Raw genomic sequence first — 72,089 nt, 5'->3', positions numbered from 1 at the left:
GATGAAGAAAATATTGTCATTGTAACTATTGAAATTGCATTGTTTCAGCTACTGTTACCTCTGGTATTGAGGGTATAAAACTGTGACATGCCTTTGGATTTGTGAGCCTCTACTCAGGGTCTCTGCAGAATTATGCCTGCTTGTTGTGATGAATAAAGACTTCCCTATCACCAGCTTCAGTTTCTCTCCAGTGACTTCAATCACAGTCACAACATCTGGGGGCTAGTCCGGGATATGTTCATAACCCACTGTCTGGCTAGTGACGTAAGCAGTCTAAGGGATTGAGCATTTTTAAGAATAGTACTTCATGCTTAGATCTGTTCAGGTCAATAACCACAGGGTCACAAAGTATCAAAGAACATGGTGGAGAGCTGAACTGAACTGCTATATATAAAAGTGTGGTGTGTGTGCAAGTGTGTTAGTGTTTTAGGGACAGACTAACAAATAGTTTTGGTAGCTTGATGAGACAGGGCCACCAGCCGTGAAAGGTGGTTACTGACCATTCAGGACGCCAGATGGTTACGTGTATTCAGTACTTGGTCAGGGGAACCGTAGAGCAGTATACTTGTCTGTGAGTGTGTTTGTTTCAGAATAAGTTTGAAACCTGGGAAACAAGAGTTTTAACTGCAAGGTAATACAGCAGTTCAATGGCACATAAGTGGAAGTTTGCAGAGTACGTACATTGTGGTTTTAAATATGTACTCTTTCATTTATTATCCATCCTTAATATTTTGTTTAATATGGGAATTAGTGTGGAAATATTTGAGGGGAAGGTTATAACCAAATACATCTGTTGGGATGGCATCCGTTGAAGTCAGACAATGTCAGGTCATGAATGCTGATGACCCTGATTACTACCATTTACAGACCCCTCACCCCAGGGAGAGGCAGAGCTCAGCTGCCCACACTTAAAGTTGCTTGTGGGAATTCAGAATTCAGGCACAAGCTTGAAGAGATGATTGAAATTCTCCAGATGTACCCAAAAGATTATTACATGTTAGTAAAAGTGAAATGCTGGAAGAGTATGACGGATACTGTGGCCCTCGGAGTGTGGGATGGCACATGGACAACTAGTAGGAATGCCAATAATGAGGAGAGATAGATGTGCTTGAAGAGCGAAGTGAGGGGGCACCGACTGGGTTGCGGGGTGGGGGGAAGTGAGGGTAATTGGGGAATGATAATGTCAGTAGTTCAGAGAGCTGATGGGCCTGCCATGGATTATGCATAGTGTAAATGTTGAACATATGAAGAACATTCAGGGTTGTACAATCCAAGGAGCGATGAATTTTGCATAAAGTAATTCAAACAAATAGTCTAAAAGCTTCTAAGGACGGAAATCTCAGACACCCAAAATTAATGTTGTCAGAGCTGTCTTTGAGTACACAACAATGGTAAGTACACAAAAGCTACTGATTGCATATACATGTGACCTTGTTTGATACACTAAGTGACAACATCCATCTGGTTTGCCAGCTGGAACTTAGTCATGGTGGTACGAATAACTTCACCCATGTTGTCTGGTTTGAAGCAAACCAATTAGCACAACCCCATTGTTTTAACATTTGGCTCTTTCATATGCAATCTCTTAGTCTGTGAAGCAGCCTGTGCTTTTAACTTCAATTTATTGTTTGCAATTTAGAAAAAAATAAACTGAAGGCTAATTGCAAGCTTCCCAAATGCATCTACATTTACAATCAGAACTGAAGCCTGGTTCCTGTTTGAATTAATTATCTGCTGCATTCATATGACTCCACAAAACTCCCTAACAGAGATGATTGGGAATTAAATATCCAAGGGTATCAGATAATATGGAAGGAGAGTCAGGAAAGTAAGGGAGTTGGGATATCATTCTTAACTAAGCAGAAGATCAGGGTTGTGGTGCGAAATGCTATAAGATCGAAGGAAGAGAATGCTGATTCCTTCTGGGTAGAGATCAGGAATAGTAAAAGGGGAAAAATTCTCCAGTGGGAATTGTCTATAGGCCACCAAACAATAGTATTAAAGGCAATAAATTCAACAATTAGCATTTGGGACATTGGCCTTCATAAATGAAAGTATTGAGCACAGAAGATGGGATGTTATGTTGAAGTTCTATTAGATGTTGGTGAGGCCTTATTTGGAGTATTGCATGTAATGTTAGTCAGCTGCCAACAGGAAAGATGTAAATAAGTTTGAAAGTGTGCAGGGAAAATTTACAAGGATGTTGCTATGACTGGAGGGTCTGAGTTATAAGGAAAAATTGAATAGATTAGGACTTTGTTCCTTGGAATGTAGAAGATTAAGGGGAGATATGATAGAGTGATACAAAATTATGAGGAGTATGGATAGGTTAAATGCAAGCAGGCTTTTTCCACTGAAGTTGGATGGGACAACTGTCAGAGGTCATGGGTTAAAGGAGAAAGGTGAAAAGCTTAAGGGGAACATGAGGGGCAAGTTCTTCACTCAGAGGGTTGTGAGAGTGTGGAACGAGATGCCAGCACAAGTGGTGCATGTGAGCTTGATGTCAATGCTGAAGAGAAGTTTTGATAGATACATGGACAGGAGGGATTTGGAGCGATACGGTCAGGGAGAAGGTCGATGGGACTAGGTAGTATAAATGGTTTGGCACGTACTAGATAGGCCGAAGGGCTGGTTTCTGAGCTGTACTTTTCTATGCTTCAATGACTCTAAATATCTGATGCATGCAAGAATGGATTGGCAGTCCTGCCTTGGGGGACTTTAACTTGCACATAGATTGGGCAAATCAAGTTGGTCACAGTAGTCGTGAGGAGGACTTTATAGAATGCATCCGTGGTAGTTTTATTGAACAGCATGTTAGTTAGCCTACCAGGACGAATGGTATCTTAGACCTAGTCCTGTGCAATGAGACAGGTAAAGCTTACAATCTTGGAGTCATACAAATGGAGGGTGTAATATTTTGATCGTGCATTATGCCTAAACAAGTTACACTGCTGCAGCCTGCTAATGTAGACTGGGAAACGACCTCAATAAAAGTATCTCCTTTATTCATGTGCCTTGCGCGTTACACACTTAGGCGATCATGGCTCTCCATATCGAATGATCCCTCACAGCGTCAGTGATATCTCGCACACCTAGATCTGTTAGTTCTTTCACAGTATCCACATATTTTCTTCTTTGCCTTCCTCTACCGCGTTCCCCGGGCATACGGCCTTGTAATGTAAGGCATTCTATTTCTCCCTTTCTGATGACATGGCGCTGGAATTTAAATTTCCTCTCATTTAATGTTCTCATTAAGGATCTTTTTATATGGGCACATTAGAGTACTGTCTCATTAGTTACCCTATCTCAGTGGTCCCCAAACACCAGGCCGCGAGCATCTGCTACTGGGCCGCGAGGAAACAATATGATTTAGCGATATGAAACGATGAGCCACCTGCAACTTTTCTCATTGCCTGTCACGCACTGTTGAACTTGAACACCCCCCTACTCCCCCCCCCCACCCGTCAGCCGGTCTTCAAGGATATTGTCAATATTAAACCGGTCCACGGTGCAAAAAAGGTTGAGAATCCCTGCCCTATCTCTGTATAATATTTTCAGCATTCTTCTAAGAAACCACATTTCTGTTGCTTCTAGGTTTCTTTGGAGTTCTGCTGTTATAGTACTTGTTTCGGGAGCATTCAGCGAGATTGACCAGATGTAACATTTTAGTAGCCTAAGCCTTGTTGTCATAGAAATGTGTCTGTTGGTAAAAATGGGTTTCATTTTTTGGAAGTTGATTTTGGCAATGACAATTCTTCATTTCAGTTCTTCTTTACTTTTAGCATCTTGTGATATAAAACTACCAAAGTAATTAAAGCTGATCTTTTATTCAATCTTTTAGTTACCGATGTACAATTAGCAGTTGGGAGTATTCTGCTGTTTTGATATTAACATACATTTGGTTTTTTAACAGTTGATGGTTAGACCAAAATCTGCACTTGTTTGTGCTACTTTGTCTAGGAGGATTTGTAGGTCATCTGCAGCACTTGCTATTAGGGTGGTATCGTCTACATATCTTATATTATTGATGTTAACACCTCCAATTTTTATCCCATCTAGGTCTTCTATTTCTCTGAGAATCATTTCATTATAGATATTAAATAATTCTGGTGAGGCAACGCATCCCTGTCTAACTCCTCTTTGAATTTTAGTCCAACTGCTTATATTATCATCAATTTTTACCGCTGCCGTTTGATTCCAATATAAATTTTGAAGCAGTTGTTGTTCCCTTCCGTCGATGTTTAGTTTAGCGAGAATTTGAAATGATTTTTCATGTTGCACTTTGCCAAATGCTTTAGTAAAATCAATAAAACATAAAAAGATATAATTTTGATATTCCATTTCCCTTTCTGAAAGCATTCGTAGCATGAAAATGGCGTTCCTAGTTCCTCTATCCTCATAAACCCATATTGCAGTTTAGAAGTTTCTGGTCTTAACTTGTTTTTAATTTGACTCAGAACAATTCTCAACAAAATCTTTACTATGTGACTCATAAGACTGATTGTTCTATAATTTTCACAGTCAATAGTTCTAGGAATTTTTAGCAGAGTTATAAATACTGATTTCAATAGATTGTTAGGCAATACACCAGACTCATATATGCCATTAAACAGTTAAAAAAGAATATCTATGCCCAGATCTTCTAGGGCTTGTATCATTTCCACTGAAATTCCATCAGGTCCAGTGGTTTTACCATGTTTCATGCTTTTCATTGCTTTAGTTATTGCTTCTCTGGTAATAGTTGGGCCAAAATTAAGGTGCTTGTGGGTTCCCCTCTATTATCCTCAAAAAGCTGCTCTATATACTGAATCCACTTCTCACATACTTTATCTGGGTCTGTTAGTATGGATCTGTTTGCTGATCTTATGCATCCTGTAGAGGAGGTTTTCTTAATTCCAGTAATTTCCTTAATTTTCTTGTGCATTTCTTTGTTGTTGTTAATATGGCCTTCTGCTTCATTGCATTCTTGATTCAGCCATTCTTCCTTTCCAATATTGCACAATTGTCTGGTCTGTCTGTCTAGCTCTCTGCATTGGATTTCATTATTCTTCACCAACCTTCTTTGTTCCATCAGTTCTAAAATTTCTTGGGTTATCCACCCCTTGTTGGTGTGTTGGATTTCTTGTACTGGGATTATCTCCTCTGCTGATTGCTGTATAGCATATTTAAATCTGTCCCAAATAGGTGTTGTTTTGTTTTCATTGTGTTCTTCTACAGCTGTCTTGTATTGTTGCTTAAGTATGCTATCATTTTAAGTTCTCCCAACATATACTTTTTTCTGTTTTTTCCTCATTTCAGTTTCTTTAATTTTGTTTTAGTGGTAGCTATTACTGGATGGTGATCTGAACCACAGTCTGCTCCTGGGTAGGCTTTAGAATTTGTGATATTATTTCCAAGGCGTTCATTGATGGTAATGGAATCTATTTGATTCCTTGTTCTATCTCTAGGACTAATCCAAGTACACAATCTACTTGGATGGTTTTTATACCAAGTATTGGTGATAACTTGGTTGTTTCTGACACACCAATCAGTAAACCTTTCTCCATTTTCATTTTTCTCCCCTAATCCAAAAGGTCCTATGATGTTATCAACCCTTTCCTGTCCAACTTTGACGTTAAAATCTCCCATGACTAGTTTTATATCCTGAGATTTACATTGCGCATAAGCACTGTCGAGAGCTTTATAAAACTTGTTGATATCTTCTTCATCCGCATCATTCGTTGGCACATAGGCTTGGATTATGCAAATGTTAAAAGGGTTACCCCTTAATTTAACTAAAAGCAGCCAGTCGGATATTGCCCAATATCCCATAAGACATTTTGATACCTGTTTGTTTAAAATAATTCCAACTCCATACATATGCTGTTGACCTCCAGAATACATTACAGAGAACTATTCTTAGTGAATTTGCCACTGTCGGTCCATCGAATTTCTGACAGGTCTAAGATATCAACTTCCAACCTTTTCATTTCATTTAATGTGTGGTCCAACTTTCCTTTCTGGTAAAGTGTATGGATGTTCCATGTTGCTACCCTTAGCCTTTCCCTATTGCTTACAGTCTCTGGATGAAGATCTGGTGTCACCTGTGGCACATAACTACCCCTACCGAGCGAGGTGTTGTTCTGTTGATTAGAATCAACCCCATTCACACTGTTGTCGGTTTCCTTCTTTTGTTTCTGTCCATGATTGACTAGGCAGAAATTTCAACAGTGGTTTGCCGTTGCCTTCTGTTGCCGCAGTGCTCATCTAACTAGAGCATTTCACCTCTACTGGTGTTCCCCATTGGGAATCATATACTAGATGTCGCCCAGCCTTTGCGGTTATTGTACAAAGACAATCCTCCACCAAAGCTTGGAATCCTTCTGCCTGCTGCCGGAGACTTCAGTGATTTTAGGTGACACCACCACCATTGGTCTGGTTATTTTTCTGGCGCCAAACGCTCGCCATAGACAGAGCTCCTTCAGCGAGACAGGGTGCACCCGGACTTAAGTCTTACGTGAAGGCGGAGTTGTCTTGGGTGGGAAAAGCTATATAATCGCTTTTAGCATTTCCTGATATTTAGTCAGGACCCAACCACCCAATAAAAGTATATTCCAGTTAGAAACAAGGACAATACGAGTGGCGAGAGCCACTTGTGGATAAGTAAGGAAATAAACGAAAGCATCAAATGAAAAGCTCATTCATACAAAGTCACCTAGAGTAATGGGAAATTGGAAATTTGGGAAAACTTTAAAAGGTAACAAAGAAACACTTGGCAAGCAATAAGAAAAAAAAGGAAAATAGATTTCGAAAGGTAACTAGAACAAAATATAAAAACAGATAGTAAGCATTTCTATAGTGATGGAAGGAGATGCTGGCAGAAATGACAGCAGAGCAACAATGATGTGAATTCCTGGGAAATATGAGGGTGGTGGCGAAACATGGATACCTGCCACTGTTCGGTTGGGGCCATAACAGGCCATTCATTTGTGAAGGACAAATAGAAGATCAGATTATTATTTAAAAGGTGAAAGACTGCAGCATGCTGTTGTGCAGGGGGACTCGGAGCTTGTGCATGAAACTGAAAAAAGGCTAGTTTGGAGGTGCAACAGTTTATCAAGAAACCAAATAGAATGTTAGTCTTCATTGCAAGAAGAATTGAACTTAAGGGCAGGGACATTATGCTGCAACTGTACAGGATACTAGTCTCCTTATTTGAGGGAAGATATATTGGCTTTGGATGGGTACAGTTCCCATACCAGGCAGTGATGCAGCCAGTCAGGATGCTCTCAATTGTGCCCCTGTAGTAAGTTCTTAGGATTTGGGGGCCCATGCTGAACTTCCTCAACCGTCTGAGGTGAAAGAGGCGCTGTTGTGCCTTTTTCACCACACAGCTGGTGTGTACAGTCCACGTGAGGTCCTCGGTGAAGTGGATGTTGAGGAACTTAAAGCTGTTCACCCTCCCAACCTCAGATTCATTGATGTCACTAGGGGTTAGCCCATCTCCATTCCTCCTGTAATCCACAACCAGCTCCTTTGTTTTTGCAACGTTGAGGGAGCTGTTGTTTTCTTGACACCACAGAGATGACTTCTTCCCTGTGGGACACCTTGTTATTGTTTGACATAGGTCAATCAATGTGGTATCATCAGCAAATTAGAGCTGTGGGTGGCAACACAGTCATGGGTATACAGGGAGTAAAGGCGGGGACTTAGTACACAGCCCCGAGGGGCTCCTGTATTGAGAGTCAGAGGGGTGGAGGTGAGAGAGACCACTTTTACCACCTGCGGCAATCTGACAGGAAGTCCAGGATCCAACTGTACAAGGCAGGGTCAAGGCCGAGGTCTCTGAGCTTCTTGTTGAGCCTGGATGGAATGCTGAACTATAGTCCAAGAACAGCATTCTCACATAAGCATCCTTCTTCTCGAGATGTGTAAGGACGGTATGTAGCGCACTGGCCATTGCATTGTCTGTCAATCAGTTGTGTCAGTAAGCAAATTGTAGGCAGTCCAATTTGGATGGCAGCAACTGCACTCATTTCTCTTTCAACAACTGGTACATTGCTAGTGTCTTCCACAGTGAAGACTGATGCAAAATACACATTTACTTCATCTGACATCTCCTTGTCCCCCATTATCTAGCCTCATTTTCTAGCTGTCCTATATCCACTCTCATCTCTCTTTTATTTTCTATATACTTGAAAAAGCGTTTTCTGTCCACCTTGATATTGTTTGCTAGCTTACTTTCATATTTCATCTTTTCCCTCCTAATGATTCTTTTGTTGCTTTCAGTAGGTTTTTAAAAGCTTCCCAATCCTCTATCTTCTTGCTAATTTTTTCTTTGTTTATATGCCCTCTCTTTTACTATTACATTAGCTTTGACTTCCCTTGTCAACCACAGTTGTACTGTTTTGCCATTTGAGTATTTCTTTGTTTTTGGAATGCACTATCCTACAGCATCCTCATATTTCCCAGAAACTCATGCTATTGCTGCTCTGCTGTCATTTCCTGCCACCAGCATGTCCTTCCAATATACCTTGGCCAACTACTCTCTCATACCACTATAGTTTCCTTTACTCCACTGAAACACTGTTACGTCAGACTCTACTTTCTCCCTATCAAATTTCAAGTTGAACTCAATCATATTGTGATTACTGACTCCTAAGGGTTCCTTTATCTTAAGCTCCCTAATCAGCTCCCGTTCATTGTATAATGCCCAATCCAGTAAAGCTGATCCCCTAGTAGACTCAACAACAAACTGCTCTAAAAAAAGCCATCTCATAGGCATTCATCAAGTTCCTTCTCTTGAGATCCATTACCAACCTGATTTCCCCAATCTACCTGCACGTTAAAATCTCCCATGTCTATCAGAACATTGCCGTTTTGTCACACATTATCTATTTCCCATTATAATCTGTAGTCCACATCCCTGCTACTGTTTGGAGGTCCACCTATAACTACCATCTGGGTCCTTTTACCCTTGCAGTTTGTTAACTCAACCATCAAGAATTCAACATCTTCCGATCCTATGTCATATCTTTCTAATGATTTGATGCCATTCTTTACCAGCAGAGCCATGCCACCCCCCTCTGCCTACCTTCCTATCCCTCTGATACAATGCATATCGGACATTCAGCTCCCAACTACAACCATCCTTCAGCCCCCATTCAGTGTTGCCTACAACATCATACGTGACCTTTCTTCATGCCCTGACCAATTAAGAATCTATCAACCTCCGCCCTAAATCTATCTAAAGACTTGGCCTCCATGGATGCCCATGGCAAAGATTTCCACAGAGATATCACTCTCTGGCTGAAGAAATTCCTCCTCATCTCTGTTCTAAAAGGACACCCCTCTGTTCTGAGGCTGTGTCCTCTGGTCTTAGGCCCTCCCACCATAGGAAACATACTCTCCATGTCCACTCCATCAAGGCCTTCCACCATTTGATAGGTTTCATTCTTCTGAATTCTAGTGAATACAGGCCCAGAGCCATATGACAAAAATTTCTTCATATGACAAGCCATTCAATTTTGGAATCATTTTCATGTACCTTCTTTGAGTGGACTACTCACTAAAAGAACTCAGCAGGCCAGAACATTCTTCACTTCTGACGGAAGATCTTGAACCTTAAACATTAATTAAATCTGCTTTCCTCTCTCACAGATTCTGCCTCACCTGTGGAATGTTTCTTACATTCACCTTTTTTTTCATCTCCTCGCAAAGATTATTTCTTTATTTATTGAGATACAGCGTCGAATAGGCCTTTCTGTCCCCTCGAGCTATGCCACTCAGCAATCCCTGATTTAACCCTAGCCTCATCACAAGACAATTCACAATGATCAATCAACCTACTAGCCAGTACATCTTTGGACTGTGGGTGGAAACCAGAGCACCCGGAGAAAACCCACACAATGCATGGGAAGGATGTTCGTACTCCTTTCATTGAAAAGCCTCCTCCTGTTCTTGAGGGGCAAAATGGCCTCCTCTTTTTGCTACAGTTTGACAGTTCTGGTCACCGAATTATAGGAAAGATGTCAACAAAATAGAGAGAGTACAGAGAAGATTTACTAGAAAGTTAGCTGGGTTTCATCTCCTAAATTACAGAGAAAGGTTGAACAAGTTGGGTCTTTATTCTTTGGAGCGCAGAGGGTTGAGGGGGGACTTGATAGGGGTATTTAAGATTATGAGGGGGGGTAGATAGAGTTGACGCGGATAGGCTTTTTCCATTGAGAGTGGGGGAGATTCAAACAAGAGGATATGAGTTGAGAGTTAAAGGACAAAAGTTTAGGTGTAATATGACGGGGAGCTTCTTTACTCAGAGAGTGGTAGCTGTGTGGAACGAGCTTCCAGCAGAAGTGGTTGAGGCAGGTTCGATGCTGTCGTTTAAAGTTAAATTGGATAGCTAAGTGGACAGGAAAGGAATGGAGGACGATGGGCTGAGTGCAGGTCGGTGGGACTAGGTGAGAGTAAGAGTTCGGCATGGACTAGAGGGGTCGAGATGGCCTGTTTCCGTGCTGTAATTGTTATATGGTTGTATGGTTATACATAACAACGGAGACTCAGAGGCTGAATTATCTTTTGCTTTCCCCATGTCCCAGGCACTTGCGTTATTACTTACTGTTATATTTTCCCTATAGCAGTTGCCAATCAATCGACAATGATATTACTTCATTGTAAGTAATGATGTGTTTGTTTTGGTCTGTATTTATAGTAACAACACGGAAGACTGGAACATTGGAACTGCGAGTTGCTGGTCTCCCGCTCTCACTGTCGCCGGAGTTACCTCTCTCCCTTGCTGGGTTATGGACTGTAGATTTTCATGGACTCCAGATCAAGGTCTCTTTAGGTGTTTTTGCTATTGCTAGTCTTTGACTACAAGTACCTCAGGTCAAGAATGATGAGTTCAGAGAAAGACATAAAGATACGGAAGGCGCTGACGTGGAGGGCTATGAACGACATAAAGGAAATCTGGAAGTTGAACCTGACCAGAGGGCTTAAAAAGAGGATTTTCATAGCAGTCATAGAGTCCATTCTCACGTATGTATGTGAGACGCGGACACTCACCAAGGCTATGCGAAAGTCTCTAGATGGTTGCTATACATGAATGCTCTGGATAGCTCGACGTGAATTGGCAACAGCACATGACGGACGTCGAGCTCTATGACGACCTACCGATGCTCGCCACTAAAATCGAGGTGAGAAGACGCAACTAGCGGGGCACTGTCTACGCCACCCTGAGCGACCCGCCAGCCTAGTCATCATATGGCAGCCCAAGCACGGGAGGATGAACCCTGGGCGCCCTCCCAAGACTATGGTCAACACGCTCCTAGAAGACAGCGGCGCAGCTAATGTAGATGAACTGAACACACTGATGAGGGAGAGGGAGAAGTGGAGAGTCCGTCATCGTGCCCGACGCCGGCCCCCTAGGCCTGAGTCGACGCAGTAGTAGTGGTAGTAGTGCTATTGCTAGTATTTTGGGCAGGGGGTGCTGCTTCTCCTGATGCAAGTAGGGGGAAGGCTTTTGTTCCTGTTTGTGCGTGGAAGGGGGAAGGGAATGCTTTGGGGTTCTGATGTTACTGTCATTCATTCTTTGGGGTTTCTTGTTTCATGGATGTCTGTGATGAGCAAGAATTTCAGGTTGTATAATGTATATATTCTCCAATATTAAATCGAACCATTCAGCACTTCAGCCAGTATTGTTTCAGGGTTACACAGGACAGTATTAAATCCAGCAAGCAGATTGATGCAAGTGGAGTAATTCAGACATCCCACCTCTCCTGGAAGTTCCAGGAGTCTCCTGCATATTAATAGTGGTTCCCTGATGCCCACAAATTATATACAATGTCACGGAAATCAATTTTTTTTTGAGAGCAAGCGAGTGAGAGAAAGCAAGAGAGAGCATGAGAGCGACCACGAGAGAGAGAGTGCATGCAAGAGAGCGCACAAGCCAGAGAGCGAGAGAGAAAGCAAGTGAGAGCGTGCGAGAGAGAGAGCGAGCAACCACGAGAGAGAGAGAAAGCGAGAGCGCACCATGTGAGAGTCTTCCAAAAAAAGAAAACATAAAACGTACGTCACCCCGGTCTACACTAAAGTGTACCCCTGCCTAATAGGGGTCGAAAATAATAACAGTACTGCTCGGCACTGTTTGCAACAGTGACTTTTCTATTGCCCATGGTGGGTTAAGACTGTAAAAGACATGTTGAGGTGAGTTTAACAGGTGCCATTCGTTCATTAGCATAGCCAACGTTATTTAAACTAGCTGGCTGGCTGCTAAGGAGCTACTCTATTGCAGACATCCCACCTCTCCCGGAAGTTCCGGGAGTCTCCTGCAAATTGATGGTGCTACCTCCCTGAAATGAGTTTTTGCAGGGTGGGATGTCTGGTAATTATTAGCCTGAGTGTTCACACCTCTCTCTCTCACACTATCAAATCAAACAGAATACTGTTGCTTGAACATAGACCACAAATTCTTCTTGCAAAAATCACGCTTTTAGGCCTTTGAGAAATACAGCAGTATTAAATCTCTGGAACCCTTACTATCATCCACCATAGCAGACCTGACAAAACTCAGCTCTGCCCTAATGGCTCCACAACCTTCAGAAGACATGCTGTGCAGTTCAGTAAATTGCCGGTAAACATCTCTGTCTGCCTGGTGTTTACATGCTTCCCCAGTGCGGGTAGATTCCACTGACTCATTTCAAGTGCAGTGTGATTTGAACAAAATGATTTTTGGAATGATCTGCCTGAAAATTGAAAAGTCGCTGAATGTGGGAAATTGTGTGAATTAGGCTGTGAATGGGCCAGCTACTTGGAGCTGTGGGTGGCTTATTTGTGGAGGATTTGCAAAAATCAGTGTTTACTGTATGAATTATGGTCCATTTCATATTTAACCAGCCACACAGCTGTGTAGCGATTTTGTAAAAATTAAAGGGGTGATTTGAGTTCCTTCCACACAAATTAGTGGGGCAGGAGTGGAATTAAAATCAAGAAGGTTATTTTACCAGCCACTCCTCACTCCACTGCATGCTTTCTGGGACTTTGCAGGGCAGCCTAGGTGCCTGAAGTAGCCAGTCTTCCCTAATCCATCAAAACCACTATCCCTCACACCCCACTATAAATTAGCCATATAACAGCTCTCCACGTCCACTCTACCAAGGCCTATCATTCAGTAAATTTCAATGAGATCTCCCTCATTCTTCTAAATTCCAGCAAGTAAAGGCCCAGAGCCATCAATTGCTCCTCATACGAAAAGCCTTTCATTCCCAGTCATTCCCGCGAACCTCCTCTGAATCCTCTCCAATGTCAGCACATCCTTTCTTAAATAAGGGGTACAAAATGACTCACAACACTTCAAGTGAGGTCTCATCAGTGCCTTTTAAAGCCTTGGCATTACATCCTTGCTTTTACGTTCTAGTCCTCTCGAAATGAATACTAACATTGCATTTGCCTTCCTCACCATTGACTCAACTTGCAAATTGATCTGTAGGGAATCCTGCACAATAACCCCCAAGTCCCTTTGCGCCTTGGAGTTTTGAATTTTCTCCCCTCTTTAGAAAATACTCAATACTTTTATTCCTTCCACCAAAGTACTTCTTGACGCTGTATTCTTCCATTTGCCACTTCTTTGCCCATTCCTAATCTGTCCAAGTCCTACAGCGCGCCCCCCCCCGACCCTGCTTCTTCAACACGACCTCCACCGCCACCTTGCTTCGTATTGTCTGCAAAACTGGCCACAAAATATTCCATCTGACCCAAATTAAACTGACCTGCTACCTGTTCGTAATCTTTCCTTTTATACTTTGGCCCATGTGGTGTTATTTTTTTTTTCCCCTCACTGACCTTCCTTTCCCGTCAAATACTTTTCTTCCCCCGTGGGGCAGTGAAAACACGCTGCCCATTAATCTGTGCCAACCCTCCTCTTCACCCTGGTGGTGGAATCTTCAACAGGCATCCACTGTCGGCTTGTCCTTGAGTTTTCACTCTCTGCAGTCGTTAGTCTGAACCAAAGTGTCCAGGTTGTGGGCCAGATGCTTGCCATTTCCTGCCAGCATGAGATATGTACTGTATATTAGAACGTGCACGAGAGGAATACATTGATACATGGGACAAGCTGGTAGGATGTTGTACCTGGCAGGATATCACTCAACAAGTATTGCCTATAGTCCTGAGCAGAATATTTTATTCATTTTCTCTTTCAGCCAAAAGAACACAAGTACTGTATCTTCAGAACGTAGAACACATGCAGCATTAATAGGACTTGGAACATTGGAGAGAGAGAACATTACAGCTCAGGAATAGTCCTTTCAGCTCACTATGTCTGTGCTGACTATGATGACAATCTAAGCTCATCCCAACTGCCTGCTTATCATCTGTACCCCTCTATTCACTGCAACACACACCAAATGCCAAAGGAACTCCGCAGTTCAGGCAGCATCTATGGAAATGGATGAACAGTCAATGTTTCGGGCCGAGACCCTTCTTCAGGACTGGAAAAGAAGTTCAAAGGAAATTTATTATTAAAGTACATATATGTCACCATATAGAACCCTGAGATTCATTTCCTGTGAGCATACTCAGTAGATCTGTAATATAATAACCATCACAGAATCAATGAAGGTCCACCCAACAAAGTGTTCAACCAGAGTGCAGAAGACAACAAACTGTGCAGATAGAAAAGAAGAAATAATAGTAATAAATAAATAAATAAATAATATTGAGAATGTGAAATGAAGAGTCCTTGAAAGCGAGTCCGTTGGTCATGAAAACATTCCAATGATGGGGCAAGTGAAGTTCATTGAAGTTATCCTCTTTGATTGAAGGATTGTTGAGGGGTAGTAACTGTTCCTGAAGCTGATGGTGTGAGTCGTGAGGCTCTTGTGCCTTCTTCCTGATGGCACCAGTGAGAAGAGTGCTTGTGCTGGGTGGTGGGGTTCCTGATGATGGATGCTGCTTTCCTGCAATAGCATTTCATATAAATGTGCTCAATGGTTGGGAGGGTTTCATCTGTGATGGAAGTTGGAAAGATGACAGGATAAAAAGGTGGGGGGGGGAGGGGAAGGATAGTTAGATTAGATTAGATTATGAGGACACTCAGTCCTTGTTTATTGTCATTTAGAAATGCATGCATTAAAAATGATACAATGTTCCTCCAGAATGATATCACAAAAAAACACAGGACAAACCAAGACTAAAACTGACAAAACCACATAATTATAACATATAGTTACAACAGTGCAAAGCAATACCGTAATTTGATAAAGAGCAGACCATGGGCACGGTAAAAAAAAAGTCTCAAGTCCCGATAGCCCCATCGTCTCACGCAGACGGTAGAAGGGAGAAACTCTTCCTGCCATGAACCTCCAAGCGCTGCAAACTTGCCGGTGCAGCACCATTGGAAGCACCCGACTGCAGTGGACTCTGAGTCCATCCGAAAACTCGAGCCTCCGACCAGCCCCTCTGACACAGTCTCTCTGAGCACCATCCTCTACCGAGCGCTTTGACCCTGCCACGGCCGCCGAGCAACAAGAAAAGCCGAGGACTCAGGGCCTTCTCCTCCGGAGATTCTGGACCACACAGTAGCAGCAGCAGCGAAGCAGGCATTTCAGAAGTTTCACCAGATGTTCCTCCGCGCTCTCACATCCATCTCCATCAAATCAGGATTGTGCATGGCACCCCACTCGACAAATAACAGACATCACCACTGGAGTGGCCGCTGTGAGCTGCGTCGCGCCGCCATCTTCTCCTCCTGCAAAAAGAAGGCGATAGGTGAAGCTGGGTGGGTAGAAGAGGTAAAGAGGTGGAGAAAAAAGAAGCTGATAGGAGAAGAGAGTGGACCTTAGGAGAAAGAGAAGAAGGAGAGGATCCAAGGGGAGGTGATGGGCAGTTAGAAGAGTTAAAAGACCAATGTGGGGAATAGAAGAATAGGGGAGGGCAAGGGAGAAATACTGGAAGGGGAAATCAATATTCATGCCATCAGGTTGGAGGCTACCCAGATAGAATATAATGGGTTGCTTCTCCACCCTGAGGGTGGTCACATCATAGCACAAGGGGAGGCCATGGACTGATACTGTCAGAACAGGAATGGGAATGGGAATTAAAATGTTTGTCCACCAGGCTGTTCAGGAATCTGTGTAAATGCCTGTTAGACATTGGTATTATATTTGCTTCATCCACCTTCCCTGGCAGTGACTTCCCAACACATACCACTCTGTGTGTAAAAAAAATAATTACCTCATGCATCTCCTTTAAACTTACCATCTCTTACCATAAAATTCTGCCTTCTTGTATATGACATTTACATTCTGAGAAAAACTCTATCTACCCCATTTATGTCTCTCATAACATTATATACTTCTATCATGTCACCCCTCAGCTTTTGACGCTCCACAGAAATCAGTCCAAGTTTGTCCATCATCTCCTTAGAGTTAATACCATCCAGTCCAGACAACATCCCAGTGAATATCTCCCAAGCCTCCATATCCTTCCCATAGCATTGCCAACAGAACTGCACACAATTCTCCAAATGTACCCTAAGCAAAGTTTTATACAGATGAAAAATGACTTTCCATCTCCTATGGTTAATGCTCCACCAATAAACACAAGCATATTATGTACATTTTCTACCATCCTACTCATTTGTGTTGCTACTTTATGAGAGCTACAGGCTTGCACCTGAAGATCCCTCTATACACCAGTGCTCCTAAGGGTCCAGCCATTTACTGCATATCTTTCTCTTACAAAAAACCTCCCAAAATCTATCATGTCACACCCATCTGGATTAAACTTCATCTGCCATTTCTCTGCCCAAATTTCTAACAGATCCATATCCTGAGGTATACTCTGATAACTTTTCATGCTGTCCTCAACTCTGCCAACTTGTGTGTCATCCACAAACTTACAATTTCATCTAAACCATTAGAAACAACCTAAGTTCCTGCATGAATACTTGCAGAACATCACTAATCACAGATGTCCAGTAAGAAAAATAGCTTTCCACCACAATTCACTGTCTTCTAAGGCCAAACCAATTTTAGATCCAATTAACCAACTCACAGTGGATCCAATGGAACTCATATAAAGAAACAGCTTATCATATCAAATGCTTTATTAAAGTCCTTTAAGTAACATCCACTGCCCTTCCCTCTTCAATCATCTTTGTCATTCCTCAAAGAATTTAATCAAATTGTGAGATCGGTCTCTCCCAATCAAGGGCATAATGACCAGTCCCAGTGAGTCCATTGTTTTCCAAATATGTGTAACTCTTATCCCTAAGGAACGCCTTCAATAATTTGCCTACCACTTATGTAAGGCTCACTAGACTATAATTTCCCATTTGTCTACTTTGCCCTTCTCAAACAGAGGAACACCATTGGCTATTTTCCAGTTTTTTGGCACTTTGCTAGTGGCTAAAAGAGATACAAAGATCTGCGTCAAAACCCCAGTATTTCTGTTCCCTTGCTTCCTTCAGTATCCTGGGATAGATCACACCATGCCCCAGTGACCTTAATGTTTATTAAGATGCTGTGCACTCCTAGTTCTTAATATCAACATGTTTCTCCCTAACCTCACCACCATCCACCTCATTCTCCTGGTAACTGCCTATGTGAAGTACTCAGCAAATACATTACCCAATTCCTCTAATTCCTTGAATGGAATTATTCTCTGCCTAACCACCATCTTATTCTTAATTTACATAAAAAACATGATTGTCAAGGATAATTAATGGCCCTTTTCAACCCTCCTAATTTCCTGTGTAAATCCTCTCCTTTGTCCTTTATACTCATCAAAGTTCTTGTCAGATTTCAGCTTCCTAAGTCTTGCAAGTGCTTCCTTTTCCCTTTTGACTAAACTTACAGTATCTCTTCTCATCCAAAATTCGTGAATCTTATCTTCCTTATTTTTGAACTGGCACTGAGCTCCAATCAACAGTCCTTTAAAAGACTCCCATTTGTCACATGTGGATTTGCCCTCAAACAACCACTTCCAATCTAGGTCCCTCAGACCCTACCTAATACCCTACCTGATTGGCAATTAAACTTTTCCCATTTTAGTATTTTGACCCATGGATCCATCTTATCTATCTTTATTTATCTTACGACTTACAGAATTATGGTCACTATTCCCAAAATGCTTCCGCTGGCTATTGGGGAGCCCATTACAGTGACTGCACTTTTCTTATTCCTGTGTTCTACGCATTAGGTCTAGCTGGATGTATCCTCTATGATATACTCTGTTAGTGCAGCCATGTCATTTTGCCTAATCAGCATTACAACCCGTCTCTCCTCACCTCTTCTATATCTCTCCCTGTAACATCTGAAACATCCATATGCTGGACATTGAGCTACCTGTTCTGTACTTCATTCCAATGAGTTTCTTTAATGAATGCAATATCATAACTCTAGTTACCATTCCAGGCTCTAAGCTCACATGGTTTACCCATTATACACTTTGCATTAAATACACTCAGTGACAACCTGACTGCATGTTCATTTCTTCTGCTGCTGTAGTCTGTTTATGTCATGATTTCTGTGTTGTGCATTCAGAGATGCTCTTCTGCACACTACATACTTATTTGAGTTACTGTTGCCTTCCTGCCAGCTTGAACCAGCCTGACCATTCTCCCCTGACCTCTCTCATTTACAAGGTGTTTTTGTCCACAGAACTGCTGCTCCCCAGATTTTTTTTTTGTTTTTCACACCACTCTCTGTAAACTCTAGAGACAATAGTGCGCGAAAATCCCAGGAGATCGGCAGTTTCTGGATACCCAACCCAGCCTGTCTAGGCATTAACAATCATTCCACGGTGAGAAACACCTAGATCCCTTTTTTCCCCCAATCTAAAGTTTGTTCTGAACAACAACTGAACCTCTTGACCACATCTGCATGGCTTTATGCATTTGAGTTGCTGCCACATGATTGGCTGAGGTCATGTCCCTCTTCCCTCCGGGAGAAGACTCAGGAACTTGAAGACTCGTACGGCCAGATTTGGGAACATCTTCTTTCCAACTGTGTTAAGACTGCTGAACGGATCCTGACCCAGATCTGGGCCATACCCTCCAAATATCCGGACCTGCATCTCAGTTTTTTTTGCACTACCTTACTTTCCATTTTTATTTTTTCTATTTATGACTTATAATATAACTCTTAATATTTTTAATATTTACTATCCATTTGTAATCTAGGGAGCAGGAAGCACAAAATCAAATATCACTATGATGATTGTACGTTCTAGTATCAATTATTTGGCGATAATAAAGTATAAAGTATAACAAGTAGATGTACAGGTATACCTAATAATGTGGCCACTGAGTGTTGGTGTGCTTAGACCAGGGGGGGCAAACCTTTTACATTCCATGTGTCAATTTTTTTCACTCACGAGTTCAGACGCGCCATATAACTCTTGTAGCCCCATTCAATTCTTGTAAAAATATGTTAATATAGAACCTGTGCATGGAAAAATTGATGCATGGAATGTAAAAGATTGGCCACCCCTGGCTTAGACCAACATTCATTATGCTAGTCATGACGTCCACTCTATCCATGCTCTCAAAATCTTATACACCTTTATCATGTTGCCTCTCATCCTCCGTCACTCCAAAATGAAAAACCCCAGCTCCTTCATCATGAGACATGCTTTCTAATCCAGGCAGCATCCTGGAAAATCCGTTCCTCTCCCTCTCTCAAGTTTCCACATCCATCCTATAATGAGCTATAATAGAAAGAATCTAACCAGTCTTTTGTAGCTGTTAAACTACCTTCCAGCTCTTGAACTTAATTCCTCAACTAATGAGGGCCACCACACCATACACCTTCTTAACCACCCTATGAGCTTGTGTGACAGCGTTGAGGGATCTATGAATTTAGACTCCAAGATCCCTCTGCTCCTCCACATTGCCAAGAATTCTGTCATTAACCTTCCAAGGTGGATTACTTCACACTTTTCTGCATTGAACTCCTTCTGCTACTTCTCTGCATTCTGACTATATCCCACTGTAACCTATGAAAACCTACACCTTCCACGAGGTCTCCAATATTTATGTCATCAGCAAATTTACTAACCTAACTAACAATAGACATAGAAATGTTACTAACAATAGATGCAGACCTGTCTACTACTTCCACGTGAAGCATAGCAGTCACCTCAGAGTCACAGGACTGGAATGGAAACAAGCCATGCTCAGGTTGAGGGACCAGTCAAGGAAAAGAAGTCTATGTGGATCACCCAGTACAACTTCCATTCCATCAGTTTGCTCATAAGAACATATATACATGGCACACGGCAACATTCCCCCAAGTAATGTCATGGCTGATCTGACTGTAACCTGAAATCTGTATTTTGTACTACCTATGGTTACCTGTTGCTCATATGCTTATCAAGAAATGGCATTGGCAATCAAGAATTCTACCTTGGTATTAAAAATATTCTAATAACATGATTCCACCACACTTTGAGAAAGAGAATTGCAAACTTTCAAGATAGAGAGAGGTAAAAGATTGCCCACATTCTTATCTTAAATTCGTCATTGTTAAATTGGTAGATATTGTTCCCTAATTCTAGATGTTCCCATAATAAGACACACATTTTCTGCATTCCCCTTAACAAGACTCCTTAGGACCAAACATATTTCAATCTGGTCACCTCTTGACTACAGCACTTACAAGGCTAGCCTATCCAATCTTTCTTCAAGATACATTCTGCTCAATATGATTCTTGGTCTATTAAACCTTCAAAGCTATTTCCACTGCATTAATATCCTTCCTCAAGTAAAGAGACTAATGCAGTGCATGATATACTAGATAAGGTCTTACCAATACCCTATGTAACTGGTGTAGATCAAAGTTGTCAAGGTACCAATTAACCTACCTCTCTGCAACTGTTTTCTCACTTTGCTAGTTCTGAAGGTTCATTCACCCGAAACCTGAACCCTGTTCCTCTTTGATTTTGCCTGACCTGTTGAGTGCTTCCATTATTTTCTGTTTGTGTTTGTAGGCTCAAATGCTTGAATATCCTGTATATCAAGATCAATGCATATAACTCCCAATTGTCTAAAAACCTCACTCCCTTCATTCTACGTTCACCTGTCACAACTTTCACCCTACAGGACAGAGAAGGCTAGACTTCTGGATACTGGGTGAACCAATGGAAATGAGGTTAGTACAGGCAAGTAATATTGAGATCAAGGATCAGCCAATATCTTGTCGAATGGTGGAGCAAATGTCAGCGGGGTAGAGTGGCCCTCTACTGCATTTATGATAATACATTCCCATGATGCTAGTGATCTTAATAATCGTCACTGTCTTCTCATTTCCATCCAATCCACCACCTCTTCCTATCATACCTTTGGTGACTCTCTCCAGGCCTTGTTTTATTTCCTGTTTTTCCCTATGACTCTGATTTTCTTTGCCTTTCCTATTTCACTGATACTTCATTTCTTTTGGTCTCCCTCTTAGAAATACTTTATTAACCCTTATGTCTCAATGTAGTATGTGCCATATCGTATGACAAGGGCAATCACGGTCTTTCCATCACCATGATTGCTCTTGGCAAATCGTTCTACAGGGAGGTTTGTCATTGCCCTCTTCTGGGCAGTGTCTTAACGAGACGGGTGACCCCAGCTGTTATCAATACTCTTCAGAGATCGCCTACCTGGGGTCAGTGATCACATAACCAGGAGTTGTGATATTCACCAGATACTCATACAACCATCCACACCATGCTCCTGCTAAGCAGGTGCTACATCTTGCCCAAGGGTGACCTAAAGTCTGGCAGAAGGAAGCAGCACCTTACACCTCCTTTGGTAAATACAGTATGTATCTCCACCCCGTCACCCTTCATTTCTCCTGTCTCTCTTAAAATCTCTCAAAGCCCATCTCTATGATTGAATCTTCAGCGAGTTCTTTTTATTCTACAAGAAGAATAGAAATCTATTTTTATCTTGATAGGATACATTAAAGACAGTATATTCCAACTGACAGAGAAATTAAATGAACCTTTCGTCAGTCTTTGTAGCACACAGGGTATGTATTTACATTAAATGAGTCCTGAAAACGCAAGTTGTTGTTAATATTTAGAACCTCAGCAGACTATTGAGTAAAACTTCTAAATCTAGTTTTAAATGCATCCAATCTGATTCCAGATTTCACCCTGAAGGTCTTTCAGTGCCAAGGCTTCTTAGTTAGCATCTCTGTTACTATTACTTTTGTTGAGTTCGATGAATTGATTTTCCTATCTTCCAAGGTCTGAAAAAATCAACCAGGAGATGCTTAAGTTTTAGTTGTAAGAAAATGACCCCAGACACCTTAAATGAATGCTGTTCTCTGTGAAGCCGTAAGCAGCCCGCAGATCATTCCTCAAATCTCTGAAGCAGTCAGGAAGATCACATACAGCTGCTTAGAGCTCAGTGGCCAGAGGTGGACGGGCATGTGACAGGAAACATGTGTGCTAAAGATGGCAAGTGGTCAAAGCCACATTCAGAGAGAGACAACAGCACAGCAGTTTTAACGTCTTAAAGGTTTTTGTTATATGCACCAGAGCATGTACATATATGTAAAGGTATGATGTATAACTTGTAGCAGCATCACAGCCACATAGCATCATAAAAGCAACGTTCATAAGAAAAACATAAATTATACACATTTTTAACAAGAAGGAGCATAATTAGAACAAACAGAAATTTAGTCCATTTAAGTAATTTTAGATCCTTAGTGATTTATAAGTGGGTGTTCCTTGCTCTGATCAGAGTTCAGTATGATTCACAAATGCTGCAAGGGGTATGATTTAATATGATGTAACTGCTCATTACACAGCAGCTACAGTACTGTACAAAAGTCTTGCACATATATATAGCTAGGGTGCCTAAGACTTTTGCACAGTACTGTAGCTATCTTATGCATTGAACTGAACAATTTCATAACATATCTGGATGATGCTAAACGTGACTCTGATATGGGTTTGTGGGCTGAGAGTGGGAAAGGAGAGGAGAATCATGGTTGGGAAAAAGGGAAGGGAGAGGGGAGGGAGTGGGAACCACCAGAGAGACATTGATCTATATAATCTAGATAATGATCAATAAGCCAAATGTTGGAATCAAATTACCTTGCTCGGTGTCTCAGGGCAGGGTCATGCCACTCCCCTTTCCCCCCCACCACTCAACACTCCTTCTCTGCTACCGGTCCCGCAGTCCTCCCGTGGTGCTCCACCCCTGCCTTAGGCACCCTACCTACATACTTATGTGCCTAAGACTTTTGCAGAGTGCTGTAGAGAGTCTCTGAAAAAGATGCAGGCAGTGGTTGTGGTATCGTGCTCACTTTGCCAGTTGTTCCCAACGTGGATAATATGCACATTACTAACACACCTCACTCCCCACTCCTAGTCCTTCAGGGGTCACGGTGAGGTTTCTCAAGTCTAAAGCAAATGCATCACCTTGTGTTTCAGACTGTGTCAACGCCTTAGATGGCTTTTTACAACCACTCATCTCCACGTCAAGCATCAAAACTCAGTAAAGTACTCAGCAAAGTGTGCAAGGAAAGAAAGATCCTCTGAGAGATCACCAAGCACAAATTTTAATTTAAATTTCAATCATGCTCATAAAGGAATGCTGTGATAATCATCTGATTGATGACTACATGTAGATCCAGGCAGATTGTGAGCTGCAAGAGAGATCCCAAGCCATTAAATACATATGGCTGCATGTCACCACTCTCCTTCTCGTTAGCTTAACCGTTGTGCTTTGCATCGTGACTACTTAAGGAACGCACAGCGCCTAAAAGAGAGGGAAGGTACACATGAGGTCACCAGCAGTGTAACTCCCCTTAAAAGCTCTTCAAAGTTTCAATAATACCCGAATCCTTCCAAGCCTTCAATAGATTATGCACAGGTGGGTTATTCTTAGTGAACGAAAACTGTTAGGCAGGAGAAATTGGAAAGTTGCCATCTTCCCTGTATTTGTGTAAACAACACCTTGGCAATATGATGAGTGACTTTTACTGGAAGGGTGTGGTGTGGCTTCACCAGGACTCTCGTTTCCATCTTTCTGCAGCGAACTGTGAAGGACCATCAGAAGGGTTTAAAGACATGAAGCGGACTGGAGCCAATTTTCTTGTTCTAATAGCTGGGTGCTGAGATACATCCTGGGGTGCGCTAGGACACATCATCAGTGATGTAACCTGGGGTCATCGGGCGTGTCGGGTCTTTCAACATCAGACACGTTCACCCAATGGCCCAGTCAGGGCTGATCAAGCCTAATGGCTCCTTTCTTTTCCAGGTCTATAATGCCAAAGAGAGAGCAAGTTATATCACATGGAGATTCTCCACGTTGAGTTTCAGATCTCCACAGAGTTATGAAAATTAATTTAAGTGGATGGAATATCAGGTTGGCTCTCCTCTGATTTAAAACTCTCACTGGCAGATTTTCTGTACATGCCACAGCAAGTGGTTTAATAACAACAATACTCCTGGCTGATACAGTACATTTTAATCTTACATTGTGTTTGAGGATATATGAATTGTTGTCAATACAATGCACCCAGGAGTACAGTGTGACCAAACGAATGAGTCTCTGTAATATAAAAAGTACCAGTTATAAGACGTCCCCAGAGAATTTAATATGTCCAGGTGTATGACAGCCAGCATGTTAATGGGGAATGTGGTGCCAGTTTTTTTTCTCATTATTCCTGTAAGAACAGGATTCCATTCCATTGTGTTTGTCTCAATTTAATAGCAGGACCAGATTGCTGACTTTGGAATCAATGTCTTAGTCACAGCGAAACAAAGAAGGATTGGCTTACTCCTCGGGGAAGATGGTTGCATTTACATTAACAAGGGTTACTATAAACACAAGAAAGTCTGCAGATGCTGGAAATCCAAAGCAACACACACAACATGTTGGAGGAACTCAGCAGGTCGGGCAGCATCTCTGGAAGTGAATAAACAGTCTTGGCTTCAGGCTGAGACCTTCTTCAGAACTGAGGAGGAAGGGAGAAGATTCCAGAATAAAAAAGATGGGGGGGGGGTGTGGAGGTGCAGTAGGCTAGCTGGTAGGTGAAACCAGGTGGTCAAATGCTAGAGAAGAAGGAATCTGATAGGAGAGGAGAGCAGACTATAGGAAAAAGGGAAGGAGGAATGGACCCAGGGAAAAATAATAGGCAGGTGAGAAGAGGTAAAAGGTCAGAGTGGGGAACGGAGGTGCGGGCGGTGGTGAAATTTGTTTACCCTAAGGAGAAAGTTAATATTCATGCTATCAAGTTGGAGGCTAACCAGAAGGAATATATGGTGTTGCACTTCCACCCTGAGGGTGGCCTCATTTTGGTGCAAGAGGAGGCCATCTGTTGACACATCAGAATGGAAATGGGAATTGGAATTAAATTCTTTGGCCACCGGGAAGTCCCAGTTGTGGTAGATGCAGTGGAGCTGCTCAATGAGACTACTGAGTGAGTTTAGAAGTTAAGAAAGATTCCCACCAAATTCAGATCCCGGTTCTCATATGGCCTTGTCTTACTTTAGTTTCAATTATCCTCTTCCTTAACATCTGATCTCTTGCAACAGCCTTATTGAATCAGAACCTCGTGAGATTAAAGTCAAAAACCTGAAGTTGCTGGGAAATCAGAGGATGACCAGAGAAATTTCATTGGTGGGCTCAGAGAAATATCAATAAGATTAAGGAAAAAATTGGCATCGAGAATATATTGATTGAAGTCTGAAAGGTGATGGTCAGGTTAAAGGTTGATAAAAAACATCTATTGGCAATAAAGGATTAAAATTAGGGATAATTGATATGGGGAAAGAAGACACGAGATCAGGAGAGCACGATGAGGTTGGAGAACAGAGGAAATAACAATTGACCCTGGAGGAACTTGGAAACATGGAAGAAATAGATGGAAGCCAGTGTAGTTTAGGAAGACATCTAGGGAAGCTTTAGAACCAATAAGGGATGAGTCAGTGAGAAGAGACCAGAAATATAGTTTGAAATTAGAGAGACGTTGACAGGTTGTACGTTTCCTGTCCATCAAATAATGCTTGAAAGTTCATGCCTGTTACATCCACTCTTGAGGTGACAAACTTCCAGAGAGTAGGAAGGCCAGGCTGGATATCATTGCAGTCTGCTGATGGAACATGTGACCAGCCTTGGTGCCTCCTTGTGCCTCTTGTTCCAGTCACAAAAAAGGCCAGGCTGGGGACTGGAAGTAAGCCAGAAAGCAACTATGCTTCAACCCTCGTGAGGGGAATTTTCCAGCTGTTGATTTTACCTTTCACCTATATCACTAACGCATTCAGGAACTGACAGACTTCATCACACCCCTTCTCTTCTGTCAGGATTTCGAATGGCCTTCTTACCCAGCATTACTCCCCACAGCAGCACAAATAAAATGCTGGAGGAACTCGGCAGGACAGACAGCATCTGTGGAAATGAATAAGCGGTTAATGTTTCAGGTTGAGACCCTTCTTCAGGACTGAAAAGGAAGGGGGAAGATGGTAGAATGAAAATGAGGGGAGGCAGGGGAAGTAGGATAGCTGGAAGGTGATAAGTGAAACTTGGTGGGTAGGAAAGATAAAGGGCTAGAGAAGAAGAAATCTGATAGCGGAGGAGAGTGAACCACAGGAGAAAGGGAAGGAGGAGAGGACCCGGGGGAATCGACAGGTGAGGAGAGATGAAAGGTCAGAGTGAGGATTAGAAGAAGAGAAGAAGGAGGGAGGGAAATAAACTTTTTACCACAAGGAGAAATTGATAATCATGCCATCAGGTTGGAGGTAATCCTGGCAGAATATAAGGTGTCACTGCTCCATCATGAGCGTGACCTCATCTCAGCACAAGAGGAGACCATGTTGGAAGGGGAATGGGAATCAGAATCACTCTCTCATTACTCGAGACTTTTACGTCAAAGCTTTCTTTGATCCCAAAGCATGTATTACAGCTAATCAACACTGCTTTCTGAGCTCCACTGGGATAAATAACCAATGCAGTGTTGGCTCTCTGGAAAGTTGCTTATTTATTGGATATATTTTGCTCTATTTACATCTTAAATTCTTCTCTGAAATCACCATTACCAAACTGGTTACTTGAGTGCAGAGAGATGCATATTTTGAAAGCCACAGCGTTCTGAAAACATGTCGGGTTAACAGATCTTTTTTTCCAGAGCATTCGGTCAAGTGTGCTCAGGCTGAATTAATGCTAGGAGACCTTTGTCCCACACACTCTGCCATCTCGCATTCTTTAAAACTTATTGCAATGTCTGTACAGGGTAAGCCCTACAAGATTATCTGACTACAATTCAGGAGCCTTGCAAGTTGCTAATAGGAACGGGTGTAAAATAAATAGGTTATTGATTGGCACCAGGAGGAAACAGACCCTGTGTTTTCTGCAGTGACCTTGGCATCCGCTCCTTGTTTGTGCAAAATCCCCAGTCACTGCAGTTAACAACCCATTAGTGGTACATAGGGTGGCAGCTCCCTCCAGCAATGTACCGATACCTGCTGCTGTTGGGGGAAATTGGTCTTAAATATTTCCTGGAGGATCTGGGAGTGACTGATAGCTTGTTACAATGTTAAGGCCAAAGCAATTAACAAACACACCAAGTTCCTCATAATGACAAATGTACCTAGACTATCTTTTTTTTCTGAGTACTCTGTTGTGCTGATTGTACTTCTGGCATTTTCCTTACACGCTTCCTCAGTGACTTCATCCAATATTTCACCTGATCTGATTTAGAATGTACCTCTGCTCTTCCTCTGACATTTACACATTGGCCTAATCTCACTGAATCTCCTCCTTGTTTTTTGAGAAAGTTTATTACTCCCCCCCCCCTTCCAATATCCCCAAAAATAAATCAGCATTTCTTTGCTTAGAAAATGATCCTACTCTCCCCAAGTTTCTTTCCTCTTTGGCACCCCACAACTAACACTACTTACTTACTGCCCTTAACACTACTGCTGGTTAGGGCAGCCAGGAAGGTCCTCCGTACAGTTATAGAGGATTCTTCATTGCTGTTTCCGTAACTATTTTGTTTTACCAGTCAGGGTTGTTAGCCCTGAGCTGAACCTTGAACCTGGAGAACTGGTGGACAACTCTTAGTCTATTCTTCACCCTTTGACCTGTTTGGCCTGGGTGACTGTACCAAGAGCCAAAACATAAAGCCCTGACTGGGTCATTGAGACACGCAAACTGCCAAACAACAACAAGATTGTGGACCTCTTGAAGGAATAACACTACAAGCTCTCCTTAATATCTGGGTGGGTCTGTCTATTACTTTCCCATCACTCCTAACTCACATTCTCCCTGGGATATTTTCGATTATGTGTTGTTACATGTTCAAGGAGATCTGTTTTTTTTTGTGAGAATGATGTAATGGTCTTTTGGAGGTCACCTGATGTGATTTTCCCGCCGATGTGAGGTCACGTGATGACATGTGCCCCGTGACTATATAAGAGTCGACTCAGGTGACGCAGTAGGTTTTTGAGTTTGTAGATTTCCAGGTAGAACGTGTTGTGCCTCCGTTTCTGTTGCGTGTTTGTTTTTGTGACGCAGTTTCATTTTTAAAACGGAAGGTGCATTCTCTTACAAGATATTGCATTTGGACTGGAAATTTGCGGCTGGAAGTGCCAATTTACTCAATTCCAACAGTTTTGAAGGGAGAGTGAAGAATTCATCGAAGTGAAGGATTGAGAGAAGTCGGCATCGTTTGGCAGTTTAATAAAGAATCAACCTTATTGAGTCTTCGTTGGAGAGAACCTGCATCGAGATAACTCTTGCAATAGCACAATGAGTTCATGCACAAAGGCTCTCTCTCTCTAAAAGGAATTTAAAGTCAGTTGATTTAAACTGTTTATTTCCAGCATCGGGAATCCTGTGGACGGAACCAGCAGTAAAGGTGCGTCGGTGAAGAAACCTTTCTCCAGAGAAGTCTCTCCCAATTGAATGTGTAAAATTGTTGGACTTGCGAAGTTATCGCTTTAAGAACTATATCTGACAGTATCGCTTTAAGAACTGTTTTCGCATTTAACGCTTTAAGAACCAGAGCCGAGTAGAGTTGATGAACGGCTGCGTACCTGTTTAACCTCCAGTTAAAGTTTTCCTTTGTTTTTTTTTTCCGTTATCGTTTATATGTGTTTAATAAATGTTTGGTTGTTTTCATAAAACCTGTCTCGATTAATATTCATTGTTGCCGGTTACGTACAGTGTTTTGTTGCATTTTGGATTACAGAGCAAAGCCATTTTCCTCATTGCATTTCGAAAATATTTTTATAAAGTATTCTCTGATTCACATTCCTCTGCCTCATTCCTTGTTAAGGGTTTATATATCAAATATTATTTAACTTTAAAACAAAGACTTGCTTTGCTGATGTCGTGGCACAATCTGTATCAAGAACTATATAACCAAATGTTCTGGTTACTGAACACGAGTGTGTCAGGGATTAATTTGGGGAATGGACCATTAAATCTAGATTAATTGGAACACAAGAAGGGCCATTTTCATCTTCACTTGGTCGGGATGAACAGATTGCCTTCCGGTTATAGAACCTGATTGATTTTCATTTTCATTTTGTGCCCGTAACGGGCCTTCAACAGTTTCTTAAACACTGTTTGCAGTTTACCACTGGAAGATCTTTTCGAGAAAGCCCAGAAGAATGGGGTTGCGTCAGTTGTGTTGACAAAGGCAGGAAATAACTGGGGAAATCTGGCAGGCATGACAATGGGCAACAGAGGAAATATTTAAGGACCTCAGGCAGAATAAACTAAGTAAGTTTTGGAAAATTAAAATCCAATACATTCCTTTCTTGTGTAAAGCAGACGGGAATAAAATAAATCCAATAAGGTACGAGAAAGCATTTGTAAAAAATATTTATCAAATCTTAAACTGGAAAATCCTGTATAAATTAGATATAATAAGATTGGGGAGTAGTTTAAACATCTTCCCTGCACTTAGCCGAGAAAGATCATTTAACGAGGTTGAAATGATGTACTTTCCTGTGTCATTGAAGAATGTTAATACAGAATATTAACAATCTAAATACAGTAACGCCAAGAAATGAGCAATGCATAAAGCTCCTGACTTCTGGCTACAGATGTCTGCAATAAAGAATTCCCGCTCCAAAGAATACACTGCCCAAGAGTTGGTGCAGTCCTCCAGGAAATAGGCATCTGAAGGAAATTTTGAAAAGGTAAATACAGGCACTGATATAAACTCAACAAAACTTGCCCATACTAGGTCTGCAGAAGTCAGACAACAAATGTTGCATCGCTGAGAGTGGTAGTAGCCTGCCATCTGCTGATCAACTCATGAGGTGATGAAGTCCTCCTTATTGAGTGCTATCTGTATAACCAAAGCTGACCTGCAGAGAACAGACATTGCGTGTTCGAGGCAAACTTCTCTTTTTTTTCCACCAAATTACCTTCACTTTACTTTAAGATAAACCTCAACTTCTCGTGAAAAAATTTCCAGCTGATAGAAAAGAAATAGAATCTGCTGAGGTCATCTATTGTGGACAATAGTGAAATTATTTAAGAAACCAAGTTCGAGAAAAAAACTGTTGCGTGAACTTGTTCAAGAAGTTCCAGAATTAATGCTCTTATAGTGAAGGTAATTTCACATTATTGACTTAGTGCCCCTACCATCTCAAAAGCTCTCAAACCTATAAAAAATATTAGAAGATGAAAGATGTTTTCCCAATTTTACAAGTCACAGAGAAGTCTTGAAGAAGGGCCTCAGCCTGAAACATTAACTGTCTGTTCAATTCTGTACATGCTGCTGACCTGCTGAGTTCACCAGCATTTTGTGTGCGTTGTTTTGCATTTCTAGCATCGGTAGAATCTCTTGTGTTTACAGTATTGTTAATCCAATCAGTCTTGGCTGAATTCTACCTCAGACCTCAAAGAGGAAGTTCCAGGGTGTTTTGTTCCTTCATTCATTATTTGCCATGTCATATCATGGACTCTCCATGATTATGATTGTTCTTGCCAAATGTTTTTTAAGAAGTGGTTTGCCATTGCCTTCTTCTGGGCAGTGTCCTTACAAGATGGGTGACCCCAGCCATAATCAATACTCTTCAGAGATTGTCTGCCTGGCATCAGTGGTGGCATAGCCAGGACTTGTGATCTGCACCAGCTATCTGTACAACCATCCACCACTTACTCCTGTGGCTCTGATGGGGTGCTAGGCAGGTGCTACACCTTGCCCAAGGGTGATCTGCAGAGTAGCAGAGGGAAGGAGTGCCTTAGACCTCCTTTAGTAGAGATATAGCTTCACACTGCCACACTCCATGGTGTTTGAGTCATAAATATTCTTTGTCACAACTGAGAAAGAGAGAATACAAGTCAGTGCCCCCAAAATACAAAACAAGTTAACCTGTTTTTCTCTTGAAAGCTCTTCAACCTGGATTATTAACTCTGTTTCTTTCCCCAAAGATACTGTCTGACCATTTGAGAGTTTCGAGCATGTTTTGCTTTTATTTCAGACTTTCAGCATCTGCAGTTGATGCAGAACTGATTTTTGATTTTCATTTATCAACAGAATCTTTGTATCCTTTTTGAAGACAGTCTATAAATTTCCTAAGTAAAAACAAAATAAATTAAAAGCCAGTGAAGTTCTTACTTATCACTTCTTCGCTTGACATACTTGCTGATTGTGGCTATTTGATACTTGGAATGAGATGTGTTGATCCAAAATTATTTTAATTGGTAAACTTACTCACAGCCCATTATGCAATTAACATTTAAGAGCGGCAATGAAAGTCCCTCCATTGTTGGTGGCGTTCAGAGCTTCCTTCATCGTGCCAGGAGATTACTTTCAGTTTTCACTACTGTTAGCCATGCAAGTCCCCGATGGAGACTCGGGAATACTGTCACACTCAGATGTAGAGGGATTCTTCATTGCTGTTTCCGTAACCATTTTGTTTTACCAGTTTTGTCTACAGCTGAACCCCTGAACCTGGAGGACTGGTGGACCACTCTGAGTTTGTCCTCTACCCTTTGACCTGTTTGGCGTGGGTGACCCTACCAGGAGCCAAAGCATAAAGCCCTGACTCCAGCCAACATAGCTCTCCAGGTCATTGAGGCACACAAGCCTCCAAACCCTGCCACGAGGCTGTGGTCCTCTTGGAGACCCAATAGGTAAAAATGGGATCATATTTATGGTCCTCCTTAGATTCCTTTCAATTGTCCCGTGATCAGGGTAAGATGAAATTGGGGAATTGCTGGGCATGAAGCTCTAAGGGCCTATTTCATGCTGTATCTTAATAAATAAAATAAAATAATAACTCAGCTGGTCAAGCAGCATCTGTAGGAGGAAAGGAATTGATTAGTCCTGATGCAGCGTTCCCACTTGAAATGTCAACAGTTTCTTCCCTCACACTGATGTTACTTGACTAGTTGAGCAGATTGCTTGTTTCAGCTGCAGTATTGTGTAAACGTCTTCTGCATATATATTGCTCGGGTGTCTCTGACTTTTGTACATTAAAGTGTTACTGAATAACACTTCTTGCTACTCAGTTAATACACAGCTATGTATGCTTATTTCTGTTTCCCTACCACCTTTCTATTTTAGCCAATATACAGTACTGTGCAAAAGCCTTAGTGTGTGTGTATATACATATATGAATGCTTCAAGAAAATGTAGCTGTGAAGAAACATCGTGTGGACCCACCGCTTTCTTGTCCTTCCGAATACCAATGGAGCAGCTTTCCGATGGAACATCAGCAGGGATGAATTCCTAGACAAATCTTTATAAACACATGTTTGTCAGAGTCCCTCAGGATATCAGATATTCCACAGAGGTCAACCTATAATGAGCTCCACTCCAAGGAAGAGTCGGTAAATTTGATTGGGATGACAGGACATCAAGGAAAAGATAGATATCACTATTTCCTTTCCAAAGGCAAAAGGATAAGCTCTAATACTGATAGGGTTACACCTTGCATCTAGCCCTGCTATGTACCGTCTGGATATACTTTATGATGCATTGAAAAGGGTGTATTGCAATGCATTTAATGTTCTACCACATGGATCCAACAACAGAACTGACACCACAGAATGAAGTTATACACATATTTTTTTAATGTTAAACGAAGACCTTCAGCGGTTCTCACACCAAGAAGCAGACACTCAGCTGGAGTCCTGGCTGTTGACTGCCTTTCAGACCCAGACATCATCCATGCTTTTTGGAAGTGATCTCCATGCTGAATTCAAAGAAACCAGGAGGCCTCCGGTTGACCTACAGCTCCTCTCGCGGCGCCTTCAATGGGTAGTTTTGGAACTCCTTCGGGACATCCTCTCCCTTGGCTGATTTTTTATAGAACCCCAATGATTCAAGGAGAGCAGAAATCTCATCAGCTGTCATATCCTTCACAGGCAGCCTCTGTGAGAGGGAGAACCAGGAGTGGCTGAGAACACAATAGGCAATGACTGAGGCGACAACCATTAGACTTAGCAACAACAGGCAGCCAATCAGAACAGTTACTTTTAATGCAACACACATAAAAGTTGCTGGTGAATGCAGCAGGCCAGGCAGCATCTCTAGGAAGAGGTACAGTAGATGTTTCGGGCCGAGACCCTTCGTCAGGACTAACTGAAAGAAGAGCTAGTAAGAGATTTGGAAGTGGGAGGGGGAGATCCGAAATGATAGGAGAAGACAGGAGGGGGAGGGATGCAGCCAAGAGCTGGACAGTTGATTGGTAAAAGGGATATGAGAGGATCATGGGACAGGAGGCCTAAGGAGAAAGAAAAGTCGGGGGGGACCCAGAGGATGGGCAAGGGGTGTAGTGAGAGGGACAGCGGGAGAAAAAGGAGAGAGAGAAAAAGAAAAAGAATGTGTGTATATAAATAAATAACGGATGGGGTACGAGGGGGAGATGGGGCATTAGCAGAAGTTTGAGAAGTCAATGTTCATGCCATCAGGTTGGAGGCTACCCAGACAGAATATAACACCTTATATTCCATCTGGGTAGCCTCCAACCTGATGGCATGAACATTGATTTCTCTAACTTCTGCTAATGCCCCACCTCCCCCTCGTACCCCATCCGTTATTTATTTATATACACACATTCTTTTTCTTTTTCTCTCTCTCCTTTTTCTCCCTCTGTCCCTCTCACTACACCCCTTGTCCATCCTCTGGGTTTTCCCCCCTCCCCCTTTCTTTCTCCCTAGGCCTCCTGTCCCATGATCCTCTCATACTCCTTTTGCCAATCAACTGTCCAGCTCTTGGCTGTATCCCTCCCCCTCCTGTCTTCTCCTATCATTTCAGATCTCCCCCTCCCCCTCCCACTTTCAAATCTCTTACTAACTCTTCTTTCAGTTAGTCCTGTTGGAGGGTCTCGGCCCGAAACATCGACTGTACCTCTTCCTAGAGATGTTGCCTGGCCTGCTGCATTCACCAGCAACTTTGATGAGTGTTGCTTGAATTTCCAGCATCTGCAGATTTCCTCATGTTTGCGAATTACTTTTAATGAATAACACCAGTTTTTAGACACAGATTTTGAAAAGTCAACGTTAATTAACCAGCAAAGGCTAAAGCAGCTGAGATTGATCTTCAGAGAACAGGGAAGAATTGAAAGTCAATTCAATTGAAGCATAAACTGAGAATGCTCCTGAAAACTAACTACTACATCGACTCAGGCCTAGGGAGCTGGCGTCGGGCAAAGGCCTGAAAACTAAAATACGCCACATTCCTTTTGTGGGATGTGATAAACAGAGAGAAAAGGACAAATTAAATAAGATGCTGGAAAGAGTAAAAACAAACTTCTGGCAGAACCCAACTGGTCAGGCAGCATCTGCAGAGGCAGAAGGATAGATTCTACATTCCACGCTTCACTGAGTTACTCCAGCAGTTTGCTTTCTGCTATAGATCCCAACATTTGGAATCTTCTGTTTCTCTCTGTTCCTAGAGAGCATTTGTAAAAGTTATAAATGAACTCCTAATCTGGAAAAAGTAACTGGATAAATTGGAATCAAGAGTTGATGGTAAGATTGGGAAACGGTGTTTAGACCTTTCCTCCACCTGACAGACCAGATTTTCTCTCTTTCCCACTTCAACCTTAAATATGGATTCTCTTTCTCTTTCCACAGATGCTGTCTAACCTTTTGAGTGTTTCTACCAATTATTTGCTTTTGTTCTGGCTTTTCAGCATCTGCAGTCTTGTATCTGAATTTCTAAGCAGATGGTTAGGTATTTGGAGCTATTTTAACCGTTTAATATCATTACTGAAAGTCCACCTCAACTCCAACTCTGTTTTCATGGATGTTTTGCAAAGAAAAAGCATTTCAGGATGTATATTGTATACATTTCTCTGACATTGAATTAAACCTTTGAATATCACCTTTTGTTCCCATATCTCTACAAATGGTGAGAATATATTAACTTTATTGTACAAGACAATAATACTTAAACTTAGGGAAGAAATAAAAATGGCTAACTTTACTTCTATAGATGTGTGGTGCAGAGTATATTAACTGGCTGCAACACAGCCTGGCATGGAAACACCAATGCGCTTGAATGGAAAATCCTACAAAAAAATAGTGGATACGGCTCAGTCTATCATGGGTTAAGCCCTCCCCACAATTGAGCACATCCACACGAAAGGCTGTCACATAAGAAAGCAGCATTCATCATCAGAGATTCCCTCCCCCACGCAGGACATGGTCTCTACTTTCTGCTGCGTCAGGAAGAAGGTACAAGAGCCTCAGAACTCACATTACCAGGTGCAGGAACAGTTGTTACCTCTCAACCATTAGGCTCTTGAAACAAAACTGGTAACTTCACTTGTCCCATCATTGAAATGTTCCCACAACCTATGGACTCACTTTCAAGGACTCTTCATTTCATGTTATTGATATTTATTACTTATTTATTATTATTATTATATTTACACAATTTGTTGTCTTCTTCACTCTGGTTGAATGCTCAAGTTAAGTGGTTTTTCATTGATTGTGAAATGTTTATTATTCTATAGATTTATTGAGTATGCCCAGAAGAAAATGAATCTCTGGGTTGTATATGGTGACATATATGTATTTTAATAACAACATTAACTTTGAACTTTGAATTTTGTACTCTTAGTGTGGTCTCATCAATGCCTCAATTAATTAAAGAGTCTCTTTCCTCTTTTCTCCCATGCTAAAACAATTCCTTCCTTAATGATTTGCCATTTCTGCAAGATACGTCCATATGACTTGTGCAGAGAGACACCTAAGTACCTCCAATACTGATAATCCCAATGTCTCACCTGAGAGAATACTCCATACTGTTCCAGACAAAGTGGCTACCTTCAAATTTAGTCTCAGAAATATGCAACATAGAAGCAGGCCTCCTGGCCCACTGAGTCTCTGCTGACTGTCATGCGCCCAAATAAGACCATAAGATATAGGAGCAGAATTAGGCCATTTGGCCCTTTGAGTCTGCTCCACCATTTCTTCATGGCTGATCCATTTTCCCTCTCAGTCACAGTCTCCTGTCTTCTCTCCCTATCCCTTTATGCCCTGACTAATCAATATGTGAATCAGATTATTCATTCTCCCTACATTTCCACCAGATTGTACCTCTCACCTGAACACTTAGGGGCAATTTGGAATGACAACTGTAACCTTTAGGACGTGGAAGGAATCCAGAACACCTGAGAGAAGCCAATGTGGGCACAAGAGGCATGTTCAATCTCCACTCAAGTAGTACAAGATGTCAGTATTGAGCCCAAGCACTGAAACTATGATTCAACAGCTATGCCAGCCCCACCTTTCTCCACATTATACTCCATTTCCCTTCTCCTTGTGGATTCAATTACCTCTTTACATACTCCTTGCAATCTCCTTTTCCAAAGAGCTTTTATTGTCAGTAAATTTTCATGTCCTTTGCCCATTCTCCTCATTTCCACTCAGTGTTTTCTACTACTTATAGGAGGAGAAAGACCCCAGAGTTTGATTGTGGTATCATTTTAAATGTTGTGTGTAAATCCAGACAGAGACTAACCTTAACAATTTCACCCTTCAGGTTATGGAAGTAGAGCTGAGGTTCCTGGTTGTGCTGCAAGTCATACTTCAGATTATGACTAAGGGATAGAGTTAAGGAAACCAGATCTGAACATAGGACAAATTTTTGACAAATCACTGCAACTGGGCCTTGGAGACTAAATCTGACTATACAGTTAAGTGAAGTTAGCAAAGCCTAGACGGCAGGTGAGAGCTGGGAAGGAAAGCAATCCTGAGGACAAAATGGTAGGAAGAATTAATTTCTATGTACTATTGGTTGGGTAGATGCACTTCACCCTAATAGAGTGATACTGCAGAGAAATAATTCTTTGGGCCTATCAAGTTATGCTGACAATCAAGAACAGATTTTTACATTAATTTAAACTTAGCCCCTTAATTCTCCACACATTCCCATCGAAAAGAAGGAAATATATACAAACACGTTTGTACATTTCTGGAAATATATATATTTCATGATTGTTTTTGGTAATTTTTTCTACAGAAGCGTTTTGCCTTTGTCTTTTTCTGTGCAGTGGCTTTACAAGACGGGTGACCCTAGCCATTATCGATACTTTTCAGAGATTGTCTGCCTGGCGTCAGTGGTCGCATAACCAGGGCTTGTGATATGCACCAGTTGCTCATAGGACCATCCACCACCTGCTCCCATGGCTTCACGTGACCCTGACCCTGGGGAGGCGGGGGGGGGGGGTGCTAAGCAGGTGCTACACCTTGCCCAAGGGTGACCTGTAGGCTGGCGGAGGGAAGGAGCACCTTACACCTCCTTTGGTAAAGACGTATCTCCACCCCCACCACCCAACTAAGCCACACATTTTTGGAATATGGAGGAAACTGGAACATCCATGGGAAACCGACACAGCCACAGAGAGAATGTGCAAACCCCATACCAGGTGAATTGAATCCTGGAAGTCAGCAGTGAACACGAGTCAGAGGAGTTTTACTCGCTGAACCACCGACAAGTTGGCAAGTAAGAGGTCTGTACTTATTTGAACAATGCCTCATCTTCCATTGAGGTCCTTTGCAACCTTGGGTGGTCATCATGTCTGTGATGACAGAAAATTTGTGAGGGAGAGTTTTTAAAGTGGAAAAGCCGTTTCGCTGGGGCAGCCCCACTCTCTCAATCTCAGAAGTCCGGGACCAGTGGTACGAGCAAGTATCACAAACTGGGGTCTTCCTTGGTTGCAGTGGATGATCATGATGCCTTCTGTGCCTCGTCATTCCCTTCACTCTCCACTGAGCGTAGCAGGACTACCTTCATGGACGTTGGATCTCACTGTGGATCCCATTCACCCAGTCCACCAGAGCTGAAGCTGACTTCCCATGCTAGGACAGGTATGTTCCTATCTCACCAAGATATGATGTCCGCTAGCTACCCTCACCTGGTTTAGCCCACCCGTCGAAGCGGTGTACCAGGGCATGGTCGCTGTCGCATGCGAACAGCTACCTGGAGCCACGGGTGAGAGCTGAGTGTCTAGTGGGGACTAAAGGTGAGTGAACTGCCCCAGAATGGACACGACACATCTTTTCACCAGAGGTGCTACCCCTCCCTGGACTCTCCATACACCCCAACAACTTTGAGTGCTCAATATCAAATATCAAATTTCTGGGAATTCACTTTCTCTGTTGTATTAGAAATAGCCAGGTCACTGTAGATGAACTTTCTGTAACAGATACTCTGTCTTCCTCTTCCTGCTGACACTGTCTTATCTATTAGGGATTCCGGACTTCTCTAACCTGCATTTGTAACTCTCACATGTCCCTTTGCTTGTTTGCCATCTCTCTTTAAGTACCCTCATTAATCTATTAACCTGATGGTTTCAGCAACAGATTGTCAACACGGCAATCCTGACCTTATCTTATCAGGGAATCTTAATTTTTCCTTCCTCAAATCTCCTAAAAATAAATTATTTTCTCACTTTCCCAGATCTGATCATGGGTACTTGACCTGAGCTACAACTTCTTCCTCTTCCCACCGACAGTCCCTGACCTACTGGCTGTTTCCAGCATCTTTTGCTTGTATGTCAGAATTCCAGGGAATTATTGATGACTCGGGGGCTGAATCTCACCTAACTTAATGTAGCTATCTACATAATGCAGGAGAAAAAATGATTCATTAAAGACTGGCAGATCTTGAGCACTGAATGCTCAGTGCATCAAATAAAGCTGGTATGGAAAATTTAGTTCCTTTGCTATATATTTCCAAAGTTCTTTCGATTCAATTGCTGAATTGTCCTTCTAAATTAAAAAAAAATGTAATTGGAACTTGCTTATTTAAAAACCAGTGAATTGTATAGAGTACTGAATTGATCCACTTGACCTGAAACAGAAGTGTGTGGGCCATGGCAGTCAAAGCTCACTCTGGGCATGGCACCTGATGATGATGGCTACACAAAAGTCTAAGGCACATACAGTATACAGTATATAGCTAGGGGGGCCTAGGACCTTTGCACAGTACTGTACTTGTCATCATGGAGCAGTGAGCGAGTTTGTCAATCTGGCGGGAGTAAAGGATGCTGGGAATGACGAGAGTGGACCATTGTGGGAAGGGTGTGGGACAGATGGCACAGAAGGATTTCTGGGGCAGGGGGTTGGTGCAGGTGGAAATGCACCCAGCCCTGAGACACCAGGCAAGGTCATTTGATTCCAAACAATTGGTTTATTGAATATCATCTGGTGCTTCCCTCTCCCTTCCCATTTTTCCAACCACGATTCCCCTCTCCCTGCCCCCTTCCCACTATCAATCCACAATAGAGACCCATATCAGAATCAAGTTTATCATCACTCACATATACAAGATTTTTTTTGTGTGGCAGCAGTACAGTGCAATATATAAAATTACTATGAAACTATGCAAAAGCCTTAGGGGCCCTAGCTATATATATGTGCCTAAGACTTTTGCACGGTACTGTAGCTCCGCTGATATTCTGAGGTTTTGATGAAGAGGGTTTGCTAAATGAAATAGGTTCTACACAATATTATAAATAGAGCATGCTAGAGATGATAGAGATTACCAGGGCAGTGAATAGAACTGAGTAGGGACAGTCTCAGACAACAGGATGTGGCCTGCAAATTAGAGGCAAGGGGAGCATTTCTTCACACACAAGGTAATAGAACTGAAGGATTCTACTCACAAAAATACACTGTCTCAGCTGATATAAGATCAGTGAACGGCAGACTTTTGTTGGACTAGGATATAAAAAGAATTTGGGACCGTGGAAGGTGTTTGGACTTTGGCTACACAATCTCTCAAGCAGGCTAAGGGAGCTTCTCTTCCTTCATTGCCTCTGATGTCTCAGAACCCTTTTAAAGCATATCCTCTGCTGAACTTTGGAAAACAGGGCACCTAAAAAGCTCTCCCAAAAATTAAAGAGGAGGGAGCTAAGAGCACGTGTTAAAATTGTCCCTTCTACGATTAGAGTGACAAACCTCACAAAGGGTCTCAGCCTGAAACGTCGACTGCACCTCTTCCTAGAGATGCGGCCTGGCCTGCTGCGTTCACCAGCAACTTTGATGTGTGTAACCTCACATTAACCCCAGTTTTCTTCTGTCTGTTTATACAATGATTACTATAATGGACGACAAAGGGACACAGAGTGACGAATGATATTACTAAAGTTTTCAGCAAATAATTCCTACTTTGGAGGCTTGGTACCTGGATAATCAGCTGCTGTGACTTCCTGAGGTGCATGAGAGAATGGTGCCACTGTTACTTTGAAAAAGGATCCAGTGCTTTTCCAGCGTCTATGATGAATAAATTCTTCACAGACTTCCAGTCGGGTCCAGATATTGATTATAACCAACGTTTTGAAGACAAGCTCTGCCATCTTCATCAGGGATGATGCCTGGGCATGTTAAATGAGTGGTATTTATACCCCTGTATTCTGTCCCTCCTGATTGGTGATCCTCGTCCAATCAGGTTTCTGCTCTCCCACCTTGTTTACAGTCGATTTTCAGTTCTTAGTTAGAGCGAGACTTTCAACCTTGTTAAAATTCTTTTCCTCTAGTTTTATTTCAATGGCTTCTTTTACCTGGTGGTCCCAAAAGCCCCTGGCGTGGCACACCAGTTTTGTGCTACTGAAGTCAATCCTATGGCCATTGTGAATGCCATGTTCTGCTACTGCTGATCTCTCCGTGTAACCTAAATGAATACACTTTGATGAGAGTTTCCACCGTGTTCTGTCTGGCCAATATATGCCGCTCCGCATTCACAGGGAATCCTGTAAACACCCATTGACCTAAGTCCCAGGTCATCTTTGACTTGCATAAGCTGTGATTTGGGCTTCCTTACAGGTTTGCGGATGGTATTAATCCAGTATTTCTTCAGGATCCTGGTGATCCTTCCAGAAATCGTAGCAATATAAGGAAGTCTTTTTATATAAGGAAATATAAGGAATTTTTTTGAGGAAATTACCAGTAGGCTAGACAAGGGAGATGCAGTGGATGTTGTATATTTGGATTTTCAGAAGGCCTTTGACAAGGTGCCACACATGAGGCTGCTTAACAAGATAAGAGCCCATGGAATTACAGGAAAGTTACATACGTGGATAGAGCGTTGGCTGATTGGCAGGAAACAGAGAGTGGGAATAAAGGGATCCTATTCTGGTTGGCTGCCTGTTACCAGTGGTGTTCCACAGGGATCAGTGTTGGGGCCGCTTCTTTTTACATTGTACATCAACGATTTAGATTATGGAATAGATGACTTTGTGGCTAAGTTTGCTGACGATACGAAGATAGGTGGAGGGGCCGGTAGTGCTGAGGAAATGGAGAGTCTGCAGAGAGACTTGGATAGATTGGAAGAATGGGCAGAGAAGTGGCAAATGAAGTACAATGTTGGAAAGTGTATGGTTATGCACTTTGGCAGAAAAAATAAACGGGCAGACTATTATTTAAATGGGGGAAGAATCCAAGGTTCTGAGATTCAACGGGACTTGGGAGTCCTCGTACAGGATTCCCTTAAAGTTAACCTCCAGGTTGAGTCGGTGGTGAAGAAGGCGAATGCAATGTTGGCATTCATTTCTAGAGGAATAGAGTATAGGAGCAGGGATGTGATGTTGAGGCTCTATAAGGCGCTGGTGAGACCTCACTTGGAGTACTGTGGGCAGTTTTGGTCTCCTTATTTAAGAAAGGATGTGCTGATGTTGGAGAGGGTACAGAGAAGATTCACTAGGATGATTCCGGGAATGAGAGGGTTAACATATGAGGAACGTTTGTCCGCTCTTGGACTGTATTCCTTGGAGTTTAGAAGAATGAGGGGAGACCTCATAGAAACATTTCGCATGTTAAAAGGCATGGACAGAGTGGATGTGGCAAAGTTGTTTCCCATGATAGGGGAGTCTAGTACAAGAGGGCATGACTTCAGGATTGAAGGGCGCCCTTTCAGAACAGAAATGCGAAATAATTTTTTTAGTCAGAGGGTGGTGAATCTATGGAATTTGTTGCCACGGGCAGCAGTGGAGGCCGTCATTGGGTGTATTTAAGGCAGAGATTGATAGGTATCTGAGTAGCCAGGGCATCAATGGTTATGGTGAGAAGGCGGGGCAGTGGGACTAAATAGGATAAAATGGATCAGCTCATGATAAAATGGCGGAGCAGACTCGATGGGCCGAATGGCCTACTTCTGTTCCTTTGTCTTATGGTCTTATGGTCTAAGTCAGGTGGTAGCAACAAGTTCCTCCCCGTCGTTAGGTTTCCTGTTTTTTGCGTCGATCTTTTTAAGGGCTAGATTGGTTTTCTTCACCTTGTGGCTGATCTGAAGGAACATCATGTGTAATAGTTTTATTTCCTGGGGAAACTCTGAATCCGAAATTGTTTTAGTATGGTTAATCAAAGTAGAAAGAACCTTTCTACGTTGGGAAGTGTGATGGTGACTGTTATTGTTGAGAAATAAGTCTGTGTGAGTGGGCTTCTGATAGATGCCATGTCCGAGGCTACCATTTGGTTTCCATCGTATTATAATGTCCAGGAACAGGAGGCAACCATTCTTCTCCATTGCCATTATAAATTAAATGTTTGGATGTATGCTGTTCAGATGGTTGTGGAACTGTTAGAGGGCCTGGAGTCCATGTGGCCACACTATAAATGTGTCACTGACATATCTGAAAAGCTCTTTTTGTAATAAAACCTTTTATAAGATTTGCACTTTTTAACTCGTGTATTTTTCCCACTCACTGGCAGAAAGCGGCATAGCAGCTAAGCTAACGGTTTATCACCTTTCTCATTTTTCATTGGCTAAGTATTAGCACATTGCCCTTGTGGTGTAATTGTTTTAATTACATAGCCTATTAACTAATTCATTTCTATCTAAGGAATTTTCCTTATGTTATTATAGAAGTGATATAGTTTTCAGAGGAGCGATCTTGGCTTCTCTACTCCTTTGCATTCATAAACCTCTCAGTATTGATTCTCAGCTCTTTATGTAGTTTGCTTGATATCTTTGTTTGCACTCTACAATAAACTGAAATTTTGGAATTAAGACTGCTTGTCACTCCTGACTCCTGGAAGAACACTAAGGATCAGGAACTAAACAGAGACCCAACATGACAGATTGCCTTTTTCTTACACTCATTCAAAAGGATACTACAATGCCAGTCGGTCCAAGAGGAACTGGTACAGTCCTGGCATCTTCTTAATGGATCATCCAACTAAACTGGGAGCCTGCAAAATAAAATCAGAGTAGAAAATTTTACAGCATTCACAGAATTCAGCGAGGTCTTTATCCTCCATGGGGTTAGAGTCATAATGTAGTACAGACAGAAACATGCCCCTCCGTTCAAATCGTCCATGTCAAACAAGATGCCTGCCTAGATTAGTCCTACTTACCCATGTTTGACCAAGAGTACAACTGGGCAGAATTCTGGTCTGCTTCAGTTAGACCAGAGTTGAATGCCATAATGGTTATTATGGTTATAGTATTAGTTATCATTATTATGTACAGACTATTACTTCCTAAACCTTTTCTATCCATGTATCTGTCTAATTAGAGCTGATTGGAGCAGCTGATGTTTAAGGATATCTTTGCTGTGCAAAACACTTATTAACTGACTTTGTAATAGATTTCCCTTTTCTATTTTAGCAGGAGTCAATAGCCGGTGCAACAACACGTGTTGAGAATATTGGAACCAATGTCTGATGCACTATTATCTCAGGCCAGCCCCGTAGTGTAGTAGTTAGCACAACGCTTTACAGTACAAGCGACCTTGGGTTCAATTCCCAGTGCTGCCCGTAAGGAGTTTGCACGTTCTCCCCATGACCACGTGGGTTTCCTCCGGGTGCTCCGGTTTCCTCCCACAGTCCAAACACCTAGTGGTTGGTAGGTTAATCGGTCATTGTAAATTTGTCCCATAATTAGGCTCTGGTTAAATTGGGGGTGTTGCTGGGTGGCGTGCCTCAAAGGGCTGGAAGGGATTACTCCACACTGTATCTCAATCAATCAGTAAATGTACCAAACCAATCCTTTTTGTACCTTTATAAATGCTGGTCTACAAGTCTTATATATGCACCATGTATTTCTTTCACTCCGCCAGTGTCATTTTTCTCAATTCCTCACCCCATGGTGAACGCTTTAACACATTGTAACCTCACCTGAAGCTTTGCCAAACATATTAGAGTTGCCCCCACCCTTTTTCATATCCGTATCACCTTTAATTTCCCTTATGTACTGTTAGTCTCATGTTTAGACCTGTCTCCTTAATACTCTAAAATTTAAAGGGGATCCCATCCTCTTTTATGTCATGGAGCCTCAGCATCAACTGAGGGGTCCGAAGACCCAGGAGCCCTGATCCCAGTATACCTCCCAGTAACCTGTTCTACCATATGGTGCATCCCTGTGTGAGGAGGTCATTACTGAGTATGTCCTAGACCTGCCGTTTCTGAAGCTAAGCTGCTTCCAGTTCCCCTGTTACTGCTGTTTTTTTTTTTCTCATCTCTCTAGCACCAAACATCAGCCCTGTATCTATCGTCTATACTGCCACAGGCTCTGGAACTGTGTGTGGAACTGCAGGTGGGGAGGACTGGTTTGCTTCAGTGACGTGGAACATTCAAATACCAGAATATTGATTATCTTATATAATTATTCATTATTACTATTAACAGGCAATTATTTAACAGAGTGGGACAGGGGATAAAGGTCCAGGATGGCAAAAGCAGACCTGAAGACGGGAACTAGCCCGTATTCACACAGTGAATGACCAGCATGGAGAATGGTTCCCACATTCGAGTGAGGGCCAACTCCCCAGAACTGAAACACGACAAGCAATGGCAGCATTTGCTCGAGGGGGCACACCATCTGCCTCCCTCATGCCTGTTCTGTGTATTTGATATCTTGTATTTATATTGATTCAACATTCTTGTTCATTTAAATAATTAGTTTTGCATTATATGTAAAAATATGTTAATTGCATGTGTCATCACGCTACTGTGTGATACATGCGTGCCTCATTTAAAATAGAAGATGAAGTTGCACTTGTATTCCCAGACCCCGTGTTTCCCTTTAAATGAGATTAATGTTTTGAAGTTACAAAACATAATACTAACCTATTGCATTATCTCAGTTATTTAACAAGTTGAGAATACTGACTGGAATCTTGCTCTTTTCTCCATTTGCGACCTCATTTTGACAGCTTTAATGTGTTCACAACAATTGGAATACATCACGACTTGCCCTGACCAAAACTAGGATCAAATCAAAAACTTTCTTCGTCATGGATTATTTTCTGTTATCAAAATCCCCTCTGATCTTTTCCAAATGCAAACCACAGAGCCCCCCATCTCAAATCTCACCATGGGTCCTCCCGCCTGCAAGTTACAACTAACACCAGAGCTGTAGAGATGATCTTCTAACCAAGAAACATGGCTTGCATGCTGACAGTGAAAGGGAAGATGGTTGATTCATCTCCTCCAGCTGAACAATCCGACCTCCTCAATTTCACAGCACCCTCCACCTTTTGGAACAACAAGTGTCCTGCATCTTGCCCACCATCTCTCCACACGTTCTTCCCTTCCCAGCCATGGAAAACACAAGAGGTCCTACAGATGCTGGAAACCTTAGGCAACACACTAAGAGCTGGAGAAACTCAGCAAGTTAGGTAGCATCTATGAAGTGGAATAAGCAATCAACATTTCCGGCTGAGATTCTTCATCAGATCTCCTGAGGGTCTTGGCCAGAAATTTTAACCATTTATTCCCCTCCATAGATGTTGCCCTGATTGCTGAGTTCCTCCACCACCTTGCACATATTCCTAAGCAATAGGATACAACTCAGCCCCTCACCTGCACCCACCCCCCTCGAGAAAGAGTGGACACTTACCACCAGTGTGGCTTGGGCTATCTCCATTTCATTCCAATCTCCATTTTCAGTTGCGTTCTGGCCAACAACCTGGTGTAGAGTCAGTGCCAGAACACACAAGAGCAGTGCCTGCACCATTTGTCCGAAGTGAGTCCTGAGGCAATGTACGTAGGAAATTCTAGGTTCGTGCTAGCTCAGGGCGAAACCACTGGCGGGAGGGAGGAGACCCACACAGCACCAAATGAAGAAGATCTTAATTGCTGAGCTTAAGTCAAAGGACGTACCAAGGAAATATTCTCAGTTCCGAGTACATTCGGAGTGAGGGACCCTTTCAGTATTGGCTTGCCCTGTCTCCAACGCTGTCCACCCGCAGTATGGTGGTTTGTTCCTGTCACACCTGTGTAACAGGTGATAATTTTAATTTCTTTCTCAGGGAACTCTGGCTTGTGCAACACGTCAGCACTACAACTGCTGTCTGGGGAACTCAAAGCTAGCCAGCCAAGCTACTTGAATGGTCTTTTAGGGAAAAGTGAATACTTTACACTGCAGAGGGCAGGGGCTGATGAAGCTGCAGAGAGTTGAAGGACTCCAGGTGTTGTTGGGCAGAGGAAGTCAGTAACAGGGTCAAACCAGCCTGAGCACCAAGCTACAAGTTAAAGCGAACTGCACTGAAGTAAAGCTTGATTACCAGTCTAACAACAATCCAGAAATTCCAAGCTTGCCATTGTACATACAAGGGGAAGGTGGATCTGAACACAGCTCTTGTCGCACAGAAGGAGGTGAAGCTTAACAGGGCAAAAGGCTTATCTCACTCTCTGTACGGTGGGGGAAAGGCAGATGAGGAATAGTTTAGAATATGGATAGCATGGGTTGGCATGACATTGTGGGCTGAAGGGCCACTGCACAGGATCAGGGTTGTAAACTCAGCCAACTCCATCAGGGGCACCAGCCTCCCCAGCATTGAGAACATCTTCAAAAGGTGATGCCTCAAAAAGGCAGCGTCCATCATGAAGATCTCCCACCACGTGGGACATGTCCTCTTCTCTTTACTACCATAATACAGGAGCCTGAAGACATGCGGACAATGTTTTAGGAATAACTACTTCCACTCCACCATCAGATTTCGGAATGGACCATGAACCCACGTATACTATCTGACTACTTCAGCTCTCTTTTTGCAATACATATTTTTTTAAATATGAGGCTCTTTTTCTAAGTTATAGCACATTTTATGTACTGCTGCTGAAAAACAACAAATTTCACAACATATATCAGTGATAATAACCCGATTCTGATCCCACTGAGGGTCCTGACGAAGGGTCTCGGCCCGAAACGTCGACTGTACCTCCTCCTAGAGATGCTGCCTGGCCTGCTGTGTTCGCCAGCAACTTTGATGTGTGTTGCTTGGGCTGTACTGTGTTCTAGGTTTTGAGCTCTAATAGGCCCTTTATCGGTGCTGCACCAGTCCAGTGCTCACCACATTGGGTTCACAGGCAGCAGCAGAATAAAACTGCAAAAGCTTACCAACCCATATGCAAACCCCACAGGGTTCTTTCTCCTTCTGCCCTTTACCTCCTTCACCCTCCCTGTCAGCTTCTAACTTCATCCCCTCTTCCCCCACTCACACACCTTCCCCCTCACCTGGTCTTTCCTATCACCTACCAGCTTGTACTCCTTCCTTCCCATTCCCCACCCTCTTATTCTCACTTCTGCCCCCTTTCTTTCCATTTCTGACGAAGGGTCTCCGCCCAACGTGTTGACCGTGTGTTCCCCTTCATAGATGCCACCAGAATTTTATGTGTGTTAGTCAAGCACCTGAGGGAAGTGGCCTTCCAAACTCTCTCCAGATTTGGCTGATAGAAATGGAGGTGGACTAGACAGGCTAATGGCCTGTTTCTGTTATAGTATTCTCTGACTGTGTTGGTATTGGTTTTTATTATAAGCTGTACCAAGATACAGTGAAAAGCTTGTCTTGCATACTGCTCATAGAGATCAAGTTATAACACCGTGCACCGTGCATTGGGGTAGAATAAAGTAAACCAATAACAATGCAAAATAAAGTACAAAAGCCGCTGTAAAAGTATTGGGCAGGTAAACCAGCGATCCCCAACCACTGGGCCGCCGACCGGCACCGGGCCGCAAAGCGTGTGCTACCAGGCCGCGAGGAAACGATATGAGTCAGCTGCGCCTTTCCTCATTCCCTGTCACTTGAACATAGGGTTGCCAACTGTCCCGTATTTGCCGGGACATCCCGTATATTGGGCTAAATTGGTTTGTCCCATACGGGACTGCCCTTGTCCCGTATTTCCCCCGCTAAGGTAGAGCGTTCCTATGAAACCTTTCGTGCCAAAATGGCGTAAAGAGAAGAAGCAATTACCATTAATTTATATGGGAAAAATTTTTGAGCGTTCCCAGACCCAAAAAATAACCTACCAAATCATACCAAATAACACATAAAACCTAAAGTAACACTACCATATAGTAAAAGCAAGAATGATATGATAAATACACAGCCTATGTAAAGTAGAAATAATGTATGTACAGTGTAATCAGGAAGATTAAGCCAAAACCGATTTGTGGAAAAAAAATCGGCACGTACACGCATGCGTATGTCACGTATGCGCACGTCATGCATGCGCACACAGGTGCCCGCGCAAGGCTTCATGGTCATGGTAGTCTTTCTCGGGGTAAACGCAAGTGTCCCGTATTTGACTGCTACTTTTGTCCCTAATTTGGGAGTGAGAAAGTTGGCAACCCTAACTGTAAAAGACATGTTGAGGTGAGTTTAACCCTACTTGAACAACCCCCCACCCACCCACCCCCAGTCAGCCGGTCTGCAAGAATATTGTCAATATTAAACCGGTCCGCGGTGCAATAAAAGGTTGGGGACCGCTGAGATAAACGATAAAGTGCAAGACTATAACCAGGAAGATCTTGAGGCCTAGAGTTCGTCTTATCAGATAAGAAGTATGTTCAATGTTCAAAGTATATTTATTATCAAAATACTGTACATATATGTTACATATACGTCCCTTAGATTCATTATCTTTTGAGCATACCCAATAAATCATTAGAATAAAACCATAACAGAATCAATGAAAGACCGCCTATCTGGGGCATTCAACTAGAGTGCAGAGTCCTGTACCTTCTTCCTGCTGGCAGCACCGAGAAGAGAGCATATCATGGGTGGTGGGGGTCTCTGATGATGGATGCTGCTTTCTTACGACAGTGTTTCGTGTAAATGTGCTCAATGATGGGAAGGTTTTACTCGTGATGGACTGGGCCATATCCACAACTTTTCTGTGGGATTTTCCGTTCAAGGGCATTGGTGTTTCCATACCAGGCTGTGAGGCAGCCAGTCAACATGCTCTCCACTACACATCTATAGAAGTTTGCTAAAGTTTTAGGTGTCACGCCAAATCTTCGCAAACTCCTCAGGAAGTTGAGGTGCTACATTGTTTTTTTCATGATTGCACTTACGTCCTGGGCCCAGGTCAGATCCTCCAAAATAATAAAACCAAGGAATTCAGAGTTGCTGACCCTCTCCAACCCTGACCCTCCAAGAAGGACTGGCTCATGGATCTTGGATTCCCTTCTCCTGAAGTCAATAATCAGCTCCTTAACCTTGCTGGCATTGAATAAAGGGTTGTTATTATGACACGACTCAGCCTGATTTTCAATCTCCCTCCTATATGTTGATTCATCACCACCTTTGATTAGGTCTACGACAGCCTCAAAAGCAACAGGACAGAAGCTGTGCTTGAGCAAATGCAAAAAGTGCCAGAAGAACTCAGCAAGTCAGGCAGCATTTATGGAAGAGTGGAGGTTTCAGGCCAAGACCTTTCATCAAGACCATCCTTCAGCTTGGTGGTAGGAGCTTTCAGGCATTTGTATCTTCTACTCGATGGGAGAAGGAAAAAGAGGGAATGCCCAGGGTGGTCTCTGTTTATACAGTTTGCTTTACTGAGGCAGCAAGAAGTATTCAGAGTCCATAGAGAGGAGACGGGTACCTGTGGTATACAGTGATGTCCACAACTCTCTGTAGTTTTTTTGCAGTCACATGCAGAACAGTTGCAATGCAAGCCAAGTTAAAGATTTACTCTATTGTACTTTAAAACATGGAAACATACAGTGATAAACATGCTCACAGCTCACTAACCCTAACCTATACTGTACACCTTTGGACTGTGAAAGGAAACCAGAGCACTCGGAGAAATCACACCAAATCACGGGGAGAACGTACAACCTCCTTACAGGCAGTGATCCTTATGGGTGATTGCTAGCGCTATAAAGTGACTGTGCTAAATGCTACGGTACCATGTTGCCCAAGTGATGCATCTGGAAAGAAAGCTTTCCATGGTCACCAATAATAATTGGTAAGAATCAAATTGATAAGAATTGGTAATTGATAACTACTCTACCTAGTTTAGCATCAGCAGAACATTCAGTGAGAGCAGTCAAATGCGCAATGGCAAATGTTCCATCTAAAAATTTTTTACAGCTGCACAGACCAACCATTGCTCCGAGCAGGAAATTTTTACATGGACTGTAAACTGCTCAGCACTTTAAATGTTTTAATGAATGTTTTAAATGAAAATTGAAAAATCACATATTGTTAATTTTATTTATTAACTGAAGGGTATAATGAAAGATAGTACAACAAGGAAAATCTTTCACGTTTCGTAAACTTCTTCCAGCTGCATGGCAACAAAGGCTATGTGTGCGGGGGCATTGCAGTTACAGTGTGGCGGCGCAGCTCATAGGGAACAGTGCTTCAGCTTCAAGGTGGAGTTGCTTGACCCTTCTTTAATCAGGCGCAGAACCCACCTCTCTCCCATCCTATTCCCAATGGGAATCTGGCTGCCCAGAGACTGAGAATAAAGCAGTGGAAAGTGACACTGGTTTACAGCTGCTTTGGATCCGCTCTCACCTCTGTTTTGAGAGTACAGTGAGATTATAGTGAGTGGTGTGAGGGGTAGTATAGCGGTTAGTGTGAGGCTAGTGCAGCGTAGGTGACCCAGGTTCAATTCTGCTGCTTCCGTGAGGAGTTTGTACACTCTCCATGCGACCGTGTAGGTTCCCTTTGGGTGCTCCAGTTTCCTTCCACATTTCAAAAGACGTACAGGTTAGTGGATTAATTGGTCACATCAGTGTAATTAATCCATCGGGCTGGAAGGGCCTGTTACTCTCTAAATTAAAAAAAATAAAACCTCTGCCATGCCTTCGGCACAGGTGTCACGTAGGAAAGTGATTATGCACAGCATGATCCAACAGGCAGCAGTGGGCTGCCGAAACCAAGGTCACGTTGATCCTGGCAGATTCTGAGTTCTCGCCAATTTCACAAAAAGTAAATGGCAAGTATTCAATCAACGGCTTTGATTCATATTAGATCGAACTCTGTTAAACATGGTCAGGTGATTCAGACCCTCGGTGCCCACAGCTAGGGAGCAGTGAGTTCCCAACATCTGCATTCCTGCTCGATGTGTGGTCGCACTGTGATGCCCCTTCCCTTTCAAAATGTCTGTCAGTTCAAGAGGAATCGAGAATAAAAGTTGAAAAAAATAACATTAATTCCAGGGAGTGAACACAGCCATTTGACATTAAATAATTAATGGAACTCACATTTTTAAGGTGTACTGTGTAATAATGTAATATTAATTACAATTTCTCAGTGAAATATTAACATCATTCCAGCTTCTAATCCCAGGAGTAGGTTACAGAATACAATCATATTGAAGAATTTGAATAGTTCAAGCCAAAAGGTAACAGAATCTGGCTCGAGATTGCAAACTGGAATTGATCACCACGATGGCATAGCGGTTAGCACAATGGCTTACAGTACAGGTGACCCAGGTTCAATTCCCACCGCTGCCTGTAAGTAGTTTGCACGTTCTCCCTGTATCCGCGTGGGTTTCCTCTGGGTGCTCGGGTTTCCTCCCACACTCCAGTTGGTAGGTTAATTGTCACTGCGCATTGTAAATTGTCTCACGATTAGGCCAGGATTAAATCGAGGGATTGCTGGGTGGTGCAGCTCGAAGGGCCGGAAGGGCCAACTCCTAAATAAATAAATACAACAGTTAACTGAAGAATAATAAATATTATGGAGTAAGTTCAAGGCTGGACACTAACCAATGGACTTCAATGTTCGGTGTGTGAAATAGATCTGTGAGACTGACTTTTAGATGGGAGTCACTCTGACCAAGATCAGATTTGGTGTTACTCTGTTGTTACAATACTGATTCTCTGTATTCACACCTATAAATTCTATTCCTGATTCCCAGACAAACTTTATTCTGCAGAGATTTGGATTTGAGTTTCCACCCTTTCGACCTGGCAGTTGATATTTTGAACGAGCTGCAATGACCTTTCTGAATGACAAATTACTATTATTTCCTATATTAGTGTGATGTGCTGTATCTCATTATGGAAAGTGTTTAATATGGGTGGTGGGGTGGAGATGGGTCTCTGCCGAAGAAGGTGCAAGGCACCCCTTCCCTCTGCTAGCCTGCAGGTCACCCTTGGGAAAGGTGTAGCACCTGCCTAGACCCCACCCCCTCCCTCCCATATCAGGGTCATGTGAAGCCACGGGAGCAGGTGGTGGCTGGTCGTATGAGCAGCTGAGACATATCACAAGTCCTGGTTCTGCAACCAACCACGCCATGTAGACAATCTCTGAAGAGTATCAATAATGGCTGGGGTCATCCATCTTGTAAAGGCACTGCCCAGGAGAAGACAATGGCAAACCACTTCTGTAGAGAAATTTGCCAAGAACAATCATGGTGATGGAAAGACCATGATCACCCACGTCATGTGACACGGCACATAACTAATGAAAGAGATGTTTAATGAATTTAAAATACAATCTATTTCAGACAAGACCAGGCATATCTTCCTGCATTCACATGAGTATCATTACCAACGGTATTATTGCTTTCCCTCTTTACTCCAAATCCTATGGTGTTCCTCCCGCACATTAACTGAGGACACAGCCTCGTGTTCCTCTATGTCCGTGACATGCTTTCCACCTCACTGCCTCATCTCTGACTAACTCTCTCACTAAACAGGAAAGTCCCTTGAATTCAGTATTGGGAATTCCGAAGCATGGGTCTCCGGATTCTGTCACAAAACTCTGCTCTTCATCCTGACTCTGCCATTCTTCCTCGAAGCATCTGAAAAGGAAGAAGACGTCATGAAGCTTGATGGCATACAAATTCCTGAGCTTGGTTTTGAATTTCTCTTTCAGGTCACTTTTTTCCACCTCCTTATCATCACTTAATGTTGTCCTCAGATCATCTCCATCCATGCCATTGCCACTCCAGAATGGTCCAACACAAGACCGGCTGGATCCTCGTTCTACTTTCAGCTTCCTACGTACTGACACCATCCTGTTCACGTCCCCCACCAAACCCTATCTCTCCTGCTACCAGACCTACACAAGATCCCACTAAAGTAGGGGTTCCCAACCTCTCTTATGCCAATGAGTCTCACCAGGAGGTCCGTGGACCCCAGGTTGGAAACCCCTCCACTAAAGCAAAGCCTCTATTTTAAGTTTCTCATCTTTCTTTTCAAACTCCTCCAAGGTCTTTCCCTTCTTCATTATTGTCACCCCTCCAGATGAGATATCTGCCTCATATTCCCACTTACTTAGTTTCACCTATCACTTATCGTCCTTCCCCTCCGTACAACTTCTTATTCTGGCTTCATCCCCTTCCCTTACTGATCTCGATAAAGGGCCTCCAACCCATATATATATAAAAGAATGTGGAAGGTTAAAGCCAGAGTAATCCTGGTTGCAATACGAACACCTAGAGTTGTGACTCCAAGACTGGGAGAGTGGCTCCAACAAATACTCGGAACAAAATCTGAGACCTCAGTCCAGAAGAGCGTACTACTAAGAACACCAAGGATACTACGTCAAACCTTCAAGCTCCCAGGACTCAGGTAGAGGACCCGAGATTGAGGGAAAAATTCTCACGCACACCACCCATAAGGGGTGAGAGAAAAAAATAATGATAATTATACATACACCTTTCCCTCTCCCTCGTTCTCTCTCTCTTTCTAAACTCTTCCCCAAGGTTACCGTTTCCACAAGTCACTGTACCTTCAGCTGTCCAAGCCTTGAGCTTTAGAGTTCTCCCAAACTTCTTTATTTCTTGACCTGTCTTTCCTTCTGTCAGATGTTCCTTAAATAACACCAGTTCGATCAGCCAGCAGTTATTTGTCCTTAAGTCTGTTTATCTGGCTTTGCTACCAATTTTGTTTGCTTGCTAACATACATATCTACGAGGGGTTACGTAGCCACTTCCACTCTGTGTTTGTGGAACGTGAGGCTGCTTGTTAAAGAGCAATTTCGGCACAACAAAGATGCCATATAAATGAATGTTGCTCTGGTTGGATATCGACCCCTGCTGACGCATATTTTCTCACATCTTTCCCAGTAAGAAGAGCCACTCCTGTGCTACAAGTGATTTTTGAAACGTCAAACTTTGCTGATTTACTTTCTGGGATGTATCAAGCGACTGGAGCTCTCAGACTCCATTTTATCCCTCATGAAAACTTCCAGTGACTTCCACAAGGTGGTGCTGTCTGCTCAAAAAAAACCAAGCAGGACCTGTGATGAGCGCAGGCCAGCAGGAGGGGGCAACCAGTTGTGACTCCCAAACAATCCAACTGTCGTGTATTTAATATTTCAGTGGTGTTTGAGTAATCTAGTATAGATATTGGTTTAAGCATTCTTGTTTAATCAAATAATTCAATATGAGTTATATATATAAATACATGAATTGCTACCACATGACATATGCAAGTCTCACTTAAAGTAAACTCTAAGTTAGACCTGCATTCTGGACCCCCTTGTCTTCCTTTGAATTAGCTTAATGTTTTGAAGTTTCAAAACATAACACCAACCTTAATTGTCACCTATAATCATGATATGCCTCTGCTCAATAGGAGTCAGATTTAGATCCAGATTCACACATCTGACCATCAGAGCAACAAATGTGCAAAAAGTAACCCCCGAGAACTCTCTCAGGTCTACTTACGGAGCCTTGGCACTATTAAGTCCTCTGAAACATTTTATCACACACTATTTTCTGAGTGCAGACAGGGTAAAGTTCCAGTCCTTTACTTCCAGCCTCTGCCTCTCCAGGGTTCTGCATCTTGGGAGAAAAATCTCACTAATTCATTCAGAACTCTGAAAGGCCTGGATAGAGCAGAGATGGAGAAGATGTTTTCATTAATAGGAGGATCCAAGGCACAGACTCAAAATAAAAGGATGGCCCTGTGAAACTGAGATGAAGCAGTATTTCTTCAGGTAGAGAGAAGTGGACTTCATTACCACAGAGGAATGTAGGGGCCAAGTCATTGAGTGCTTATGTTCAAAGTAAATCTGTTATCAAAATACATATATGTCACCAAATACGATGCTGAGATTTATTTTCTTCAGGCATTCACAGCAGAACAAAGAAGCACAATAGATTCAATGAAAAACTACACATAAAGACTGACAAGTTATGCAAGTGCAAAAAGAAACAGGTGTTAATTAATTTATTAGGACCAAGAACAGAGAGCCCCTGAAAATGAGTCCATGAGAGCTTCCCAACCTTTTTTATAGGGACCTTTTTTATAGGGAATGGGAACGTTGACTCAGACCATGAGAGGCCTGCATCGGGCATTTTCATGCCTTACGAGATGCAGATTGGAAGTCTGTGTGGGGCGCCACTCCTCGCACAGACACTAGAGCAATGTGCGGATAAGTGCCTTGCTCAAGGACACAAACATGCTGCCACAGCCAAGGCTCGAACTAGCGACCTTCAGATCACTAGACGAACGCCTCAACCACTTGGCCACATGCCCAGCTTTTTATGCCATGGACTAATGCCATTAAGCAAGGGGTCCATGGACCCAGGTGGGGAACTCCTGCCATAGGTTGTGGTTAGTGATCAGTTCAGTGTCGTGGTAAGTGAAAGGGATTCAGGAACCTGATATTTATCAAGAGCAGATCTTGTAGTGTTGTCAGTGACCCCTCCCAACAATCTCTTCGACACCCTACCATCAGGCAGGAGGTACAATAGCAATAGGCCAATGACAGCTACAATGGGAAGCAGGTTCTTCCCCCGGACCGTGAGACTACTGAACTCCCTGCCACCACCCAGATCTCATCAAAGTATGAAACTCCAGGAGCGTGATACTGTTTACTTTTTAAACTTGTGTCAAATAGGCACCATCACATCATTGTGTGCCATGACATCAAATGTGCACCTTATTATTTGTTAATTTATTTGTGATAATATTACTTTTTATGTTGTGTGTGTGTGTGTGTGTGTGTGTGTGTGTGTGTGTGTGTGTGTGTGTGTGTGTGTGTGTGAGCTCTATGTACTGTGTTGTGCACCTTGGTATGGTAGAACGTTATCTCGTTTGGCGGTGTACATGTGTACAGCTGAATGGCAATGAACTGAATTTGAACTTGTTGAAAGGTGATAACTGTGGCTGACCTGATGGCGTGGGACCAAAGGCTCCTGAACCTTCTTCCTGATGGTGGCAGTGTGAGGTGACCATGGCCGGAATGGAGGGGATCCTTAGCGATGGATGCGGCTTTCTTGTGACAGCACTCCTTGTAGATGTGCTCGGTGGCAGGGAGACCTTTCCCTGTGATGAACTCCCGCTGCTTTTTGTGGGCTTTTCTGTTCTTGGGCACTGGTGTTGCCAAACCAGGCAGTGAAGCAACCAGTAAGTAAGCATGCAGGTACAGCAGGCAGTGAAGAAATCTAATGGCATGTTGGCCTTCATAACAAGGGGAGTTGAGTATAGGAGCAAAGAGGTCCTTCTGCAGTTGTACAGGGCCCTGGTGAGACCACACCTGGAGTACTGTGTGCAGTTTTGGTCTCCAAATTTGAGGAAGGACATTCTTGCTATTGAGGGAGTGCAGTGTAGGTTCACGAGGTTAATTCCAGGGATGGCACGACTGTCATATGTTGAAAGATTGGAGCGACTGGGCTTGTATACACCAGAATTTAGAAGGATGAGAGGGGATCTGATTGAAACATATAAGATTATTAAGGGATTGGACATGCTAGAGGCAGGAAGCATGTTCCCATTGTTGGGGGAGTCCAGAACCAGAGGCCAAAGTTTATGAATGAGGGGTAGACAATTTAGAACAGAATTGAGGAAAAACTTTTTCACACAGAGGGTTGTGGTTCTGTGGAATGCTCTGCCTCAGAAGGCAGTGGAGGCCAATTCTCTGGATTCTTTCAAAAATGAGTTAAATAGAGCTCTTAAAGATAGTGGAGTGAAGGGATATGGGGAGAAGGCAGGAAAAGGGTACTGATTGTGGATGATCAGCCATGATCACAGTAAATGGTAGTGCTGGCTCGAAGGGCTGAATGGCCTACTCCTGCACCTATGGTCTATTGTCAGTCAGGATACTCTCCACTGTGCATCTATAGAAGCTTGTCCAAGTTTTAGATGACACGCCGAATCTGTGCAACCTTCTAAGAAAGAGATCGTGCCACGCTTTCTTTGAAATGGTATCTACCTGTACGTATTGGCTCTGGGACAGACCCTCTGATGCGCTAATGCCCAGGAATTTAAAGTGACTGACCCTCTCCACCTCTCCCGAATGAGCATTGGCTCATGGAACTCCAATTCCTTCCTCCTGGAGTCAATAATCAGCTCTTCGGTTTTACTGATGTTGAGTGAGAGGTTGCTGTTCTGGCACCACCTAACCAGATTTGCAACCTCCTTCCTGCATGCCTACTCGTTACCACCTCTGATTCGGCCAACAACAGCGGTGTCGCCAGCGAATTTGGATACGGCATTGGAGCTGTACTTAGCCACACCATCGTAAGTCAAGCAGGGGGCTAAGCACGCAGCCTTGTGCTGATGGAGATTGTGGAGGAGATGTTGCCAATCCAAACTGACCGGGGCCTGTAAGTGAGAAAATCGAGGATCCAGTTACACAAGGAGGCAACGAGGCCAAGGTCTTGGAGCTTAATAACTAGTGTTGCCAGGATGACAGTGTTAAAAGCTGTAGTCAATGAATAGAATCCTGATGTATGTATCTCCACTGTCCAGGTGTTCCAGAGCTGGGTGGAGAACCAAAATGAAATTAAACCTATTTTAAACCTATTGTTGAAAGTCATTCCTCATGCAGGGACTGACATACTTCATGACCAACCTCTCAAAGAGCTTCATGATGGATGCATGCTCTACTGGATAATGGTCATTGAGGTAGGTGACCATATTCTTTTTGGCTATGATTGAAGCCTGTTTGAAGCTGCTGGGTACCTCAGGCTGCCAAAGTGAGAGCTTGAAGATTCCAGTAAACACTCCAGTCAGTTCATCAGTTCAAGTCTTCAGTACTCAACCAAGTGCACCTTCTGGGCCAGAATGCTTTCATGGGTTCACACTCCTGAAAGATGGTCTCATGTTGAAATCACATCGTCATTGGCAGCTTTGGAAGTTCGTGAGGGTGCTTGTCAGTCAAAGTGAGCATAATATTCACTGAGCTCTTCTGGGAGGGAAAACCTGTTGTCACCTGTGTTGTTTGGTTTTGTTTTGTAGCGGGGACGGTGTTCAAGCACTGTCACAGATGTTGAGCAGCCTCCAGTGCTTCGCGTTTGGTAGGGAACTGCCATTTCAAGTTTAAGCTTTGTGTTATCTGACTCTACGTATGTAGAACAAAGTGAAAAATGCTCCCGTGGACCCACAAAACATTTATCACACTAAGCACATAAAGCAAAATATTACCACAAGTAAGTAAATAAAATATAATTTAAATTGCCTGCAGTGCGCAGCACAGGTAAACAGTAAGCATCTCGCTCCTCCAGTGACGAGACCTCAGTGGTAGCAGGGTATTCATTAGTCTCACAGCCTGGGTGAAGAAGCTGTTACCCAGTGCAGCAGTCCTCGTCCTAATGCTCCTCTACCTCCTTCCTGATGGTTGTGAGTTAAAGAGATTGTGGGATGGGTGGTAGGGATCCTCAGCAGTACTTCAGGCCTTTCATCTACAACGTTCCCGATAAGCTTTTACTCAGATGGTTTTCCAAAGGGCATACCTACACCTCTTGTACTTTCCTAGGCCACCAGACTTGAACACCACCTTTTTAGCACTGGATTTCTGGATTCATCCAGGGGTTCTGGTTAGGGAAGATTCTGAATGATTTTGTGAGTCACTCTAATCTTTATGAAGTCCAAAACAACCATGGTATAGTCTTTCAGATCCTTTGATGGGTGCCCGAACACAGCCTAGTCCACTGACTCAAGGTAATCCCACAGCCGCTCTTCTGTCTCCTGTGACCACCTCCGTGCCGTCCCTACCTCTGGTGACTAGCACTTTAACCTCTGCTAGTATGAACGTAGAACCAGATTTTCCAGAATATGGTCTAGGGAAGGCAGTGATTGATAGGTGCTTGATTGGAAAGGGAGAAGGCAAGGCAATGAGGTTGAATAAAATTCAGCTGTGGCTGAATGGCAGAGCAGACTCAATGGGCCGGATAGCCTATTATACAGTTCTTATGTCTTAAAGTCCAACTATTCTTTCCAGAACTGCAAACTTCGTGACTGAGTCCTTCAAACTTCCAAGCACCTTTTAACTTCTGACTGTTGTGCTAAGTGTTTAACTTATGCACTCATCGAAAGCCAGTCACGAGGACCGTCACTGCATGTATCACAAAATCCAGAGCAGGGACTTGAGGTCAGAAACCTGGCAGGGATGATAACATCTACACTTCACAGCTGGGAAAGTTCTAGTGCGGAACAGGGCTGAGCCTTGGCTTTGCCTCAGCTGGAATGAACTGTCTGACTGTCTTCCCCTTCCAGGATTCATCAGCATGACAGAAGTGGAAAAAAATCCTTTCAGGGTCCTGGAGCATGCTTTGTTCTCGAGTGGACCTGAACTGTGGTTGGCAGCTTGTCGGGGAGGAGAAGAGCCCAACCCTCCACTGCCTTTCAGCTGTACCCAGTTATGGGGAAGGCTTTGGGAGTAAACCCTGAGGGAAAATCTGGGGCAGGCATCCCTAAGGCAGTACTACGTTGAATTCAACGCTGACTGCCAATTCCTGTGACACTGTTGGTGCCAAACTCCGCCATTCCTCAGGGTTCATCAGTTGCCTGAAGATGGGGAACCTGCTACATGGGTAACAGCTTGCTCTCAATACTGTCCTGGCTTGCATATCTAGACAACTAGGAGGCCTACAAAATTCATTTTCAAAATTCATAGTAACTTTTATGTCTTTGCACTGTACTGTTGCCACAGATCAACCAATTTCCATAGAACCATAGAACCATAGAAACTACAGCACAGAAACAGGCCTTTTGGCCCTTCTTGGCTGTGCCGAACCATTTTCTGCCTAGTCCCACTGACCTGCACACGGACCATATCCCTCCATACACCTCCCATCCATGTATCTGTCCAATTTATTCTTAAATGTTAAAAAAGAACCCACATTTACCACCTCATCTGGCAGCTCATTCCATACTCCCACCACTCTCTATGTGAAGAAGCTCCCCCTAATGTTCCCTTTAAACCTTTCCCCCTCACCCTTAACCCATGTCCTCTGGTTTTTTTCTCCCCTTGCCTCAGTGGAAAAAGCCTGCTTGCATTCACTCTATCTATACCCATCATAATTTTATATACCTTTATCAAATCACCCCTCATTCTTCTAAGCTCCAGGGAATAAAGTCCTAACCTATTCAACCTTTCTCTGTAACTGAGTTTCTCAAGTCCCGGCAACATCCTTGTAGACCTTCTCTGCACTCTTTCAACCTTATTTATATCCTTCCTGTAATCTGGTGACCAAAACCGAACACAATACTCCAGATTTGGCCTCACCAATGCTTTATACAACCTCATCATAACATTCCAGCTCTTATACTCAATACTTTGATTAATAAAGGCCAATGTACCAAAAGCTCTCTTTACGACCCTATCTACTTGTGACGCCACTTTTAGGGAATTTTGTATCTGTATTCCCAGATCCCTCTGTTCTACTGCACTCCTCAGTGCCTTACCATTAACCCTGTATGTTCTACCTTGGTTTGTCCTTCCAACGTGCAATACCTCACACTTGTCTGTATTAAACTCCATCTGCCATTTTTCAGCCCATTTTTCCAGCTGGTCCAAGTCCCTCTGCAGGCTCTGAAAACCTTCCTCACTGTCTACTACACCTCCAATCTTTGTATCATCAGCAAATTTGCTGATCCAATTTACCACATTATCATCCAGATCATTGATATAGATGACAAATAACAATGGACCCAGCACTGATCCCTGTGGCACACCACTAGTCACAGGCCTCCACTCAGAGAAGCAATTCTCTACTACCACTCTTTGGCTTCTTCCATTGAGCCAATGTCTAATCCAATTTACCACCTCTCCATGCATACCTAGCGACTGAATTTTCCTAACTAACCTCCCATGCGGGACCTTGTCAAATGTCATATAAGTCAGCGATATTAAATCTGATATTGATTCTGTACAACTTAGTGAATCAAACAGAGCTCCTGCGTATGGGCAGTGCATCTGAGAGAGAGAGAGAACAACCTGTATCCCAGTAACTACCAGGACGGTGAATTATGTATGATCAGCGACTGCAACTGTACAATATGCGCACACAGGCCAAACCAAATCACCAACTGGCCATTTCTCCCCACAGGAGGAACGTCTGCAGAAGCCGGAAATCCAAAACCACACACACACAAAATGGTGGAGGAACTCGGGCAGCATCTATGGAAATGAATAAGCAGTCGCCGTTTCGGGCGGAGACCCTCAGGACTGAGAAGGAAGGGGGAAGACGCCTGAATAAGAAGGCGGGGGGAGGGAGGGAAGGAGGTGATAGGTGAAATCAGGTGGGTGGGAAAGGTAGAGGGCTGGAGAGGAAGGAATCTGAGAGGAGAGGAGGGTGGACCATGGGAGAAAGGAAAGGAGGAGAGGACTCGGGGGAAGTGATAGGTAGGTGAGAAGAGGTAAGAGACTAGAATGGGGAATAGAAGATGAAAGGAGGGAGAGTGATATGTTTTTTTTACCAAAAGGAGAAATTGAATTCAAGTCATTAGGTAGGGGGACTCCCCATACATCCCTCCACAGATGTTGATTGACAAGCTCCAGCAAAAGAATCAAAGAGTATCAGATTCATACAGCAAAGCGATGTAAAAGTAGAATTTCAGCCACATCTTAGTCACAAAGGGCTGAATGGCCTAGTTGTATGTCTATTTCTTAACATCTAAGCCCTATAGGACCACTTTCCCTTGAAGCCTATGCCCAGCAGCTCCTTCGCTGACTGGCACCTCCAGCTCCCCGGCTGACTGGCACATTCAGCTCCCCTAGAGCATTGTTCTGAGGAACCTCCAAATGGCCACTGGCTCATGTGAATGGCAGCTGGCGATTTGCTCGCCGGAGTCTTTTTCTCACATCTTCCATGCATTGCAGACCCCGGTGGAAGGGGGCGTAGTCCTTATCTCGTTAAAGCCCGTGCTGTGGGGGCGGACGTGGCAACACCACACGGTGATCGTTTCTGATTCTGGTAACTTGGCTGACCATCAGAACCAAAAGCGGGGGGGGGGGGGGGGGTCAGCCAAAATGATTGTGTGAAGTCTGGGTTGGCATGGCTCTCAAGACCTACTTGTTCCCCCCCCCCAATGGTAAACGTTCATCTCTCAGTAACATCAGTAAGGGAAACTATTTCTCACTGACACAGAAGGGGGCTTTTTGTTCCATAGGGTCCAGATTGAATCGCTGAAAAATCCACAACCCACCCCCACCGCCACCCCACAACTTTTATTTCCAGAAAATCAGTTGTCTCTCTTGCCATCTCCACCGGGAGAAACTTACAATAGAGAAGATTAGCTTTATTTTTCACGCATACAGTATATGCATCGTTTGAGTCCAATCAAGTCAGCGAGTATTACACCGGGGGCAGAGCGCAAGTGTTGCCACATTTCCAACACCAACGCAGCTCGCCCACAGACTGACCAAGCCCAACCGTACATCTTCGGAATGTGGCAACAACGTGCACAGTCCTTCCGGACAAGGAATCGAAACTCCGAATGGCGATTGCTGCGTAACAGTGCAGTCAAAACCCCAGGGTCAAGCCCAGAGCTGCGGGACACGGCCACTCTACCCGACCGGAATACCGATCACGTTTCTGTTTGTAGAAGCTAGCAATTCGTGAGTTGCTAGTGTTAGCAACATTGCTTAATTTGCTGGAACATGTTCTGATATTAATTGAAAGGAACTAAAGAAATGCAGATTTCCTCTATAATGCATCTGAACCCAGGAATCTCGGATGGGTGAAACAGGGTGAAAGTTCCTCTTCCTTGCACATACGCGAAGTACAATTAAGAAGCACTGAATGTTGACACTGATTCACAGTAATCATTTCCTTTTTTTTACGTTTGTTTGAACAGCAGAGGAAACCTCTGGTAAAACACTAAGTCGCAGCGAATAGCAGGAGTCTGGTGTAATCAGAAAAATGGACAGTAGATGGCAGCATTGTGTCAGGAGTTTTCAGAAAGAAAGCCAGACTTCAAACTTCCTAGAAGCCATTCTTTTTCCATTTCTTTCTTTCTTTGTTGGTAGAAGATTTCAATAAATCAGTAGCAATAACTGAAGGCGGAAGTTGGTAAGTCTCCATGTCCAGCCTCCATGTTCTACGATGACTTTCATCTGTCCCTCATCTGGAGAGACGACAGCTGCTGGAAGATGCTTCCCATGAATCAGCATTTTCCAATGAAGGGTTTGCTCTTTACGTACTTGAGACTAGACAATTAACACTTAAAACAGTGGGAGCACTGGGGATATCTGATTGGATCCCTCAATATCACTAGGACTGTGAGAACAGCAGAGAGGATCATTGGGGTCTCCCTGCCATCCATCTGAGACATTTATCAGGAGCATTGCATACGCAGAGCCCTTAGTATTATGAAGGATCCCACCCATCCATCCAGCATCTTCTTTGACTTCCTACCATCAGGCAGGAGACTCCGATGCATAAAGACAAAAACAGTCACAGTGGGAAACATTTCTTCTCTCAAGCCATTTGGCGTCTGAACACCCTGCTGCATTGCATTTGAATTATCACTGGATAATTTGCACTGTACCCTACGACGTTTAATTTATGCATTTTACTTTGTTTATTTATGCACGTTTCATTTGTAGATTTAATTCTTACTTTCCTAAGTTACTGTGCTTTACAGCCTGGTCCGGAGTTAGTCCTGACGAAGGGTCTCAGCCTGAAACGTCGACTGTACCTCTTCCTAGAGATGCTGCCTGGCCTGCCGCGTTCACCAGCAACTTTGATGTGTGTTGCATAAACTTGACTTGACTTGAGTCATAAAGCACAGAGACAGGCCCTTCAGCACAGCCACCCCATGCTGAGCAAGACTATACGATCACAAGGTATAGGAGCAAAATTAGGCCTTGAGGCCAATCAAGTCTTCTCTGCCATTTCATCATGACTGGTCCAAATTTCCTCTCTGCAACAATCTCCTGCCTTCTTCTCATATCTCTTCTTGCCCTAACCAATCAAGCATCTATCAACCTCTCCCTTAAGTATACATAAAGTCTTGGCTTCTGCAGCTGCCTGTGGCAACGAATTTCACAGATTCACCACCCTCTGGCTAAAGAAATTCCTCCTCATCTGCATTCCAAAAGGACGCCCCTCTATTCTCAGGCTGTGTCCTCCGGTCTTAAACTCTCCCTCCATAGGAAACATCTTCTCCACATCCATGCTACCAAGGCCTTTCACCATTCGATAGGTTTCAATGGGGGTCATCCATCATTCTTCTGAATTCCAATGATTACAGGCCCAAAGCAATGAAATGCTCTTCATATGACAAGCCAATCCTGGGATCATTTTCATGAACCTCCTTTGAATCCTCTCCAGTTTCAGCACATCCTTTCTAAGAAAAGGGGCCCAACACTGCTCACAATACTCCAAGTGAGACCTCACCAGTGCTTTTTAAAGTCTCAACATTACATCCTTGCTTTTGTATTCTAGTCCCCTTGAAATGAATGCTTCATTGCATTTGCCTTCCTCAACAAAGACTCAACCTGCAAATTAACCTTTAGGGAATTCTGCACAAGGACTCCTAAGTCCCTTGGTGTCTCAGTTTTTTGTACTTTCTCTTCATTTAGAAAATAGGCAACCCTTCCATTTTTTTCTACCCTTGTGCATGACCACACACTTCCCGACACTGTATTCCACCTGCCATTTCCTGCCCAGTCTCCAAGTCCTTCTGGAGCTTTTCTGCTTTCTTGAAACTACCTGCCCCTCCACCTGTCTTCATATCGTCTGCAAACTTTGCAACAAAGCCATCAATTCTATCATCCAAGTCACTGACAAAAATGCAAAAAGAATCGGTCTCAACACAGTCCCCTGTGGAACACCACCAGTCACCGGCAGCCAGCCAGAAAAGGCTCCCTTTATCCCCAGTCTTTGCCTCCTGCCAATCAGCCACTGCTTTATCCATGCTAGGATCTTTCCTGTAATAACATGGTGCCCATCCTGCCTATATCTAATGCATAAGCAACCCGACAATTGTGGCAAAGCTGAATCCCAAATTACCACAGGTTAAATGTCCTGTCAAAGGGTCTTAGCCGAAACATCGACTGCTTATTCCATGCCATGGGGCACCACGGTGGTATAGTGGTTAGCACAACGCTACTACCAGTCAGGGCCAGTTTTGATGGTCTCTGTAAGGAGTTTGTATGTTCTTCACCATGTCCGGGTGGATTTCCTCCGGGTTCTCCAGTTTCCTCCCACAGTCCATAGATGTATCAATTGATTGGTCATTGTAAATTATCCCGTGATTAGGCTACGGTTAAATAGGTGGGTTGCTGGGTGGTGGGGTCCACTGGGGGGCCTGTTCCACACTGCGTCGCTAAACAAATTAAATGCTTGATTAAGTTGATGCGGCCTGACCTGCCAAGTTCCTGAGTTAAATGGAGATTTGTCCTCCAACGCCTCATGTATTGCACAGACGGTAACAGAGCGGGGCTGGTGCTTAGCGACTCAAGTGTCCTGTTCGCCAGCTTACCCTGGGTCATGTTCATTAACTCAAGAAGAGCAGAAGTAAAGCTGTGTTTTCTCGTTTCCGCACATCATAAGTTGCTCCGAGAGATTACATTAAATAAGTTACACTCCATTCAGCCGACACTTCCGAAGTAAACAGTTCCATTTTAGAAGTGCAAGAAGCATAATCTAATATGTACCATGCAATAAGATATCTCGTTCTTGGAAAGCCAGCGCCCCCTTCACTTGTGTCTTGCAGGGGAGCAAGCCATTGACAGAGTTGTCCAGTGTGTGAGAGAGACACACTGATGTCCCAGTTTTAAACCTGTTTACAGACCCCACCGTTGTTGGTTGGATCTCAAGCAGAGCGCAGGAAAGAGCAGGTATCCAAGGGGCAGGGTGATGAGATAACCAAATATCAGCAAAGCAAACGTGGTAGCATAATGGTTAGCTCCATGCTTTACAGTGCAGGCGACCCAGCTTCAATTCCTGCTGCTCTCTGTGAGAAATCTATACATTCTCCCCGTGACCATGTGGGTTTCCTCCGGGTGCTCTGGTTTCCTCCCACAGTCCAAAGACATACCGGTTGGTAAGTTAACTGGTCACTGTAAATTGCCCCGTGATATTATTATTATTATTAGTTGCCTGTTACGCCACTGGTGCTTGGGGCAACAATGAAGGTCATCTATCTCTGCCGGTCCTTGGCCACATAGGCGGTATCTTCATTGCTGTTTCCGTAATAATTTATTTTTGACCAGTTGGGGTTGCTAGCCCTGAGCTGAGCCCCCAGACGTGGAGCACTGGTGGACCACTCGTAGTCTGGCCTCGACCCTTTGACCTGTTTGCCGTAGGTGACCCTACCAAGAGATAAGCGCAAAGCCCTGACTTCGGGTCATTGAGGCACACAAGTTCCCAAATCCTACGACAAAGTTGTGGTCCTCTTGGGGGTGTCCCATGATTAGGCTAGCGCTGTGCGCCACAGGTCAAAGGGCCGGAAGTGCCTACCTGCTCTGGCTGAACCTCAATAAATAAATAGAGTTAAAACAGATCTGGCCATTGACTTCAGGAATCTGGCAAAGTACAAGGCCCTCTCTGTATTAATGGTACTGAGTTGGAGGCGGTCGAAAGCTTTCAAGATCCTCAGTTTAAAGGTAACCGGTCACTGTCCTAGCTCCACCATGAGAGCACAAGAGTACCTCTGCTTCCTCAGAAGGCTATGAAAATTTGCCATGTCCCTGAAAGCTGTCACCAGTTTTCATGATGCACCAAAGAAAACATCTGGATGCATATCATTGCTCAGCCCAACGAATGCTCTGCCAAAAACCACAAGAAGTTGCAGAGCTGTCAACACAACTTGGCCCATCCCAGAAACAAGCCTCACCTCCACTGACTCTATCTATCCTTCCCACTGCCTTGGGTAACACAGCCAACATAATCAAGGAGCCTTCCCATTCCCGTCTGCCTCTTTCCTCCCCCTCCTATTGGGCAGAAGATACAAAAGCAGGAGAACACGTACCACAAGGATTAAGACAGCTTCTAGTCCACTGATAAAAAACTGTTGAATGGACCTCCTATATGATAAACTCTTCAATCTCTCGATCTACCTCTACACTGCACTTGACTTTTATTTGTCCACTCCCATTACTTTTCCTCTGTAACTATAACACTATAATCTACGTTTTTTTTGTTCTGCCTTGATGTCCTTGTGAGTGAAATGGTCTGTCTGGATTGCATGCAGACAAAAGCTTTTCTCCGTACTTGTGGCATTAATAAACCAATTAACAGTTACTAGGGGTACGTGGGTTGTCCAGGGTGGGGTAGCACCTCTGATGAAGGGTCTTGTCGTGTCCATTCTTACCTTTGGACCCCATCCGACACTCAGCTCTCACCTCCGGCTCCAAGTAGCTGTTTGCTTGCCAGATACTGGTAAACTGTTTCGACCAGTGGGCTAAACCAGTTGAGGGTAGCTGGCGGGTCTCATACCCCAGTGAAATAGGGGCATGCCTGTCCCAGCATGTGAAGTCAGTTCTGGAGGACAGGGCGAATGAGATCAACAGTGAAGTGGCCAGCAAGACGGCTCTGCAATGCTTTGTGGAGATCGAGGGGCACGACGAGCCACAGAAGTCATGCTCATCCGCTGCAACCAAGGAAGACCCCAGTTATGACGACTACTTGTACCACCAGACCCAGACGTCCAAGATCAAGAGTGGAACTGCCCCAGTGCAGTGCCTTTTCCATGTTACAGCCTCTCCTGCACAGATCTCCTGTCGCTGTCGGACATGGTGGACAACCACCAACAGTTACCTAGAAAGCTATGACAGGAAGCTGAGCATGCATAGAGTACTAGTGTGGAGAAAGTGCTCAGGAGAAGCGTCAGATGGACTCGGCACAAAGTAAGAACTGAGAGAAGTGATTAAAAGAGGAACAATCACTCCTGTATTTCATCAACGCAGGCCTTACAGACCAAGGGTTGCCATCATGTTGTATTGTTTGGCATAGGCTCTCTCCTGGGTGTTGGGCATGCGAAAGCCATTATGTTCAACGCTAGTGAGTCCATAAAGTCCATAAATGAAGCTCCCCTTCATTGGCCTGGCACCTGTGATCTGATGGAGGCAGCTTCACCGCCCGTCACCAGGTTCCAGGGAGGTCTCATTGATGAGAGATGACATTGATCATGATACGAAGAGAAAGCATTGGTTCTGTTACGGTAGGGTGAATCCTGCCTGGGATGGGTGGGGTTGAGGATTAATGGTCAATCCCCGCAAGGCAGAGCTCTGTCTGTCCAGTGTGTGAGCCCAGCTGGTCGCCCAGGCAGCTTGGCTTGAAGAAGCCACTAACTGAGTGGAACAGTCCCAGAGCAAATTGTCAGCTTTAATCCCATTTCCCACTGGGCCATTCAGTACGGAAGTGGGTGTGTTTACATAGACAAGAATAGATTGATGAGAACTCCTACCAGCAGCAGGATGAGAACCAGAGAACTGCCAACTCGCCATGTAACAGCTGTAGTTTCACTTTTCAACCTCCTGTCCCACAAAACAGCTCAGCTTGCTCCTACTGGCTCAGACTTCTATATTTAATAACTAACTTACTTACTTACTCACTACCCATTACACTGCTGGTGTTTGGAGTGGGAATGAAGGTCCTCCATCTCCGTCTGTATTGAAGGATTCTTCATTGCTGTTTCTGTAACAATTTTGTTTTTGAGCAGCCAAACAAAATAGCCCTGAAGTGAACCACTCTTGATCTGGTCCCTACCCTTTGATCTGTTTGGCATGGGTGATCCCACTATGAGCCAAAGCATAAAGCTGACATAGCTCATCAGGTCATTGAGGCACACAAGCCTCCAAGCCCTATGACAAGATTGTGCTCTTCTTGGAGGATTTAATATCTAAAGATACTTTAGAAACTCCCCCACACAGGTTTCCTGTCATCATCGGATTTGACAGACAACCACCAACAGTTTCCTAGAAATTGGAACTATGACAGGAAGCTGAGCATGCATAGAGTACTGGAGTAGAGGAAGGTCTTAGAAAAAGAGTCATAGAGACTTGGCACAAAATAGGAACTGAGAAAAATGATTTTAAAAAAGGAACAAACGCTTCTGCATTTCATCAATACAGGCAAGAGAAAAAAAATCGCTCAGCTCTGTACCATAATCACAAGCGCCCTCCAGGTTCTCAGCCAATGGAATGCAGCAATAGTTGGAACATGGACCAATGAGAGAAAAGTATCAATGCTGCTAAGCAACAAGATGGCAGAGAGTTTGTCAGTATGAAAAAAGCTAGGGTGCATAATCTCCTTGCTACCTGGGTTTGCCTTCCTGGTCACATGCTCTCTACTTTTGCCTTTGACATTTTCTACCTCTGTTGCTTGTTTCATCCCTTCCAGCCTGATTTCCCGAGCAAAGTGCTGGAGGACTCAGCAAGTCAGGCAGCATCTGTGGAGGGGAATAAACGGTTGCTGTTTCAGGCCAAGACCTTGATCAACCTGATCACCTGCTTGTCACTAGCCCTAACGCCTGCAGCAAATCTTCCTCCATTCCCCTTTCTCAAGCACTTTCTCAGTTGCCCTGCACCTGTGTCATTATAGGAAGGATGTAGAAGCTTTACAGAAGGTGTAGCGAACATTTACCAGCATGCTGCCTTGTTTGGACAGCATATTTTATGAGGATGGGCTCAGCAAGCTCGGGCTTTTCTCTTTGAAGTGAAAGAATGAGGATGACTTAATAGAGATGACAAGATGATAAGAGGCACAGATTCAGTGGACAGCCGGAGACATTTCCCCAGGGCAGAAATGACATAATTTAAGGTGACTGGAGGAAGGTATAGGAGGGGCAGGGGAAGATGCAGTCTTTAAGTTTTCTGATGATAAAATCATTGTTAGAAGATTCTCAGATGGTGATGGGAGGGTGTACAGGAGCGAGATATACCAGCTAGTTGAGTGGTGACGTAGCAACAGCCTTGCACTCAAAAATCTGATTGCGGTCTTCAGAAAGGCTAAGATGAGGGAACACACTCCAGTCCTCACAGAGGAGCCAGAAGTTGAAATGGTGAGCAATTTCAAGTTCTTGGGCACCAATATCTCTGAGGACCTAAGTTGGTCACAACACATTGATGCAGCTACAAAGGAGGCATGACAGCGGCTATATTTTAATAGGAGTGAGAGATTTAGTTTAACACCTAAAACACTCGGAAACTTCTATAGATGTGCTGTGGAGAGCATCCTGACTGGCTGCATCACCTTCTGGTTTGGGGGTGGTGGGAGGTTACTGCAAGGATTGAAGTAAGTTGTAGAAAGTTGTAAAATTACTTCACTCCATCATGGGTACTGGCCTCTGTACTTTCCAAGACACCTTCAAGGAGCGTTGCCTCAGGAATGCAGCATCCATCATTAAGGACCCCCACCACCCAGGACATGCCCTCTTCTCATTGCTACCATCAGGAAGGAGGTACAGAAGCCAGAAGGCACACACTTAGTGACTCAGGAACAGCTTCTTCTCCTCTGCCATCTGATTTCTAGATGGATGTTGAACCCATAAACACTACCTTACTACATTTTTTTTCCTGTTTTTGCAATACTTATTTTAAATTAACTGTTTTATATATATATATACTGTAAATCATTATTTTTTCCTACATTTATCATGCATGGTACTGCTGCTGCAAAGTTACCAAATAACACGACATATGCCAGTGATATTAAAACCAATTCTGATTCTGATGTCAGAGGTAAGTTTTTTCTCACACAGAGTGATAGGTTCTTGAAACATGCTGTGGTGGTAGAGTCATATACATTAGGGACATTTTAGAGACACTGAAATAGGCATGTGGATGATTGAGAAATGCAGGACGATGTCAGAGGGTTAGATTGATCTTGGATTAGGTTAAAAGATCGGCAAAATATTGTGGACTGAAGGTCCTGTCCCAGTTCTAATGGTCTATGTTATCTCCTTGCCTCTCTCTAACCTTTATTTGCTTTCTGTGCCTGTTTCTTCTGTTCTTTTTCTCTTTCTTTGTCTGTTTCAGCCCTTTCTAGCACAGACAATAATAACAGTGTCTGCCGGCCATGAAATCTGTTTTGAATATAAATGTCATAATTAACATTCCTCCTGCTGGAAGAAAAGCTCGAATTGCATTGAGTTACATTTTTATACTCCACAGATATTACTGGTATGCCGTTTCTCTGTGGTGAAGCTCGTAGTCAAAAATAAAATAACCAAATTGCAAACACGAGAGAGTCTGCGGATGCTGGAAATCCAAGGCAACGCACTCCACATGCTGGAGGAACTCAGCAGGTCGGGCAGCATCTGTAGAGATGAATAAACCGCCGACATTTCAGGGTGAGACGCTTCTTCAGGACT

General features: G+C 43.3%; 1 protein-coding gene across 1 annotated transcript; it reads right to left on the bottom strand.

Annotated features, from left to right (window-relative positions):
- Positions 1-33,176: 33,176 nt before the first annotated feature.
- Positions 33,177-46,358, bottom strand: selenoe (selenoprotein e). The gene is made up of 4 exons (XM_072247849.1): positions 46,242-46,358; positions 43,515-43,591; positions 36,921-36,999; positions 33,177-33,320 (listed from the first exon to the last, which is right to left on the bottom strand). The coding sequence occupies exons 1-4, from the start codon at positions 46,356-46,358 to the stop codon at positions 33,177-33,179; spliced, it is 417 nt and encodes a 138-aa protein (XP_072103950.1).
- Positions 46,359-72,089: the final 25,731 nt, after the last annotated feature.

Source organism: Mobula birostris, chromosome 31, assembly GCF_030028105.1.
Source record: "Mobula birostris isolate sMobBir1 chromosome 31, sMobBir1.hap1, whole genome shotgun sequence".
NCBI classification, from domain to species: Eukaryota; Metazoa; Chordata; class Chondrichthyes; order Myliobatiformes; family Myliobatidae; genus Mobula; species Mobula birostris.
This window is presented reverse-complemented; position numbering and strand designations above follow the sequence as displayed.